Source organism: Podarcis filfolensis (genome assembly GCF_964270895.1).
Source record: "Podarcis filfolensis genome assembly, chromosome: Z".
NCBI classification, from domain to species: domain Eukaryota; kingdom Metazoa; phylum Chordata; class Lepidosauria; order Squamata; family Lacertidae; genus Podarcis; species Podarcis filfolensis.
The window spans coordinates 15,216,279-15,288,367 of record NC_139617.1 but is presented as its reverse complement, the minus strand read 5'-3'; the positions used below and the strand labels follow the sequence as shown (position 1 = coordinate 15,288,367).

General features: G+C 42.3%; 1 long non-coding RNA gene across 2 annotated transcripts; it reads left to right on the top strand.

Moving 5' to 3' along the window:
• The first annotated feature begins 21,237 nt into the window (after positions 1-21,237).
• On the top strand, positions 21,238-57,755 carry LOC310754370. 2 transcript variants are annotated; one of them, XR_014543770.1, is made up of 8 exons: positions 21,238-21,957; positions 22,612-22,723; positions 24,225-24,325; positions 24,721-24,867; positions 26,961-27,077; positions 29,194-29,334; positions 37,710-37,870; positions 57,646-57,755. It is a non-coding gene; the product is annotated as an uncharacterized lncRNA (long non-coding RNA). The 2 variants fall into 2 exon arrangements; XR_014543769.1 differs by lacking the exon at positions 37,710-37,870.
• Positions 57,756-72,089: the final 14,334 nt, after the last annotated feature.

The following is a 72,089-nucleotide window of genomic DNA, read 5'->3' as shown; positions in this document are numbered from 1 at the left end:
GCTAGTGCCCTTCAGTGCACCACAATATAGAATTGCAAAATTCAGCCCTGCAAGTGGGAACTGAAGCATTCTGTCCATGATTAAAATATCAGATGTGACAATGAAGGTGGGTAAAATAACTACTCTGAAGGCAGAGAAAATAAATGAACTTCCCTGGGATCTATGGATTAGGGCGCTATACAAATTTTATAAAAAACAAAAATAAAAAATAAAATGTATTTCACTTTTCAAGCTTTAAAAGGGGCTAGAAAAATTCAGATAGGTTTTCCAATAAGTTGATATATGAAACCTCTAGATTCAACAGCAGTATATCATTGAATACAAGATGCTGTGGAGCAACAGGAGAGGTCTGTTGGCTTCCCAGAGATACCAGGTTGTTTACTATGGAAAACAGAATGGCAGGCCAGATAGATCTTTGAACTGATTTAGCAGGGCTCTTCATCTTCTTGGGCATGCTATGCTTGCTAAGTAGATACAAATTAAAGATGAGCCAACATTTCTCAGAAGATATTTCACTGACAAAGTTTCAGGTTTTCTTTTTTCTCAACACCACCCAACCCAGAAAAAGAAGGCAATTTTCCAGAATATTTCAGAATAAAGAATTTTGAGCCACAGGTTACATTACCAGCATTTGCCATCCAGGTGCCCTCCAGAAGCTGTTACAATGCAACTGCAACATCTGTTGTCCAACATCTGTAGGGTACTAGGTTAGTGAAGGCTGACACATATGTAATGACCTTGTTCTGCAGAGAAGTTCCCAGTTTCTACTTTTGCAACTTTATTTAGTAGGATTTTGGGTAGCAAGACTGAAAAAGGTATTTCTGACAATTTGCAATTGTAATGCAGTAAACTCACAACTTACCCAGAAGTTGCGCATTTGGTTCAAAGGCAGATGGGATTGTTAATGTCATTTATCCCAGGACCTGGCCCCCTTTCCATCTCCCCCTTTTATTTTTATTTTTGTCATGTGCATAAAGCTGAATGTTCACAAGTTAAATGTGCATAAGTTATGGCCTTACTGTAATCACGTTTGGGAAATATGAGACCATGGTTTGCCTCTTTAAGATGGGTTGGGGAGGATATGTGGCCCTACGTTGTGTTATACTTCAGTTTCAAAGAGCCAAGCCCAGTACTTTTGGCAGCTGACTGATTGCAGCCAATTAGCATATGTTGGTCCAGGAGCACCTCTTGATTAATGCCAATTGTCTGAATTATAGAGGAATCAATGACAAATCATGCCGAAGATGGAGGCTTGTCTGTGGCAGGGACACACTCCTAGGTTGCACTTGCTCTGCCTTTCAAGTTGGCAGGCTTGAGAGGCACAGTGGGATTCACTGAGCTCCCCTGACCACACTGGGTAACATTGCCAGGATTTTTGCCTCATGAATCCTGGCTTTTCCTTGCCTGAACCTCCTCGCTGCCTGTGGAGGGCAGTGAGGAGTGACCACTACTGACTCGTGACGACGCTGGAAACCTGAGATGGCTTAGTCCTTAACCCACTCTATTTCGAGCATAGTTTGCAAGACCCCAGCTGGTCCCAAGAGACTCCAAAGAAGACTGAATCAAGAAAGTCAAAGAGCCTCCTAAATACATAAATAAAATCTCCAACATATTTTACAGGGACAATAACCATTTTGTCACAGGTGTGTGTGTGTGTGTTAGTCACCATGAAAAACAACAACAGTGTCTGTTGGGCTTGTAATAATTGCTTTTATTAGGGTATAAGTGAGAGCTGGACCATAAAGAAGGCTGATCGCCGAAGAATTGATGCTTTTGAATTATGGTGCTGAAGGAGACTCTTGAGAGTCCCATGGATTGCAAGAAGATCAAACCTAGCCATTCTGAAGGAAATCAGCCCTGAGTGCTCACTGGAAGGACAGATTGTGAAGCTGAGGCTCCAATACTTTGGCCACCTCATGAGAAGAGAAGACTCCCTGGAAAAGACCTGGTGTTGGGAAAGATTGAGGGCACAAGGAGAAGGGGACGACAGAGGACGAGATGGTTGGACAGTGTTCTCAAAGCTACTAACATGAGTTTGACCAAACTGCGGGAGGCAGTGGAAGACAGGAGTGCCTGGCGTGCTCTGGTCCATGGGGTCATGAAGAGTCGGAGACGACTAAACGACTAAACAACAACAGGGTATAAGGTTGTGTAGGTCAAATCCTGCACACACACACACACACACACACACACACACACACACACTACATATACCATCTCTATCTCTATCTATCTCTATCTCTATCTCTGAATGATTTTATTGAGGTTAAAATAATTACAACAGATCTTATAACAAAGAAAACAACCACAGTTTTGTCTCCATGTGTGGTGGGGTTATTATTGTTTTGTTGTGCCAGCCTGAGATTGTTTTGTACTTAAATTATTTGGTTCATGAGATTAATTACTTTATGATCTATAATTGGATGACCAGGAAGTTGAGCCAACGACTCTATATCTACATTGTGTCTGATTCTTCACTCATGCATAGGTCATTCCACTCCCCACCCCACAAAATTGGAAAGTCTACACCCCCGAAATAAGGAAATTCTTTTGTCTGCATATGCCCAGTGGGGGGGGGGGGAATAGTACAGAGAACCTACTTAACGAGAGATGCTTTTGAAAGAGCTGTTAAGTAGAATTTAAGTACTTTAAAAGAAACAAACACTCAGCAATTCTGTTGTGAAGAAAAGCCAATCAATTGGAAAGTTACAGGAAAGGATTTAGCAGGCATCTGAGATTGAAAATCGGTACAGGCAAGCTGCTTTATGATCTAGCTTGAAAGCACTTTAGAAGTGTAGAAAATTTGTTCCTTCCTTAACCACAGGGTACAAAGTTTTTTGGCTACTTATAGCAGCTCTGAGAGGTTATTGTCTGAACTATTGACATGAATATATCAGACCTTCCAAATGTCCCTATTGTCCAGGGACAGACCTGGATTTACAGAAGCCATTCCAGTTTCTGGTTTGATCCCGGAATGTCCTGCTTTTCCTTAAAGGTAAAGGTAAAGGGACCCCTGACCATTAGGTCCAGTCGTGACCGACTCTGGGGTTGCGGCACTCATCTCGCTTTATTGGCCGAGGGAGCCGGCGTTTGTCCGCAGACAGCTTCCGGGTCATGTGGCCAGCATGACTAAGCCGCTTCTGGCGAACCAGAGCAGTGCCTGGAAACGCCGTTTACCTTCCCACCGGAGCGGTACCTATTTATCTACTTGCACTTTGATGTGCTTTCGAACTGCTAGGTTGGCAGGAGCAGGGACTGAGCAACGGGAGCTCACCCCATTACGGGGATTTGAACCGCCAGCATTATGATCGTCAAGTCCTAGGCTCTGTGCAAGTGCAAGTAGATAAATAGGTACAGCTCTGGCGGGAAGGTAAACGGCATTTCCGTGACTGCTCTGGTTCGCCAGAAGCGGCTTAGTCATGACCCAGAAGCTGTACACTGGCTCCCTCGGCCAGTAAAGCAAGATGAGTGCCGCAACGCCAGAGTCGGCCATGACTGGACCTAATGGTCAGGGGTCCCTTTACCTTTTTACTGCAAATCACACAGATATCTACTGGTAAATCCTCACCTACCATCTACCCCTCCAGTCTAAATTTACCCCACTGCATCACTGAATGCTGTATTTTGCAAAAGGGGAAATTCTATAAAGGGAATTGGCATTTGAGAAGTCTCTTGTCTCTCTCTGACATCCTTGATCCTTTAAGTTGATAAAGCTGCACTTTGATCAGGCTGGCTCAAAATCTTTTTGAAAGGATAAGATATCCAAAAGACTGCTAAGTCTTTTTTAATGATCTGTTAATTGTTTACATTCAGTCTGAACCTGTCCAACAACTTGTGGCATTCTCTCTCTCTCTCTCTCTCCCCCCCTCTCTCTTGCTTTTGCCAAGGCATTTTTGGCCCTCCTGCTCTGTTCACCCTCAGGCAGAACACCCCCCCCATTGAAGTGCAGGTGTGCTTAGCAGGTATCATAAAACTATCATAAAAAGTGCAGATGCGCATAGCATGCCTGTCAGGTGACATGCTCCTCTACGTTAAAAAGACACTGGCTGTGTATAAATTAAGAACCAATTTGCTAGCGTGCCACCTTTCTGATTGCCCTGCCTGAGTAATTTTCTCTGCAGCCCCAGACTGAATATGCTATTTCACCAGAGCTGGCTATGACTCATTTCCCTGCATTAGTTTCCTCTCACAGATGGCATCATTTCATCTCCTGCACTGAGAGTGACAATTGACATTGTGGAACTGAGGCGGCAGAGAGTACCTCCATGATGAATATATAATCTGCATGATAAATTTTCTCTAGTTTTGTGTTTTAGGGAGCGGGGGACAGCGGGGGGATTAAAAACATAAATGTGCACATATGCGCATGCAAGCGGGCTCACACATATCCAGACAAAATTACTTGAAGCTGTTAATTTGATTCCAAAGGCACTTGGTGATACGAATTGTTGGTCTCTCACATGCCAAAAATAGGCTAAGGGGAGGGGAGAATGGCTGCAAAAGATGTGAGGATGATCCAGTTATTCTTGGTGCGTGAAAGTTGGTTATTTACAGCTATTGCCTTCTTCTTCCCTGTTTGCCCCACTGCACCTGACAGTTTCTCTAGAGGTTGTGTTTCCTCTTGGACCCTACAGAGTGACATCGCTCTTTGAAATGGTGACAAAGCAAGCTGATTTTCTTGGCTGCTAAAATAATAGCCTTCCCAGGAGCTACTGTCAAAAGGCATAAAAATGTATCTGAATACATTTGGGCAAAATATCCCTCAATCGCAGGGAGCTGGACTAGAGGACCCTCTCTGTCCCTTACAATTCTACAATTCTATGCTTCTAAGACGATGTTGAGGGACATTCACAATTTTGGACTCTTGCGTTCCATCTCCTTGCTCTTAGATATGCATGTGTTGGCACCATCTCAAAAAGAATTTCTGGAAAGGGGTTTGTTTGCCAAAAATGGCTCCAGCCTCTTCTGAAATGGTTGGATGTGGTTATGACACGCCTCCTCCTCCTCAGCTGGAAGCAGCTTTCTCATTACAGTGTCTTCCTTGATTACCTAGGTTGAGCATTGCTTCTTTGTTTAAATGGATGGATGTACAAAACAACCATGTGTGATGATGCTGGGTGTATTCACTTCTGGGCATCAATTCAAGAAAGACATTGACAAGCCAGAGGTGATTCAAAGCAAAGATTTAGAAGGCACTAAATCTATCCTTGTTGCTGTTTATATATATTTTTTCTTTTCTTTTCAGATTTACATCCTAATGCCCACTTAGCTCCAAAAGCCTGCTAGGCAACTCATAATATAGTACAGCTTATTAACGCAAGAGAGGTTGTTGTTATGGAAAAAGTCAGCATGGGGTAAGAGTAGTAGACTAGGATTGAACTGGAAACCCCATTCAGTTATGAAGTGACGGAAGACCAGCCGTCATTAAATGGTGCTTAGCATAGAAAAAAGACACAGAGAGGCAGCAGTATTCTCAGGATGGATGAGCAGCTCCTTTGACTTACTCTCCTGTGCAGTAATTTTATTATCCTTTTTCTATCAGCCTGCATGGCCGCATGCCAATGTCTCACGTTACATCATCCAGTCATGGCTTTTACTACACCCATCACCATATAAGGTAATCACTGCCCAGAGGGAACAGAACTCCATATAAGGTCAATACATTCAATACATTACAAGGCACAGACATGCTGGTCACCGAGGTCAGCAGGCACCAGGCAGCATTTACAAGCCTCTGCCATGGCTTTATGGCTCCCACAATGAAGCTCAGAGGAAGTGGGGAGAATAGGGAAATGGCATGGGAAGAAAGGCTCTAAACACCTCATCCTGCAGAATATAAGGGTGGGGTAAGATACACATTCCGCAGACTTGGAGCCACCACCCAAAAGGGTCAATGTTCTGCAGAGTGGGGATGCACTTTTAGCCTCATGTCCTGTAACAACGGCACACTGTGTATGGTTATCTGCAGAGAAATCTTAGTGCAGGAGCCCCAGCACCTAGTTGTATGTAGAAGATCACATTTCAGAATATCTCTGCAGACAACACACAGTTTTTTCAGAATATCTCTGCAGACAACACACAGTTTTTGCAGGAAGGAGTTGCAGTTTGTGGTATGTGTGTGCTGAAACACACAGGCAACATGGCTATTTCCTTGGTGTAAGCAGGGTGATGCTAACATCAGGCTAGCTAGGATGCAGACATCAGAGGAGCACAGTGCTGATCTTTGAGGGGCACAGTTTTATTCAGATTAGTTTTTGTTATATCTTATAAATTTCCAATAATATTTTACTTTTATATTTTGAAGGATTTTATCGTTTTTCAAGTAAATCATACATTAGAGTTGTTGTTTTTTAAATGTATGTATCAAATAGATAAATTGTAGAGCTGATTGGAGGTCAATGCAATATAGTGAAAATGCACTTACTTTTAAATCTTGCAGTCAAATCTTAATCTTATTTAGAAAATGCATTCATTTTTCTATGAGCTATGGCTGATTTTTTTAAAAAAAGACTATCTGGAGCTCGGTACTGGAAACGAAAGGCAGAAAAAGCTAAAGAGCAAGCAAAGCAAGAGGGGTTCTTCCTGCAGTGCCTTTGAACACAGAAAGCCATTGAAGAACAGCACAACTATACTTTTGTTGAAACTAACATAGAAGGGAGCTGAATGTAGTGCTCCTACTACCAATGATGTAAACTCTAAGACAGAAGTTTCACAAATTGGAGATATTTCTAGAAAACACACAGAGAAAAAGGAGGATGTCAAGAAAAGTGAAAATATTGCAAAGTCTGCAAAGGAAGATTGTATTGTGCTTGATTTGAATTACAGGGACCCTGCTAACTGGCCTAACTACTGCAGTGATAATTTTCAACAGTTTATGACACAACATGAACCACAGCAGATAGTATCACATGAAATGTGATATATTCAACCTCAAAATATGTGAGGGTTTTTTTTTATAGATGCTAGTCAGATTGCAAAGGAGCAAGGAATCTACCAAACCTTGCGACAGTAGGTTTCTACTGTGCTATATTATACATAGCCATACATTCTGTTGAAGAGAGATTCCATCAGCTACAAAAAAAAAAAAAAAAAAAAATCTACTGAAGATGTACTTAAGGCCTACATGAATTTGGAAAAAGCACTTGATGCACAATGGAAACAACTATATTGATTCTGAAGATCTCTACTGTGAACTTATAGCAATAGCTCAAAGACTTCCAAAGTCTATGCTGCTTCAAGGAGTACTTCTCTTCATGCTACCACAAAAACTCCTGGATAATGTGCCTAATGTTTCTGTTGCTCTAAGAATCATCCTCAAATTTCCAGTGTCTGTGGCAAGCAGTGAATGCAGGTTCTTACAGCTCAAACTTATAAAAACTTACATATGCTGAACAATGTTGCAAAAGAGACTAATTGGCTGGGCCACTATATCAGTTGAACATGTCCAAGCACCAGCACTTGAGCCGAAAGAATTGGTGACAAATTTTGCAGAAGAAAAGGCATGCAAAGTGAGATTTTGATGTGCCTGAAACTGAAACTTTTACGAGACTTAAATGTTAACATCAAAATCCACAAGATTATTCAAAATTATTTCTATGCTAAAACATTTTCTTTTGTATTTGAGAAAGGTAATCAAAGATGGTTGTATTACTTATTCTTGCAATTTAAAATAAATTTAGCAGTTTCAAGTTTTGTGCATTTCATTTTTTCTACAAGACATATGTTTTGAAAATTGAAGTTAACAGTGTGTGTGTGTGCACGCGCCTTACCTAAGGTGCAAAATAGACTGGCACCGGCACTGGTGGAGGAAGAGGAGTGGGGGGGGGGGAGCGCACCGCCCCTGGCAGCACGATCTCGGTGGGGTACCATCACGGCGGTGCCCCCACCCGCGCTGGGCGCCACGCCCCTGCAGGCGGTGCATCACACCTCCAGGACGCGTGCCAGCCCTGCCCCTGCCTGCTCTCCGCCACTGGGCACCGGCACTGTAAGTATCCCATGGAAAGGCCTTGTAATAGATTGTGATCTGGCTTTTGGAATCTGAACATGGGCCTCACTTAAATAGGAGGTTCCTATGGAAGAGGACGGGATGCGGATGGCGCTGTGGGCTAAACCACAGAGCCTAGGGCTTGCTAATCAGAAGGTTGGCGGTTTGAATCCCCACAACGGGGTGAGCTCCCGTTGTTCAGTCCCAGCTCCTGCCAACCTAGCAGTTCGAAAGCATGCAGTGCAAGTAGATAAATAGGTACCGCTCCGGCGGGAAGGTAAACGGCATTTCCGTGCACTGCTCTGGTTCACCAGAAGTGGCTTGGTCATGCTGGCCACATGACCCGGAAGCTGTCTGCAGACAAACGCCGGCTCCCTCGGCCAGTACAGGGAGATGAGCGCCGCAACCCCAGAGTCGTCCGCGACTGGACTTAACTGCCAGGGGTCCCCTTTCCTTTACCTTTTTATGGAAGAGGACATTTTAAAGTTCTGGTGCCATTTGAGGAATTCTCTCTTTGAGGACATTCACTCAATCTACTGTTATCTCTTCATTGCCAGGTGAAAACCTAATTGTAGGTTTCCCATACTTGCAAAATTTGCTAGAACAGGCATCAGAATCTCACTAATGGACACCTATTTTAGCCACTCTTTTTTGTCACCTTTATATCCATGCCATTCTTCCTCTGGGTGATAGTGTGCACAGGTTGAGCCAGGTTGACAACTCATTCATGAATCCATCAGCTGCCAAGAAATGCAAAATGCAAGCCCAATGTGGAGTTAGTGGTGGGGTGAGACACCTGTGCCTAGGGGGCTAACCCTGAACAAAAGGAACATAGTAATGATAATGATAATAATCATAATCCTCTCTCACTTGGTGTCTAATTATGGCCATATCCTATTGATGCCCTCCATTACTACAGCCAGTTGCAATTACTCTTATCGGTTTTCTGCCACAATTTAGTTCCATTGTCAAGTCTGTAACATTGTGGAGTTAAGTAACGTTTTCCTTCCCTGTTGATGTCAGTTGCCAGGGTAGCTGCATGCATTAAACTTAAAGGTTACGCTTTCTCTGTGTAAGAGATTTCTCTGAAGTGTTGAACTTTAATCTTTCCAGCACCAAACGTATCGGTGAATGTGTTACCTTTCATTTTTCTCCCCTTGAAGTTTGTGCAGCAGAGGTTACATCGCTGAAAGCCTGCACGTTTAAAAATAAAAGAGGGATTTTTTTGTTTGTTTGTTTGTCTGAAAAGAAACTCTTTCAGCTGCCTTTAAACCCACCCACTCCACCCCTTGGCAGACCATGGTCATTGCAAACCTCCTGTAGCCTTTTCCTCCAGCACGGATATCACCCCTGGGGCAAAGTTCACACTTTATTTTTAAGTGCACACCTATGACGTTTTAAAGGCATAACTTTGCTTTATGACAAACAAGGTTGAATCCTTCAGATCTAGTGTTTTGTTTTTTGTTTTGTTTTTTAAGGTCACATCCACATCATACATTTACCGTATTTTTTGCTCTATAAGACTCACCTTTTCCCTCCTAAAAAGTAAGGGGAAATGTGTGTGCGTCTTATGGAGCGAATGCAGGCTGCACAGCTATCCCAGAAGCCAGAACAGCAAGAGGGATTGCTGCTTTCACTGCTCAGCGATCCCTCTTGCTGTTCTGGCTTCTGAGGTTCAGAATATTTTTTCCTTGTTTTCCTCCTCCAAAAATTAGGTGCGTCTTGTGGTCTGGTGCGTCTTATAGAGCGAAAAATATGGTAATTCTGGGAATTGTAGGCCTGGGCTCTTGAAGACATCCTTTTTATTGTGCATTCATGATTATTCATGCTCATGGTGCTGTTGGGGCAGACATATGTTTTCTGCTTTCAATATTGTTTGTGCCTGCAAAAGTATTGGGACAGTCATACTACAGTCATAGTGCTTCATTTCCATCTAGTGAATATGCAGCGCAGCCAGCTAGTTTTGGGCAGGCTAAACATATGGCTCAGTTCCCAGTAGAAGGAAATACTTGCCCCCCCCCCCCAGCATTCACCTCCTAAACTGATTGCCTCATTCTGACTAATGGTAGGGCTGGCCTGCCTGTGGCCCCCCAGGTGCTGTTGGATTCCAACTCACCACAGCCCTAGCCAGAATGGTACTGGTCAGGGGTCAATAGAGTAGTAGTCCAGCAATAGCTAAAGGGTCTCTAAAGGGCTTCCCATAAGACCATTACATTCACAGCCAATGCTGGTTACCTAATCCTCTTAATTGGAACTAGCAGGATTAAACCTGGGATTGTCTACAAGCAAAGCATATATTCCGCCATAGTTGTTATTATTTGTATTTGTTTTTCATTGATGAATTGCTTTCCATAAAGCAACCTGAAAAAATTTATAGCACAGTAAACGCCACCCCACCCCCCTGGAACAACTGCATATATAAAAACTGCTAAAACATTTGCATATACAGTGGTACCTTGGGTTAAGTACTTAATTCGTTCCGGAGGTCTGTAGTTAACCTGAAACTGTTCTAAACCTGAAGCACCACTTTAGCTAATGGGGCCTCCTGCTGCTGCCGCACCGCCGGAGCACGATTTCTGTTCTCATCCTGAAGCAAAGTTCTTGACCTGAAGCACTGTTTCTGGGTTAGCAGAGTCTGTAACCTGAAGCGTATGTAACCCAAGGTACCACTGTATACTGTGGGTATCTAGGATTAAATATTGCAGTCGTACCTTGGAAGTCGAACTGAATCCATTCCGGAAGTCCATTTGACTTTGAAAACATTTGGAAACCAAGGCACAACTTCTGATTGGCTGCAGGAATCATCGGACGTTCGGGTTCCAAAGAATGTTCGCAAACTGGAACACTCACTTCCAGGTTTGTGACTTTCGAGAACCAAAACATTCAACTCGCAAGGCGTTCGGGATCCAATGACTGTACTTGATTTCCCCCCCCATCATCCAGGGGGGTATCCCTAGCTGTCAGCTGCCTCCTTTTAACTCTCAGTGTTGCCCATGTAGAACTCAGCAGGGAGATGGATTGGGATAAAACTTGTATTAGTTGACTTTGCCTGTCATTGACTGTGGCTTCTGGTCTCCTTGCCTTCCACTCTGCCAGGTGCAATGGGCACCAGCTATCACTGCAATGTGGTTTACACTGACAGCAGCTCTCCAGGTTTCAGGCAGGATTCTAGCCCTCCCTTCCTCAAGTTGCTAGAGATTGAATCTAGAACCTTAAGCTATGGTCCTTCTCCTTTTTTCAAAAAGGGGAAAAAGGAAAAAGACTGCAAATGGCAGATGACATGTTCTAGTCCAAGTGAAGTCTTTCTTTTTTTAAAAAAAAAATCCCATTGATTTTAACAGGAAAAGTTCAAAGCACCTGTTTAACACTTTCATTGACATCAACGGCAATTTGAATTGTCTAACTTTTGACAGCATCACATCCTCTTTGTCTTTAATTTAGCTTTTGGGTGACCTCTATAAGTTTTATGCATTAATTTGTTTGCAGTGTTTCCATAATGAAAAATAAAGCTAAGTTAAATAATACTTCCCCTACATTTTATGAGCTCCTTTTATATTCTGAAACAGAAGCTTAATGGTCTCTGACTGTAGCCATATAAACTAATGAGAGCCATTAGAAGCTACTAATCTTCCAACAAGAACTTGGAAATGTTGCTCAACACTGTCAGGGCTGTCAACTGAGCAAGCTGGACAGCCATCCGTGTCTCCTTGCTTGGGGATCAGGTGGGGATGGGGATGGGGAAAGCAGTCATCAGTTTGACCCTCTGCTCTGCCTATGAAACTGGTTCAAAACTGCAACTGGGGAAAAAAGAGGAATGATAGAGCTGGAAGGTAGCAGGAAGTGCCAGCACTAAAAGCAGGAGGCATTGTTTCTGTGGGCAGCAGCCCCATGTGGTGAGCCAGAGCCGTCTTTCACATAGGGCTTTGTGGTGTGTTGCGCCAGGGCGCTGGCCTCTCATGGGTGCTCCAGTGAATGGGGGAGCTGCACTGCTTTGCCGGCAGCCTCCCCTTTCCCTCCTGCATGCCTGCCAGCTGCGCCCCGTTAACCATATGGCTGGCGGGTGTGCAGCTTGCCTCCCAAGCCTCTGCGGGAGGAGAGCGATCCCCGCAGAGGCTTGGGAAAAGGTAAACACCTCAGGAAAATGGGGGGGGGGCGTGCAGGAGGGATCTTTGCACCGTGGCACCAGGTATGCTTAAGACGGCCCTGTGGTGAGCTATCCAGAATGGCAGCTTAGAGGATTTTGTGGCCACACACACACAGACCATTGGGTCTCCCTAGGCAGGAAGGACAATAAAGGGCTTCCTGTTTTGGTTGGGATTTTGCCTAACCACCTATGCTCTTGCTGGCTATGATGGGTTTCCCCATCAAATTCTAGGTTTCGTTCCTCTGTCCAGGCTCAGCTCCCAGAAGTGGAACTTGAGCCTGGTGCCCATATAATACACGTGGTGTGGTAGCTACAGCAGGACTGTTCTTTCCAGCATCTCCTGGGGAATCAGCACTCACACTTTACACCGCGGGTGCCCTTTGTGGGATCACATGCAGCGCTTCGGACCCCAGGGAACTTACCAGTTGTGCGGGCTGGCCTGCCTCTCAATGTTATTCTTTGTAGCTTCACGACCAGCCTCAGTTAAGTCAAATTACACTGCTGGGAGGTGGAGCCAGTCACATAAATAAGGGGTGAAGCTGGCAGAAGCCAGGCAGTCCGCTCAGGAGCTTCACCCACCCAACCCTCCCTTTGTTTAATGTTTCTTGTTTGCAGGTTAACCTTTTTTCTTTCTGTTTAGTGGGCGCTGCTACGGTCTTTGGACTGGTTGCTGTTGAAGGACTGGGAAGAAATTTTCCTGCATTGGCAGGTTTTGTCTTCCCCATAGCAATTCGTCACAACTTTGGCAGTTTAAGGCCTTGGGAGGAATCCTTTAGTCTTTTCTTCCTTAAAATTGGGGGAGGGGGCGTGAAGTGGTGACTCACCCCCCCCCAAGTGGCAGTGATTCCAGGGTCCCCTCTTAAAGGGGTTGTAAATGGGTGTCACTGGCCATACACTGAAAGGTTGTCAGTGAACTACCCCGCGTGCGGGGATATGGGGTGGGCTGCCTGCTTACATGTGTGTCTTGCAGGGCACCCCCATATCCTATTTACCCTGAGGAGCTCCAGTTCCCCCGGTTGGGGGGCTGAGAGGGATACACGCCCAGTCCCTAAACCAAGGTCTTCCTACATTTGAAAGTTTAATAAAGTTGTGGCCTAATTTTAATTCCATAACCTGTTGTCACAAGTCATTATTCCTTTCTAGTGGTCCCTGGGGGCTGGGGCGGTCATTGCCTGGTCACACAAAGTAAGATTGTTCACAAAGAGCCTGCATGGTAGTTCCGACTAGAATGGCCACTTACAAACAGCTGAAAGAAAAGAGGAAATGCATTGTCGAAAGAAAGAGGACAAAAGAGCATGTTCATTTGTGTAACAAAATTATATATGCCCCCAAAACTCTATATCTCTTAACAACTCTGAGGGCTAGAGACTTAAACCATCTTTTACAGTGAGATCATAAGGAAGCTAAATTCCATGCCAGATACCAAATGGAACTTGGAACATATGTCTGAAGTTGAGATTACCTTCCTGGAAAGCTTCTTGGTTACAATCCCATCTGGATTACTGCAAATGCGCTCTACGTGGGGCTGCCTTTGAAAAGTGTTTGGGAAATTCAGCTGGCTCAAAAAAAAAACTGCAGCCAGATTGTTAACTGGGGCTGGTTACAGGGAGCTCCACTGACACTGGTGTGTTTCTGGGCACAATTCAAAGTGCTGATTATGACCGATGAAACCCTACATTGCTTATGTCCACACTATCTGAAAGACGATATTCCCTCATATGAACCTGCTCCAGTTTTGAGACCTTCAAGGGAGACCCTTCTCTCAGTCCTGCCACCCTCACAGGCATGCTTAGAGGGGACGCAGGAAAAGCTCTCCTTGTTGGCTGCTCCTAGACTCTGAAATTCCCTCCCTGGGGAAGCTAGACTGGCTCCTTCCTTGTTGTCCTTCTGCCAACAGGGGAAGAAGCCTTGTTCTAACAGGCTTTTGGAAATTGACTGCTTTTAATGAAAGGGCTGGTGACATGATTTTATTGTAATTATTTGTATGTTTTAAAAAGAGTTTATACATGTACATTGTTTTAATTCTATTAATGTTCAGTTGTATTTTTAATGATTGCTTTTTCTATGTTTTTAGCAATTCTTGTTTTTATGTGTAAGCTGCCTTGAAAAAGGAAAAAGGCAGAGTATAAATAAATATATATTAATTTGTATTATTATCATTTCTTAACAACTCTGCAGTCAAGGCTACTGGAATCCATTCATTTCCACACTGGTTGCTCACTTTCCTGGCCTAAACTCTTATTCTATAAAATCAGAGTTGCGTGTCCTTCTTGGCTATATGTGACTTTCACTGTTTTTCTTTTTTCTTTGTTTTAATATCGCTTATCCAACTCTGTCCCCAGACCAGATTAAAAGCTTAACTACCTGATACCTCTGTAAGTCAGAGTAACTGCCTCATGTGATGCTCCTGTAGATCAGCTGATTGCCTGGCTGAATTGCATAATTCACCAATATGTTAGCTAAACATATGAGTTCATCACAACATACATTCCAAGAAATTAGCTAGCCTTGGTCAATAGACATGAAAAGTTGATCAATCTCTTTAGGGCTTCATTAAATTAATCTTGCAGGGGAACACATTAAAATTGCTGAATTTGATGTTATCTGTCCTTTAATAAGGGCAGCATTGGTTGGTAGGACTGTAATCAATAATTAAAAGATGTTATCTATTTGTTTGTAGTGTACAATAAACAGTTTCTGCGATTGAGTAGCAATCACCGCAAAGCTGAGGCATTTAATCAATCACTAAACTTGCTTCTTGTGAGTTTACTGCAAAGCAATATAGATTATAGATAGTGGGCCAGAGCTGCAGTAAAATTGCAGAGATGCTTTTCCAGGGGACATAATAGTAATCTACATAATATTTGCAAAGTATAACAATAAGGATAAGAAATACTTCATTGTAAAGGATGGTCATCACTATCTCATGAAAGATGTGAGAGAGCAAAACCTAATGGTGCAAAACACATTTGATGGGCTTTGGAGTTAAAGCTCCACAAAGATTAATATCATCTGATATGGACTGGTTACTTAAAATGAGTATTGTTTTTCAAATATGTAGAAGAGCACTAAAACGTCAATTCCATACCTTGTATTTATGTGTCTAAAGCAGCTTCACTTTTTGTTTTGTTTTATTTGCCCTTTCAGTTGTTGTGCTTTCCATCTCTTTCAGATATAAAATAAGCCTGTCTTTCAGGGAACCTTGCCCACAGATCTTTCCATCAGTAATTAGAAGGATTTCAAGTCACCATGTCTGCGCACAACTGGTGACTCTGGATTATTGACGTAACCAAGACCTTATCTGCACTACACACTTAAAGCAGTATCACACCACTTTAAATGATCTTGGCTTCTCCCAAAGAATCCTGGGAGATTAGATTATTAATAATTTATTATTTGTACCCTGCCCATCTGGCTGGGTCTCCCCAACCACTCTGGGTGGCTTCCAACAAAGATTTAAAATATATTAAAGTATCACACATTAAAAACTTTCGTAAATAGGACTGCCTTCAGATGTCTTTTAAAAATAGGATAGCTGCTTATTTCCTTGACATCTGAAGGGAGGGCGTTCCACAGGGTGGGTGCCACTACCGAGAAGGCCCTCTGCCTAGTTCCCTGTAGCTTTGCTTCTTGCAGTGAGGGAACCACCAGAAGTCCCTTGACTCTGGACCTCAGTGTCCAGCACCTCAGTAATGGTGCTGAGAGTTGTTAGGAGACCACTGTTGCCCTCACAGGGCTAGAGTTCCCTGGGAAAAGTGACTTGCTGTTAAACCATTCAAGGTTTCGGCTGATAATTAAGCACCAACAGTCCCCATGTAGGCTGACACTATGAAGTGCAAAATCCCATTTCTGCCTCTATCTGCTTTAATCTGCAGCTTTCCTTTTATTTTGGCATTGGAGTAAACAATAATTAGTGTGTGTCAATGTGTATGTGTATGTGTATGTAAATAGATGGGAATGTGTGGAGAGAAGGAGGAGATGTCTGTTGATGGATGGGGATGTGTGTGTATGAAGGGATTTGTGTGGTTAGATGGGGTGGATGTCTGTGTTGGGATGAGTGGATGGTGTCTACAGATGGATGCATGGATGGATGCGACTGTATATATGTATGGACTGGAGGATGTGTGTGCATGTGTAGTTGGTTTGGGAGATGCGTGTACTGGGATGAGGGCATGGTGTGTTGTGGATGAGGAGATGGTGGCATGTCTGTGTGTATGGATTAGTGGTGTGTGTGTGTGTAGACTAGGGGGATTGTCTCTGGGTGTGCATTTGTGATGTGTGTGCATGCATATGCTATGTGCTTATGGATGGGGAATGTGTGAGTTGTGGTGAGGGATTGGTATGTGTATATGGACAGGGGTGGTTTTGTATGTGTGCATAAATTGGGGATATGTGTTTATGTATATAGATAGGGAAGCTGTGTGTGTCTATGTATGAGATGGATGGGGGTCGCGGCTTATGGTTTCCTGATGGGTGTGTGCTTGAGTGTGCATGGACTGGGCTTGGATGTGAATCCCAAGTTTCCTCAAATGCATATACTTACCATCTATGCCAGAAACCTACAAAAACCAAAACCAAAAACAGTTTCAATATTTTACGTGATAAATGTTTTTGCCTGTATAACAAAAGAGTGCAGACAAATCTAACATGTCAACCTACCTACTAAACCAGCTAACAAGATTTACAGATGGAAATCTGAAGGACAACCCTTTAAAAGTAAGGTCCTTAAAACTCTATTAAGATCAAATTTATTCTAGTTTCCTTTTTTGAAGGCCTGGAAAATATACTAACTTGTCACAGCTCTCCATCTCTAACCTGCCAAAGACTGCTTCCTGCATTTATTCACTGTTTATGAAGAAAACCTGCAATAAAAAGTATGACTATTGTGGCTTTCCTTGCATGAAGAAACACAGTCAAATTTAACCTTCATACTCACCAAATCTCTTTACATAAAGTACTAATGTTTTAAATGCCAGACCACTAAGCATAGCTGTGAATATCTATAGAGAGAATATAAATCCAAAATCTAAATATAATACATAACTAAACTAACAATGAAGTTAACTAGCTAATGGATTTAAATATCTAACAGGTCTATAGCCCAGTATGCTCCCCAGCTGTACCTTTAGCTCATTTAGAAATAGGATTGTGTGATATCTGTTGTTCCTTCCATATTTGCTCTGAGTATATACATCAAACTAAACTCCACCTGTGAACACAATTAGTAATGAGCTACATATAAATTTAACTAATTCAAAATATATAACCAAAGTAAATGAATGAAGCAGGTAATTATTTCAAAATTAACCATCTCCTTAGCAAACACATCCAAGCAACAACTGCTTGGTGACATCAGCTCCAGATCAGAACATCGTTTTGCAAGCATTGTTGTGACCGTACACGGTTAACACAAGTATTTATTTTAAATGCATGTGCTGCTTTTCTGCTACAAGAGCAGAGAAGGCCTCTTACACTTTAAAAAAAATAAAAAATCCAACCAGTAGACAGGAATTTTGCCTGGTTTGCTGATATTAAAGCAAGGGATGCTGGAGGCTGGGCATTATTTGTGTGTGTGTTGGGGGTGATGGAGGAAGTACCTGACCAGCAAACAGGATATGAACTGGAGCAAGCATGATAGGGGCATTCCCAGAAAGGAGAGATGTTAAGGAAAGTACAAATTAGAAGCGTATATTACACGGTAATTATTTCAAAATTAGCCATCTCCTTAGCATACACATCCAAGCAACAACTGCTTGGTGACATCAGCTCCAGATCAGAACATCGTTTTGCAAGCATTGTTGTGACCGTACACAGTTAACACAAGTATTTATTTTAAATGCATGTGCTGCTTTTCTGCTACAAGAGCAGAGAAGGCCTCTTACACTTTAAAAAAAATAAAAAATCCAACCAGTAGACAGGAATTTTGCCTGGTTTGCTGATATTAAAGCAAGGGATGCTGGAGGCTGGGCATTATTTGTGTGTGTGTTGGGGGTGATGGAGGAAGTACCTGACCAGCAAACAGGATATGAACTGCAGCAAGCATGATAGGGGCATCCCCAGAAAGGAGAGATGTTAAGGAAAGTACAAAAGGTCAAGTGAGCAGGTGGGCAGATTGTGTGTTAGTGGGACTGAGAATCCAGATTGTCAGGGAACTGACATCAGAGCCAGAGGTGGAGGCAAGGCTCCCAAGCGATGCTGGAGAAGGGCCCAGCAGGGAGAGAGGCAGCTCATCGGCTGGGGAAGGAAATCAGAGTAACACCAGGGATAAAGGGGGGCAGATGGGGGAATCGGCGAGGGGGCTCCAGGACTCCTCGCCGGAGGCCAGCGGGGAGAGCATGGGTCCTCCGCTACCCACACCCACCCTGCGCAGAAGACTTCCACGCAGGGAAAGTAGGCGTAGACTTGGCGTCAAAGAACTTCTTTGCTGGAAGAAGTTCAAGAAACGCCCACTGACGGATTCTGCTAGCGACTGAAACAGCCACGAAGTGAAGGGCTGTCCAGCCAGAAAAGGTTTAACCAGGCAACCTAGCCAGGAGTGGCGGCAACTTACGCACGAGCAACCCCTATAACCATTACACAGATTTCCCTAAATGCTTTTTTGTATCATCTATGCAGACACTTTATAATTAATAACTCCCTAAGGTATTTAGTTGTACAACTATTGGTATGCCTTCTGGGAAGAGCACACAGAGAAGAAACACCATGGTGCACCTGTAACAACGAAACTGGGTGGCTTCATCTGCCTCAGCTGCAACAAAACATGCCTCTTCTGTATAGGTCTCTACAGCCACAGCAGGTGCCGTAACTCTCCAGTGGCTTCACTTCATGCCCACCCCCCCCCCCGATGTGGCACTCTTGCATTGTATCTCATGCTGGACGGATGCCAACAAGCAGGTATAAAGGAAGTAAACATTAACCCTGTCTGTAAATACAGTGCCTAGATAAATGCTATCTGCAACCCAGTTGCAAGCTAGTTGTTATAAATGAAAAGCAACAGCTGGGGTGATGTCAGTTGGAACTCAGAGCACTGATGTCTGGCTGAAAGCATCACTCAAAGGCATGGCTTAGTTTTAAAGTTATAGCTCGTTTACCCCTCTGCAGCAGCCTGTGAGGCAGCTTACAAGCTTCAATGAACAACAACAACAACACAGAGCCAGAGACATTGTCTAATTTTTGCTGGCTTGCTGTAAGATGAAGGTTTACTCCAATGCCAAAGCAAAGGAAGCTTGGGATATGGGTGCCTAGGGCTTGCCGATCAGAAGGTCGGCAGTTCGAATCCCCATGACGGGGTGAACTCCTGTTGCTTGGCCCCTGCTTCTGCCAACCTAGCAGTTCGAAAGCACATCAAAGTGCAAGTAGATAAATAGGTACCGCTCTGGCGGGAAGGTAAACAGCATTTCCGTGTTCTGCTCTGGTTCACCAGAAATGGCTTAGTCATGCTGGCCACATGACCTGGAAGCTGTTTGCGGACAAACGCCGGCTCTCTCGGCCTATAGAGCAAGATGAGTGCGCAACCCCAGAGTCGTCCGCGACTGGACCTAATGGTCAGGGATACCTTTACTTTTACTTTACCCAAGAAATGAATGAGAAGAGCAAGAGGCAGTGGCACTTCATAGTGTCAGCCCTCCATGGTAATCCCAGTGGCATCAGGATCAACCCAAAACGGGAGTAGCTGACTATAGTTAAGCAGGAATGACATTAACTAAAGTGTTTACTTTTCTTGCTCTTCTGCCCACAAGATGGTGCTCCACTGTTGGGCATCTTGCCATCTGTGCTACCAGTTGCAATGGGCATCAGTCAGCCCTGACTGTTTGCTTCAGGGAAAAGATACTGCTTTGCAAGCTGGCATTTTCTGCCTGGATGTTTTTCTGTCTCCAGTGAATACACACACTCACTCTCTCATCACATGGCAAGACTGAAAAAAAGTGAACCTTGTGTCTTTCTACTTAGAGAAGCAGAGGTGGTGGTACTAATTTCTTGTAACAATATGGAATCCACCTACATTTGAGTAAAATAGCAAGTGTCTGAGAGTAACAAATAATGTATCACTTCTCTTGTTTTTTTGGAAAAGCCTATGTGCTCATTGACCTTTGACAACTGCCAAAAATTTTACCACAGTAAGGCTAATGCAGAGCCCTTCTTATTTCCTTTTATACATTCAAATTGGAGCTGTTTCATTAAATGACCATTTGTTCTCTCTCTCGCTTAAATGAATTTACATTACTTGGGGATTGCAAAGACAGCCTTTTACAATGAATGCTGAAACTCATTTGATTTAAGCAGGCATGGATTTTATGTTGAAAGTTTGATGGGCTTTTGGTTTTGCAGGATGACTTCATTAAATGGATCGTAACTATATATTTTAAATGCACTTCTTTACTAGTCTCCTTCTCGTACGTTGTACGGACATAAGGCATGATGGGCTATTTTCACTGGATGCCCTAAGTTCACTAGAAAATAGTTTGAGCAGTGTGATGGGTCTTGATGTGTTGTTCCCTCATTCAAGCCTTTATATGTGTCTAAACACACAAATACACACAACATTTTACTAATAGAGTCTAATTAAGACTGCAGTCCTAACTGCTTACCTGGGAGTAAGCCCTACTGAGTTCAATAGGATCTGCTTCTGAGTAGACATGATTTGGTTTGGGTTGGGTTGTGCTGTTACTTATCTTTAAAAGAAAGTGAGATTGTTATTATTCCAATTGAATGTGTGTGTGGGAGAGTTATTGTTTATAATGGCAGAGATACATTTATGCTGGGATGATATATTGAGGTCTATAATAAATGTCAATATCAATTGCTATTATATTTCAGTGGATGCTGGTCCATTAGGGCAAGCAGGGTGGTAACCTACCAGCCTCAGTATGCCCTTAGCCAGCCATCACTTGTCTGTCTTTTTATTTACTACCAGTCTGGTGAGGGTGGTAATAGGGCACAAGCTGTCAGCTTTCTCTGTCTTAGTCTCAATGTTGCTGTTATAGAACTTAGCAGCAAGTAGGCTGAGGTCAAAACTTGGACCCACATGTGTGGGTGAACAACAAAAGAAGTGGCTGTGTGCCTGGATTCAAAACATGGGCTTTGCATACAGAGAGCCCCAGTAGCAGAGTATTAAACTCACAAAAGTTGAGCAGTAGTATATCACTAGGAATATAGGTTGTTAGACCTCTTTATCTCCCTTAGCTGCATTTAGCCCTTTTGCAAGGAGCAGAACACACACTGCTAAGTAAGTTAAAAATGCTTTACTTACAGATATGTAGGTCTGATACATGTGTTGTTCCATGCAGCTGTAAGGAGAAACACAGGCAGGACACTCTTGGGTAGAAAGTACAGAATATAGTTCCAAACACATGCTGTAAGCTTGGGAGCAAGTTTAAACATGTCATTCTTGTTACATGATGCCGAGGGAGAGATGAAGATGAAAGGTTTCAATTCTTCTCCAGTTGAGAGGGAGCATGACCTGGGTCTATCTAGCAATACAACTTTGTAGTCTTTAACCCCTTCGTGCACTAACTAGCAGTCATGCATAGTTATGTTTGACTGTAATCTCCCACAAAAACTAGTTGGCTCTGCCTGTCATTGGCTCTGCATCAACTCCTGTTGGGCTATCAGCCTTCTGTCCTACTAGTCTCAGTGGCCACCAACCACTCCTGAACATAGATTCCCAGATCATTACCCATTCTATTCCTCTCTCCAAAGCACACCTTTCTCCCTCAACCTTTCAGTTTTAGAAGAAGCTAATATATTCATTTGATCCATTGGTTTGAAGAAGAGAAGCTGATCCATAGGGAGCCCCGAAGGGAAAGTGGCTGCAAAAAATCACTGCAGAGTAAGCAATGCTTTATTTCCAATCAGTGCATGCCCAATAGGTTCCTGCTAAAATAATGTGACTCGTTGTGTCAGAAATGTTCCAGGTTATTCTTTCCTCCTGCTTTTGTTGTACTACAGTGCAAGAATGCCCCTCCAGCTGGCAATAACGAGATAATACTGAGAAAGCACCACAGAACAGTTAATAAAGTGAAATGATATCTGGATGGTCTAGTATGAATCGACCACTAATGCACCATTATTGTGTCAATGGCATGTTGCAAAAAATACCCACAAAAAACAAAGAGTAAAGTAAACAAGTACCAGTGCTGAGGGACACATACACTGAAGGTGAATGAATAAGATCCTAGGAGCTCTGTGTTAAGCCCTATACTGTACTATGAGAACATTCACACTCACTGTATTTACAGCCAGGATTAGCCAGTTTGTTCAGCTAGCAGCAACAGTTGCAGTAAAATGATCAACAGTATTGGAATAGTTTGCAATCGGAAATAACTTCCTCCTCCAGGGTGGAACTGTTATAACAATATAGGTGTTACTTTTAGAAAAATGTTTTGGCTAGCCATCCTAGATTTCAACTGCTGTCAATCAGTGGCTTAAACAGTCTGGATGGCAAAACTTAATTGAAATATTTTCTCTTGTGTCTCATACCAAGTGTCTGGATATGACACTTGCCAAGGTCTTTAAAAAGAAGAGGTAGACAGATGGTACTCATGCCTTGATGGACAACGGCAGAAAGCCAAGTTTTCAGCTTCCAAAATAGCAAGGTATTTCTTGAAAAGCTGTTATATTCCATTTCTTGATATTCTTTTTTGCATGAACTTTCAGTTTTAAGTACACACACACACCACACACACACAAATGTACAACCAGCATGGAGTACTGGCACCTTCTACTACTTACAGAAGCATGGAGTAGACCACCAATGGTCTGTGAGGTTCGTTTAGGTGGCCAGTAGCTTGTCTATGTTAAATATTCATATTGATTGGAATTGCATTTTTATCGCTTCTTTTATTTCTTATATTGAATTGCAATTCAAATTCTAGGAAATGCAAATTGGAATAGAATAAAAGGCAATGTAAGGATAAAAGAAGTAAAAGGAACACAATTAAAAATCATATAGCACCTAGCACATTACAATTGCTACCACAGCCAGAAAAATCAAGTAGTTTGCCAAGACCCTCAGTAGTGGTCTGTAGTATATGCAATATAAGACACAATAGAAACAATACTAAATCATTGAAATGATTGGCTGAGTTTATACAGTACAATTAAACAGTTGCATAAGCCTGTCTATATAAAAAGATATTCAAGACACTCCTGAAAACCAAAAGCCTGCTGAATCTCTGCTGGAAGTGCATTCCACAGCAGAGGTCCAGTGACACCAAATGCCTGAGGAGGTACTATGTGGTTGAGTATTGTGGCTGAGTAGCTGATTTGAACCCTCCACTCCAAGTCTGGTTGGCTAAACACACACACACACACACAGAGAGAGAGAGAGAGAGAGAGAGAGAGAGAGAGAGAGAGAGAGAGACTCTCAAGACTGGCTGTCAGACTGGTCTCACACATTGCAAATCTTACTGAAAGATAACATTTGGAGAAGAACGGGAAGCATTTTCCATCTGTACCACTGATGGTCAAAAATACCCACTCTGCTCTCATTTCATGGAACTTTATGCTACACACGGCACAACACATCTCAGAAAGATGTAGGCTTCTTGGGCCGCCAAGGGGAGGGGTGCGAGAAATAAAATTTCACAACTTCTGCAAGAGTTCTAAAACAGACAAATCATAATTAAAGCAGGAATTATGGCATTGCTCTGCCTGCCCACCCCCTGCCAAACACTCAATCCCAAATGATTGCTTGTTATACTTTAAATAAATAAATAAACCCAGACAAACCAACCAACTACTGGGACTTAAGTATTCATGTTAGTAGCAAATAAAATAGCACAAAAATCTTGGCAGAATTACCCTTTGACAACAGAGAAATTTTCCATCCCAGCTGGTCATTAGGCCTTTCCAACTGTCAGTGTCTCCTGCAATCTGCTTTAATAGCTGCATATAATTAGCTTTGTACAGATCACAGGCTTTGGGGGGTAATATTCAATCCAAATATCAAAATCCAAAGAAAGATAACTCAAAGGGACATATGTTTGAGGCAGCCTCCTCAGTGCTGTCTTTACTCCTAAAGACTGTAGCTGTGTTGATTTATGCATATTAGCTTTGAATCCTGATATGGAAATCTATCAATTACTTTCCTTACAGGAGTTCTGGAAAGAAATATAGGATGCTGATATAAAAAAAGCAACATGTCATCTGGATACATAGATATCTTTGGGGGATATAATCCAATAATGATTTCAGAGGTGAACCTGATTTCATTAATCTCAAGGTAGAGTTTTGGGGGGGATTGGGGAGTGCGGCAGACTTGTAGAAGAGAGTAGTTCTATTTGGGATTCCCAAATTGGGATTAAAAAGTTTCAGTGTTTTCATCTGAACCTAATGGGCATTCACAGACCAATTATAATTGCTTCACCTTGTTGAACTTGGGTGTCCATTGCAATAGCTAGAAGAGGCATTAGCTAGAAGACGCAGCCAAAATGGTGCCCCTTCCCACCACCCTTGACCATTGGCCAGGCTGCTGGGACTGGTGTGAGCCCAATAACTTCTGGGGGCACTACATTTGCTGTCCATGAGCTGCTTTGTAAATATTTTACTGAAATAAATACAAACTTTGTCTGATGGGATTGGGTCTTTTCAGAAACACAGAGGTTGTGGAATGCATTATTTTAGGGAATGCTGTCATTGTACAAAGTAGATGAAAAATAGAAGGGACTCAGGAGTCCACTGAATATTCCTCTGGCATTTCAGAGACCAAGCATGTGGTTCTAACCATGTCTACCCAGAGGTAAGTTCCATCTAATTCAAAGGGCTTACTCCCAGGTAAGTGGGGTTATGATTGCAGCCTAAAATAGGGACATGCTTGCAACATTTCAGTTCTCATACTAGGAATCCAAGCCCAAGAACTCCCTGCTGCCACCACAATAGGCTCTAGTCTGCCTTCAGTAGACTTCTTTTAATCACCAGTATTCAACCAATTTGAGTCTGCAGAGGTGTAGTTTGTGGGGGGGGGGGCGGACAGTGGGGAAGTGCAGTTCATAATTTTTTTCAGAGCAGGAGTGATAACAGTCATCTGAAGGAGCACCAGGGCAATTTATGGATATTACTTGCTTTGGCAAGTAATGAAGCTTTTATGTTTGCTTATGACAGATTTGCATAGAAGAAGCCAGTGAATGGGGGGGAGGGGGAATCAAGTAGAGGCCATATACTTCTTTTCTTTGATTGGGTTCCTACTTCACACTAATAAAGCTGAAAGGTTGCAAAATATCTTCATGTTTTGCTAAAGCTCACAATCGCTTACAATATTAAGAGAGCTTATGACCATGTAGCTATTTGGAGAACCGTAGTCATGTTCAACCTAGTCAAGTGGGGCATGGCTATGGGTTTTCCTCCAGTGCTGTCATGATGTGCACCTGCACTTCAACATTACCACTGCACCATTGAGAGCCAGGAAAGTGTTTATTCTTTAGGTTCAAGCAGAAAACAAAGGGTTATATCCGGCTGTATTCTACTCCGAATAGACCCATTGAAATTAATGGTCCTAAATTAATCAAGTTGTCAACTTCAATAGGAGTAATGTGGGATATAACCCATAATAGTGTGAGAATTGCGTTGGTTGTGGTTCGAGGACCCGACCCCCGCAATGTGGAAAGAATACACAAGGACACGTGATACATGATATAAGGTTAATGGGCAAGAAAAAGGCCACAACTTTATTGATTACAGCAGTGAAAAGGTATTGGCTTAGGCATTGGATGTCTAAAACAAGGAGGGTTTATTCACCAGTAGGTGGAGCCTGTTGATGCTAATCCAACTATAGGCTCTCCCCTGATGTCACCGAGGGTCGTGCCGTGGCCTCCCGCCAAGCAGGCATCGGATAGAATACACGACCGCCAGATTCCTTTAACGGAATACCCAAAAAATTGAAGGCATAGGCGATGGCCACACCTAGCTCTTCAACACCACAACACATTTTTCCAATGCCTAACCTACCCACCAATACCACAAAAGTTGTGACGATTGCTACAAGGTAGGCGAAAAAACCAAAAAGCCTAATGCCAAATGGAAAAATTCCTACCAGGCCCCCCGGACAACTGGGGCGACCAACCTAAGGTCCATAGTAAGGCCAAGGAAAAACTAAGACCCTGAGCTCAAAGGGAGTGGAGGGTGGGTGACTCGCGACGGGACGATGGAGAGTGAGGCCGAGGGGGGGCTGGCGCCGCAGCATATAGGCTGCAGTAAACGCCCCCTCGGAGGCACCTGGTTGGGTGCCTGCCGATGGGCGTAGGCGCCAGCCAGGTGAGTGGGGGAGGCAAGGGGCTAACGCCCCCTGCTAGGGGCGGAGCTCGGGCTTCCGCCCACAACCACTCCCCTCTCTTCCAGGGAGGAGAGTCTTTGCCTATATGCTACTGGGCTTAATTTAGTGTGCCTATGTTAGCTTACAAAGCCCTAAATAACATGTGACCCAAATACTTATAGGTGTGTCTCTTCCTATATCAGCCTGTTCAGGTCTGATTCTTGAGGCGTTCCCTGGTCTGATTCTTAACTCATTCATTGGTGAGGTGAGAGAGGGCATCCTCTGTAGTAACACTTTGATTATGGAATTTCCTCCCCTCAGAGGTGTGTACAACACCTTTGCTACTTGGGTTTGATGCTATTTGGATATACATCTTGTTACCTGGGCTTTTTTGCGGGGACAGAAAATGTCTGATGATGAAAGATGTAAGGTGCCTTAGTCCTGCACCTAGAGACCCTGGTTCAAGATCCTTGATGCTTTTGAGATTCATAGATTAATGTACTGTACTACTTTCCAAAGCATCCTGGAAACTTCAATTGTTTTCAGCTAGATTTTATTTGTCTTTTCCCCTTCCTTCTCTCCAGATGATGCCAACTTTGCCTGATCAACCTTGGCTTGTCCAATTGGCATCCTCACAGAGGCAAATATTGTTTGAAGAGGCATGCATATTGACTATGAGACATTTAGAAGGCTGCACTACAGTGAGTAGATTTCTGAAAAATGATGTGTGTCCTTGTATTTTTCTAAATAAGGTACCCCCTAAGTGGTGCAATTTTTAAAGTCTGCAGGATCGCATTGGTGATTCAGGCAATCCTAAAGCACCACAGCTTTTATTTCTATAATAAAAGGATAAAATTAAGGGGGGAATTATTTGCATTCATCATGTTAATCTGTCTAAAACCTTCAAATGAATTAATCACAAAGTATTCTGCCAGCAAGGCTGGTTCTTCAATATTGTTTTGTGCTTTGTAAAAGTCTTAACATTTTAATCTGCAACTATAGATATAAAAATAAATGTAATTGTACCATAAAAATCCACATCATAAAAATGTTAGAGATATTAAAAAGTGATGGCTAATTAAAAGTAAAAAAGTTGGGTGAAATGGAGTTCCAGAAAGTGCTAGGATTTCAATATAAGAGTAGTTTAATCCTTGGGTCTTCTTGGAAGCTGCTCTATCTATCTATATCTATCTATCTATATCTATCTATCTATCTATCTATCTATCATCCATCTATCATCTATCTATTATCTAACTATCATCTATCATCTATCATCTATCTATCATCTAACTATCTATCATCTATCTATTTATCATCTATCGCAAAACCCTTGAAGATAATCCAGAAAGCTAGTGTATACTTCTTTACAAACATACCTTTATGGCTAATTTGTGAGCACCTTTGGGACTATATCTTTGAAACATACCAATAATACTGGTTAAGGATCTAAAGAAAGTGGGTATTCTAAAGAAAGGATCTAAAGAAAGTGGGTATATCATATAGTAAAAAGGTAAAGGGACCCCTGACCATTAGGTCTAGTCGTGACTGACTCTGGGGTTGTGGCGCTCATCTCGCTTTACTGGCCAAGGGAGCCGGTGTACATGTGGCCAGCATGACTAAGTCGCTTCTGGCGATCCAGAGCAGCACCCAGAAACGCAGTTTACCTTCCCGCCGGAGTGGTACTTATTTATCTGCTTGCACTTTGATGTGCTTTCGAACTGCTATGTTGGCAGAAGGGGTATATCATATATCTCATTCCAAAAAACTGGAAGCATTGGATATCCTCAGAATATATGGTGAAAGTCTGCCCACAATGAACTAAACTTTTATCAGTATTAACAGGGCTGGCTCTATCATTAGGCCGAGTGAGACAGCAGCCTCAGGCAGCAGATGCCAGGGGGGTGGAGGGGGGCAGTGACAGCAGTCTTTTCAGCCCTGCCCCCGCCTGCTCTCTGCCCCGGTGCCAGAGCATGAAGCTCCGCCACTGGGCTGAAGTAAAATTGAACTGCCAGTCATGTCTAGACATTCCACCCTTTATATACCCAGTTGATCCCTGTGCTCTGCAGGTGAGGGTGACCTGCAGAAACCATAGACACAGCTATGCAGCTGCAAATAAAACGTTTTAAGTGTGTTTTTGGTGCAATATACAATGTGGCACTAGACTGAGATGGTGAGCCTATATGGAAAATTCAATGTATTTTTAAAAAACGCTTAAAAAAAAAGAATTTTCAGAATGGTTTTTATATGTGTGTAGATTCCACCCATCTTATCAGGAACCCCATTTCACATGGTACAGGAATGGTGACCCCTACCCTTTGGAATCCCCCCCATTATATATTAGGCAGGTGCCACTTTTGTTGTCTTCTTGACTTCTACTGAAGGCCTTCCTCCTCCAACAAACTTTTTAAGTAGATATATTTCCCAGTCTGTAGCTATATTATAATTGTTTTTAGATGTTTTCATTACTTTATTGTTTGTGTGTTCACTGCCCTGAGTGCCTTTGGGTGGAAGGGCAGGAAATCAAACAAACAAACAAATGTATGCGTGTATGGAAGGGGGGCACCATATTGTCCTTTGCTCTAGGTTGATCCTACTGGCTAAAGTTGCTTTGAAGTGAAGGGCACAATCCATCCCATGAATTTCCAGTTGCCCACTGCTGTACTAAATAATATTGACGGTCATGTGCTATGGCCAATTATGTGAGCGTCCCCCCCCCCAGTTGTTGCTATAAAAATGAATATAAATGGCAAGCCAATGTTCCAAATAGCTTCATAATCAAAGCAAACTTCACCTTCTTTTCTTTTGCTTGCTTTTCAGCTGAAGGTTCAGGTTAAACACCTAACCTGGCAATGGACGTTAATGGCCAGCGATTTTTCAGATACATTACTGCGAGGTGTACTCAGTATCTGTATGGATAGCAGCAGAGAGAAAAGGCAGGAGAGGGAACAAATGTAAATGGTGAGCTCATTTTCTCCTGCAGGTGTATTGATTTCTTACATCTCCTCTGATAGATAGTATGACTAAGCAGAAAACTACTTTCAGAAGCATCTTTTCAACAGGAAATGGGAGGGTGGCAGGAGTGGAGAGGAATGATGAATGCTGCTTCGTTAGAGGAAGCCAAAACGCAATCCTTCTTCATGAGGGATTTATCATTTCCCACCTTGTTCTGCAGTCATCTTAATAAACATTTGATAAATGCCCATTTAGTGGTAACAGAAACATCATGCTCAGAATCCCAGTTCATGGGTCATCTTTCAAAACAGCATCTCTTTCCAGGCCTGCTTAATGCGTTTAGGTTTCAAAACAAGCTCTGGGAGAAAACTGTGTGTGTGTGTGTGTGTGCATCTGTGTCTGCAGGTAGTGTCATTTTATCATGAGTGACAGAGTATTTGTGGCAAAATGGAGCATGATATGTTAATAAGTGTATATCTATGTCAGTGCCAGGCTGCTTATGTGAAAACTGCAGTGGAAGAATTGGTCTCAGTGGAAATGCATGTTGTTAAAAGTAATGTGTATTCTGGATAAATGTAAAACTATCCTCAAAAGGGGCTTCTGTGGTATTAAATGAGGACATTAGCGAACACTGGGCGGTCAAAGGGATGATAGGAAAGATGTCTCTACAAATATTTCTAACAATTGATTTAATGTACCGGTCTTGATTTGCTAGCTTATGGAGGCTTAGAGGAGAAAGAGAGAGAGAGAGAGATACCTATTACTGGGCCTTTTTCTTAATGCATTTCTCCTATTGCACCAACATCCTCCTAAAAGCCACGAGGGAAAATAATAAGATAGCTTCCTTTCCCTTCATTTCAACACAACACGATCAGGAACTCTCTGCAGGGATAAATCTTGAATTATTATTGTTTTTTAAAGTCTTTATGGAATATACAGATGGTGCAAAACAATGAATAATTCCATTGCACGTAACATTATAAATTAGGTTGCAAACCATTTTGAGAGCTGAAGAGTTGTCTAGCTGACTTAAGGAGCCACATTCTCCCTTCTCCTTTGAATAGCTGAACCTGATGGCATATTGAATTCTATATTTGGAATGTCATATCAAATACTACCTACCTACCTTCCTTCCTTCCTTCCTTCCTTCCTTCCTTCCTTCCTTCCTTCCTACCTACCTACCTACCTACCTTCCTTCCTTTTTTAAAAAAGTATAACTATGAAAAAACATGTCTAACAGCCCAATCCTATACATGCCTACTCAGACATAAGTCCTATTGACTTCAGTTAACTTACTCCTAGGCCAGTGGGCATAGAATTGCAACTGGAAGTCCCATAGGGCTTCATTCAATAGTGCTTTGGAACCTTGCCCTGTTTACTATTTCAATATTATTTAAATCACGCCCCCCCAAATCAATACATTGATTTCTGCTCGGATTAAGAGCATTACATGTTTGTCTTCTCTCTTTTTATCTTTGTATAAACTAGTCACTTGTGACATTATAGCTGTATTTCAAAGTTTATGAAGCCATTTGATAGCATTGTGAGCTTTATTTAGCTTTTGCTGTCTGGCAGAATCAATTTTGGCCATCTTAAAGCATCAGTGTCATAATACAGCAAGGGAGATTCTTGATGGACCAAGGGCAGCACAAAAACAACAACCGGAACACAGATTTGCAAGGTTCTCAGTGTTTGAGCTACTTCTTTATCTATGGGGATTTGAGTGGCTTTTAAAAAGTTAAACAATGATATTCTAATATGCCATCCTGCTTGACTTGATAATCATCCTGGTGTTAAAACTCATGAGGAAGTTAAAAGAACTTTCCTCTTTGAGTCTTGTAGCCCATTCCTAAGCATGCTTTCTTGAGAATACAGCTATGAATAGGCAGGACATCTATCACGTGATTGTCTCTTTTCCACTTTACATTTGAGGGGTGAGGGAAGGACTGATCCAGACTGAAACCATGGAGTATGAGTAGCTTTTTAAAAAACCCTTCCTCTATGCAATTATTCCCAATTAAATATCCCCCCGAAGTTTCCATTTACCTTCACTCCTGAAAGTGCTATTTGTTGAAATGACATATTTGTGTATGTTTAGGGCAGGAACAGTGTGGTGGAATGCTGTCTCTGTCTCCATGGTCCTGATTCATATCTCTTTCCCCTTGTCTATGGCTGCATTTTCTTTTAAAGGCCTAAGATGATAGATGATAGCTAGATGGATAGATGATAGATAGATAGATAGATAGATAGATGATAGATAGAGATAGAGATATATCCAATGCTAGTCATACTCCGAAGAGATTCCCTTAAATTAAATTAACATAAATGTAAGCCCATCCAATTCATTAGTTGTATCCAGCTAAGTTGACCAACTGATATAAATAAACCTAAGTTAGTTGTGTCTATTAACTGGAGAGCCAGTGTGGTGTAGTGGTTAAGAGCGGTAGTCTCGTAATCTGGTGAACCGGGTTCATGTCTCCGCTCCTCCACATGCAGCTGCTGGGTGACCTTGGGCCAGTCACACTTCTCTGAAGTCTCTCAGCCCCACTCACCTCACAGAGTGTTTGTTGTGGGGGAGGAAGGGAAAGGAGAATGTTAGCCACTTTGAGACTCCTTAAAGGGAGTGAAAGGCGGGATATCAAACCCAAACTCTTCTTCTTCTTCAATGGGTGGACTCTGAGTGGGACTAGCATTGGATGCAACCCAGCATGTCTACTCTGAGTAGAACTTAGTGTGATTTAACCCATTTTCAAAACACATTGTCCATTCTGAGCCTAAATTCCACAAAAATCAACATTTTATTATTATTCATTTTTACTTTGCACATGTATTAATACAGCCAGAAGCTATGGGAACATGTTTCCAATTTTAATGGAGTTAGGAACAGAAAGTATGGGCTTAGAAAAAAGGTTGTGCTCATCTTTCCTCCTACCCAAAACATGTAGTCAGAGCAACTTGTACATAAGAGATTTTTATTCAGTCAAATGGTACACCCTCAGCAGCAGAGTGCTCAGGAGTCATGATTCAGGAATTCAGGAGCAGGGCAGGGAGCTCAGAACTGAACAGAAGCAACAAAGATATCCTAACAATTTTTCTCTTTCCTTCCTACAAAGCTTTAAAAAATGAAATGTGGCATGCCTACTCATGAGACTCTCCCAGTTTGCAGGAATGCTGAGCTTGCATGCTTTGCTGGGTTGAGTGGGTCTGCTATCTGCAGAGGTAGCACCTACTGTTCGGTCATGGCCACCTCCTATTTAACCTCTCCCATCAGCTGATCAAAGCCTTCCCCAGCCTCCACTGACTCCCTCCTCCAGAAAAGGGTTGGAGGGGAGACCCGGCATCCCTGTTTCCCCTTCCAAACCAGCTGAAGTTAGGACAGAAAGGGGAGATTCCCATCTCCAACTCAGGTTCCTGCAGTTCAGCCCCCCTCTGGTTCTTCCTCCTTCTCCATCTGGGCCTGCCAATCCAAGCACAATTCCAACAGCACTGCAAGGCCTATCACAGTGCTATTCTTGCTGAGGAGTTTGCGTCTGGCTAGAAACATTTGGACTTGGAGCATTGTATCTAGCATTTAGTAGCACTTATTCAAGGGCAAAAGAGTTTACAACCCATTTTCCCCTAGCTAATAGTTATGTGCTCCCAAATTCTCCAAGTGGGGAAAATTGAGCACACTGCTTTATGGAAGTGAATTGTGGACAACTTACACCCACCAGGAATGATGCCTCAATGCCTTCCATATGCTCTTCCAAGCCCACATTCTCAGCATGCTTGCACTTCTGCCTCTGCAATGTCTATGCTGGCTTGGTCATGTACACAGAATGGAAGACGGCAGGATCCCCACGAGCTGGCTTGAGGCACCAGGCCTGTTTGCGCTACAAAGATCTCTGCAAATGTGACGTGAAGGCTGGCAACATTAACCCCCGCCATGTGGGAATCCCTTGCAGATGACAGCAGTGCCTGGGGACACACAGTCAGTATCCACAGCTGTGACCAGAGGAGGAATGCCCTCTGGAAGGAGCGCAGAGAGAAAAAATGCCATGGTGCATCTGTAACAGCGAAAACAGATGCCTAACTGCCTCTGCTGCAACAAAGCCTATCTCTCCCATATTGGTCTCTATAGCCACAGCATGCTCTGCAACTCTCCAATGGTGTGACTTTACCCCAATGGCACACTCTCCCATTTTCTCTCGAGACAGATGGATGCCAACAACATGTGAGAATGGCAAGTTACCACATCAGAGAAAATGCTAGTTATTAAAATGCTCTCTGATGTGGTGGTACATAGAATGATAATGAAAAATTCTGAGTATCAAAGGGAAAGTCATGTTACCTGGCCTTATGATTCTGCTTCCATTACCTGTCCTTCTACTTCTATACTGAATTTCATACACGGCTGCCTAATATAGCCTCATTACCTGTAATCACAGGCTACAAAGCAGACTTGGTATTGTTTGAAGGAATCTGAATGTAGCAGATTTTCTTGTTTGCTGACTTACTTTGACTCTCTTTCTCCATTTCCTTTCAACTATTTTTGGCAGTTGGCACCTGAAGATAATTGTTAGGTATGCATATGATAGTCTTGGTTAGCAATGGGATTCATCACAAGCTCACAAGGAAATGCCAGTCTTTGATCGCCCCATTTGGAAAAGTGACAGATTGACATGCAGATATTTTTTTTTTTTTGACCGAAATAGATTCATAGCAGTTAACCCCCTCAACATGGCGAGGGATATCATGTGGTTTCTTAAGACTAGGACTTATTCCACAGCTTGTACATTTTCAGGGGGGGTTCTTCATATAGCTGCTGTAAAGCAGTGTTGCCATATCGTTGGCCCCGGTGAGGCCATTTTAGGCAAACCATGCCCACCTGTCAATCACCTGACATTCTAGGACATCAGGAGTCAGAGATCTGTTATCTCAAATCTCAGTGCTAAAATAAGAGACAGTTCTCTTTGATCTTAGTGCTAAGCACCACAGCACTGAGATGAGAGATAAACTTAGGGTCAGGTTATGGTTCCATGGTCCAAGTAATTAGGAGGATGAAATTCTTAACAAAGCAAGAAAGATCACATGCAGTAAGAGTCTATGAGACAGCACTAGGACTGAAAAAGATAAGCAGGTTATGCCCTTCTCAACTCAGGAAGGATGTGTGGCCTGCTTGTAGATAGGATAAAAGCAAATTGTTTGTTTTTAAGCATAAATAAGGAAAGTAGATGCAAGAAGAATAACAGAGTATGTTTTCCCTTAAGGATTTGAGAGTAGGGAGCTATCCAGAATGCTGTGGTGCTGAAGTCAGACTGCATCTTGCCAACTTGTTTGCAGACCACATTGCATAAAACCAGTAGTTGTGTGGTGGAGAACAATACTTAACTTTTGTGGGGAATGGAGAAGAAAGCATTCTAAAGCTAATGCTGAGAATGAAGAGTACAATTCTGTGTACATTTACTCAGAAGTAAATCTCACTGTGGGCCTTAAAGGTAAAGGAACCCCTGACCGTTAGGTCCAGTCTTGGCCGACTCTGGGGTTGCGGCACTCATCTCGCTTTATTGGCCGAGGGAGCTGGCGTACAGCTTCCGGGTCAGGTGGCCAGCATGGCTAAGCCGCTTCTGGCAAACCAGAGCAGCGCACGGAAATGCCGTTTACCTTCCCGCCGGAGTGGTACCTATTTATCTACTTGCACTTTGACGTGCTTTCGAACTGCTAGGTTGGCAGGAGCAGGGACCAAGCAATGGGAGCTCATGGGGATTTGAACCGCCAACCTTCTGATCGGCGCTCCCTAGTAAATATGTTTAGGACTGTGACCTGAATTAATATAGCCTTATACACAATATTATGATTTAATTCAGTCCTCAGCATTAGCCATATAAACTTCAATATCTTGTTGTCAGCAGTGTATAAAATAATAATATATACTCCAATCAGGTTTATCCATTCCACTCATAAATCATAGAGAACTTGGTTGTGTAATGGAAATGTAAGATTGAATTGTAACCTTGATCTTCAATCAGGAAGCATGCTTTAATATTGATTGCAAGAGAGTTATCAAGTTAGGGAAATGATTTGTGGAGGAGCAGCACAAGGAGAACACTGTGCTCTCCCTCATTGGTTACTTACATATATCTCCCTTCTAAAGAGCGGAATTGTACATATTTTACTCAAAATGCTTAAAAGAATAAAAAAAAAATTCTCAGTGGTAACAGGAACATATTTTATTACTATATGCTATAAAGTTGGGGTTTCAGCTGAGAATGGGCTTAACTGAGTTGTTCCTGGATCTGATAATATCATCTGCTGTTGCCACATCACATAAGATATCTAGGGAATTGTGGACTGTTTTTTTTTTTTTGTTTTGTTTTTTGTTAGTTTCACCTTGAAATTTTTTGGCAGCTACAAGATACTGGAGGGAAAGGTGATTTCTGCAGCAAGCGAATTGACATGGATTTTTTTTTTTTTTTGCAGGCCACTAAAATATCAATATTGCAGAGCATATCTCAGTGTGAGAATGTCTTTCACTTGATTATTCTTGGGGCAAAAATCACGGAACCTATTTGCCCCCTCTGCCACCACTGCTGACAGAACTAAAGGGAGGAAAATAGAGGGTTAATTATTCTCCTTTGCAATTCTTCCCTGCCTGTTAGGTTGTTACTCTTAATACAGGTCCCCTCCCACAGTCTTAAGCCAGAAACTTGGTTTCTATATACATTTCTCTGTATTAGTGCTGAATCTGCCCCATTCCTGCCACATGGTTCATTATTATGCCTTTCTAGAGAGGCCATGGAACTGTTTGGTGGGTTTACACACAGGACCAGATTTAGGTCTGATGAGGTGAGGCCCTAAGCTACTGAACGTAATGGGGCCCTTTATATGTCCAGCTGTCCTTTGTCAACAACAAATTGTTGCAGTTTTTTGAGTGTTGAATATATGCTATATGGTAATTTATGGACCTAATAGGTATCTAAAGCCATTTGCACGTAACAAAATATGTGATATTTTAGGGAGCAGGCTAGCAGGCCAGGCACATTACTTACATCATAGGAGCCTACACAACACAAAACACTGTTGCTGTATGTACGCTTTATTTTATTTATTCTTTATTTTATATCTTGGAAATGTACATCCAGGTTTTTTCCTTTAAATTTTTTGGGAGCCCCCAAGGGAGTGGGGCCCTAAGCTATAGCGTTTAGCCTATACATAAATCTGGCACTGTTTACAGAGCAGTCTCAGATAGCTATCTTGCAGGGAGCCCGGTAAGATAAGGTGCTGCTTCTGCACTGGGTGGGTTCTGTTTTTTTCTTTTGAACTCATGGCTTCCTTGAGCAGTTTATGCTTCTTGTGTCCCATATGTACCAAGGCTACCTATATAGTCCCTCTCTTCTTCCAAGGTTTTGTTTAATTCAGGACTGGTACTACCAGGAAGATGGTGGGACACAACAGAAATATACCAGCATCTGGAGGCAACTGACATTGGCCTGGGAACCACACTGTAACCACACAATCAGCTCTCTTCAAACATTGGCAATGATGTTGCTGTGTAATGTGGCATTGCTGGTAATATATGAATCAGACTTGAGATGCTGAGCCATTTTCTTAATAAATGAAATAAAAATAATAAATAATATTTCCTAATTATAAAATGGACTGTAAAATAAATAAATATATTAGCTATAACTTGTTTATTTTAGGATTTAAATGAGTAAAACAAGCTACAAAAAACCCTCCCCTCTAAAAAGTGATTACAGACAAGTGGGTGCCTTTTTACCTGTGTGAAATAATTGGATGTAATTGGTTCTTTTAACACATTTTCTTTTAACATTTTTAATCTTACTTAATTTTTCATTCTCCTCATGTGCAATAAAATTTCATTTTTCAAACACCTTAAAAGAGAGAGAAAATGTCTACCTTCTATTTTTTCTTCCCTAATTATGTTTTCTTCTTCTGAAATGGGGCCAACATGGAAGAAAAAACCCTATATGCCTATTTTCAGCCAAATACCCAGGATCCATGATTATTATTAATTCAGAATAATCTAACACCCCCTGGTTCTGTTTTTTACTTTACTCTTTCGCCTCCCTTTTGTGAGTTTAACAGGTACTGTGTAATAGAGAGCTAAGCTAATCTATTTTGTTTGTTTGTACAGTGGTACCTCAGGTTACATACGCTTCAGGTTACATACGCTTCAGGTTACAGACTTTCCTAACCCAGAAATAGTGCTTCAGGTTAAGAACTTTGCTTCAGGATGAGAACAGAAATTGTGCTCCGACAGCGTGGCAGCAGCAGGAGGCCCCATTAGCTAAAGTGGTGCTTCAGGTTAAGAACGGTTTCAGGTTAAGAACGGACCTCCAGAACGAATTAAGTATTTAACCCGAGGTACCACTGAACAGGTTTTTAGTTTTTTAATGGAATAAATAAATGGTGGGGAACCTGTGGCCCTTCAGATATTGTTCGACTCTGAACTCCCATCAGTCACAGCCTGGCCAATAGTCAGGGATAATGAGAGTTGTATTCTCGCAACAGTTCAAAGGTTCCTTACTCCTGGAATAAAGTGCCAGTTTTTGAATCATTTTCCATTGTCTTATTTGAAGATTAGCTGTGTATTATTTGAAGACTATATTCTGTGGGGCTTTCTCCCTATTAGGTTACATGTAGATCAAGCTGCACCCTAAGATAGAGTGTGCATTTGTCCAGGGAGAGCAAGTTGAACTGTGAATAGGTTCCTATCCAAAAGGTAACATTGAGGATATGGAGGGAGTCCTTGATACTGGAGGTTTCCCAAGGTATAGTTATGGCAGGGGTGGGGAACTGGATCTGGCTAGTGGATCAGACCCTGCAGGCCATGTTTTTGATTCCGTAGATTCTAATACTGATTGATTCCAAAAAGTAGGACCCCCCCCCCCTGTTTCCAGGGAAAAGGGAAAGACATAACATAGTTGAATAGTATCTGCTTTGCATGCAGAAGATCCTAGGTTCAATCCCTGACATCTCCAAGTAGTGCTAGGTGAGCATCCTTCCTGAAACCTGGAAAGTGGTTGTCAGTCTGTGTAAAATACACTGAGCTTGATGGACCACGGGTATGACTGGTGGACAACTGTAATTTTCTATGCCCCTAAATTTACCAGCAGTGGATTTGATAGCAACTTCTCCACCTCTCCTTTTTCACAACTTTCCCCACATTCTTTTCCATTTGCATCTGGGTGCACTTCAGAACTTACATCTTGTAGTATTTGCTGGAATTGGTGTTTAGGAGTTCCAGATTAGACATGTAATAAGGTAAGATGAAGTATACATGATGGAAATCTCTTACTGCAGGATGAATTAATTTATCTTGGCTTTCCTATTACTTTGGGAATGGGAAACCTGTGGCCGTCCAGATGTTGTTAGAATTTGCCTCCCATCAATCCCAGAGAGCATAACCAATGGCAAGAGATAATGGGAGTTGTAGTCCAAAGATGTCTGGAGGGCCACAGGTCCCCCACCCCTGTATTGATATGGCAGAACGGAGCCAGAGTTTTAGAGCATGATATCAGGAGTGAAAAGTATGCTGAAGAGATTAAAGAACAATATAAAGAATTCTAAGCAGCTTGAGTATTTAAAAAGCTCCTTGCATGTGGAATTTAGCAAATTATGCTGCTGAGGATTGAGAAAGATTTAGATGGGAATTAGAGCTGTTTATGATAACAAGCCAAGCAAATGATAAGCCAGATGTACAGAAAATAACAATATTGCCAAGCGGTGCTGGGGAAGAAATCATCTATATTTTGTTTTTAAGAAATAAATCAGTTATGTAGTGAAGCTTGCAGCACTTGAAGGAAGATGTAATGAAACTGTAATAGAAGGGAGGGTGGGAAAAGGAGGCAAAGAATGTATCACATTCCTAGGGACAATCAAGCATAAGATTATCCATCTTTGTTCTTTTAGGCAAGTGTGCTGTAGAAAAGCACATGAAATATTTGTACCCAGGCAATCTAAATCATGAGACGAAAAACTGAAAGCTGCAATTTGATCTATTCTGTCCTGTTGCTGTCTGGTCTGGTTTTATCCTGCTGAGGACAGCCTAGGGCAATGCAAGTTGGGTGCTACAAAAGCAAGGAGAGCTCCTAGTAAGCAACATGCTGTACCCCCTTATGGGAGAAATGGTGTCTCTTAAAGAGCCAGCTCTCTGGTCTGAATATTGTATTGCTCCTGTGCTCTATGACTTCTTACCTGGTGTGCTCTCTGCACCACTGAAGTGATAAGGTAGCATGTAAGGCACTTGATTCATTGGGCCAAGAAGAAGATGCTCAAGAGGCTCCTGGCTCCATATCTATAGGCTTTGGGGTATGAGATATCATTATCACTAGTGTCTCATCAATTTATTACAGTCAGCATACCAGAAATACAGTCATACCTCTTGTTATGTTTGCTTCAGGTTAAATCTTTTCAGGTTGTGTCCCATGGCGACCTGGAAGTAACGGAATGGGTTACTTCCGGGTCTCGCCGCTCGCGCATGCACAGGTGCTCAAAATGACGTCACGCGCATGCATAGAAGCAGCGAGTCGCGACCTGCAGACACACAGACTCAGGTTGCATTCTGCTCAGGTTGCGAATGGGGCTCTGGAACGGATCCCGTTCGCAACCAGAGGTACCACTATACTATGATATGTGGTTCAGCAGACTCCTGCCTACCAGGTTGAGTGGCCCTCTGATTGGCAGCCTTAGGGTGAGACCCAGGAGCTCATTCCTTAGCTGGCAACACTGTAGCCTTGGATTCAATGCTGGAGTCATTGCTGGAGTCATGACAGATCCATGTGAAAGAGAAAATGCCCATGTTCCATGCAACTGTCATCCCACTTCCCACCTTCTGATGCAAGCTTCAGATTTCTTCATTCAGTTATGGTGATTCAGTTAGCTCTCCTACAAGATCTAGATTCCTTTCAGGATACAGAATCTCTGTTTCACCTGCCCAGCTAGTTGTGCAAATGTAAGAGAGGGAGGCAGCCAGCCAACTGCTTTGCTCTGAGAGAGGGGGCCAGATAGAAGGTGGAAGACTGTAGCTTTTCTTCTCTTATGAAGGATACACACCTGAGGTAGTGGCATGCTCAAAGCCAATCTGAATGAATAGCATATTCTACTGTTATTCACTGGCAGGGAAAATAATCTTTTTTAAGAACACTAAGCCCCTTCCCCAACCCCCAGATACCATATTCAACAAGTCTTTTGGCTTCTGAGATGAAGCATTGAACCCACCACCTACCTGTATTCCTTTATTTTAAACTTCATTTAAAGCAAACTGAAATATGGTGCTCTTGGGTAACTGAATTATGTGCCCAAGGTCACATTTTATGCAGTTTCTTACCTGCCACAGATTCAAGTTATAAACACAGTCCTGAAAAATCTACCTCCTATTTTTGAAACTAACTTTTTACTCCACCCCTCTTCCATTTTCTTCCATCTTCATGGCAACCCCATGAAGTAGGTTAATCTGAGAGATGGTGACCTCCCCAAGGTCATCCAGTGAGCTTCATGGCTGAGTGGGGCCCACCTTCTGGAGCTAGTCCAGAGAGCTAGCTTATCTATGATACTGACTAAGCTTGGAACTGTCCAAGCAGTTCAGCAATGGAACCAGTTACTGTGTGTGTTCACTCTCCCACAACAGAGGTTTTCAAGTAGAGGCTGGACAGCCATCTGTTGTGGGATGCTGTAGCTCTGAATTACTGGCATCAAGCAGATGGGCTTCTGGACCCTTGCCAACCCTATTTTTCTATGACTCTGCATGTAGAAGCATTATGGCTCTTCGCAGAATATGGCTGTGACAACATACGGGAGTTGATGGCAATCTCGGCAGAAGTTTTATTGACATGTGCACTCCCCCAAGTCTATAGGAATTGCTAGTGTTTTCTAGTGAGAAAATGTTGGATATCGGGTGGAGAAACTCAGCTTGAATTCCCAGCTCAGCTGGTACAACGTGGCTTCTTGACTGGACAGCTCCCTTCCTCCTACAGCAGAACTTCCCAAGGAGCTGCCCCTTACAGTGCTGGACAGCTCCCCAGCCTGACTTGTTAACAAAGAGGAACTTGAGCCACACCACTCAGGGTTGGCAGAAACACGATACTTGTCCAAAGGCCCCTGGAATCTGAGTGCTAGCTTTGCTTATAAAAAACAAGGGGGAGAGAGATTTATGGAGCTTGCAGGCAGCTGGATATCAGCTTGTGTGTCAGCTGGACACATTTTTATCACTCCAGTGTCTATACAGTTGATGGCTGTAGTCAGATAACAATGGAAAAGTAATAGCCTGGCAGGCAGGCAGGCAGCCTAAGCAAGTTATGTCTATCTAATGGGGACAGATTGTCCTTGGTGAAAGAATTTCTAAACCATTGGATTCAAAACAATGACTTTCATTAGTGGAGAAAGCCAGCCAGATCTGTCATAAAGCAGTTTGTGTGTGTGTGCGTGCGCGCGCGCATGCATGCATGCAAGACCCCCCCCCCCCCCACATCAGCATTTTCCCAAGTGCAGAGCAACCAGAATTGGAAGATGGCTTGTTGACTCAGCATATTAATTTACCACAGCCCGTTGCCAAAAGACTGGAAATCTGAAGGCAGATGATTTTCAACTTTAGGAGAGGAAAGAAAAATTCCACTGCCAGTTGTAGGCTTTAAAGGGCTGTATCTAATTTATCACCCTCTAAAAGCTGCAATAACTCCTCAAGGAGGTAGTTAGGGTGGGTGGAGGGAAATCCTTACAGCAATTCAAAAATAAAACAAGACGCCCAGAGAGAAGAGCCTCTTTACTTGCAGGATCCAGAAGAGTTTCAGCAGACCTGACCAGGAATGCTTTAGGCATAAGCATTATTCTTGTAGGACAAAGGGTCAAGCTTACTACAGGTCATAACCTTGGGAGGATGTCGGGCAGGGATCCAGAATCCTTGCCAAGCTCTGGCCAAAAATGGGAGCTACAAGATATCAAGCTTGGCCTCTCCACAAAAAATCTCTTGAGCATCAGTTGGCCAGAGGAGATTATGTGACAAGGCACAGACATATATTCAAGCCATTGGTCCATCTATGGTCTGTTCTGGCTTGCAGCAACAATCCAGGGGAACTTTCTAGCTCCTCTACCAGAGATCTTTTAAACTATATGTACTGGCTAGTGAATCTCAGCTGCTGAACTACAGCCCACCCACCTTTAAAAGCTTCTTGACAAGGAGTATCCTCTGTCCTAAATGATCAAGAAGGGAAGTTAGCTTGTTCCTTACATATTTGTCTGCCTCACTCATTGAGAGTCATGCCCACAGACTGAACGGTGGGTTGTATCTCAAAGCAGGGGGTGACCTATTCTTAACCTTTGATTCTTTTAAGGGAAAAAAAATTCTGAAGTTAATATATTTTTTAAAAAGCTTTTATGGTTAAGGTAGGTCTCCATTTCTGAGAACTGCAAAATGCCAGTTAAGCCACAGTTGCTGAATGATCACAAGAACAAAAGAAAAGCCTGCTGGACCAGGCCAGGATGGATCTAATCCATCATCGTATTCACTCTGTTGCCGGCAAATGCCCACTGGAATTCTGAAAGCAGGACCTTGGTGTAATAGCTCTTTCCCCATTTGGTATTCCCAGCAAGGGCTATTCAGAGGCATACTTCCTCCAACCATAAAACATAGTCATTGTAGCTAGTAGGCATAGTTAACCTGTGGCGGTTGTTCTCGGCCCCCTTTTCAGTGGTGGCCCTATACCTCTATAATACCCTCCCTTGGAATATCCATATATGTCTGTCCCTTAGAACAGAGTTCCCCAACCTTGGGTCTCCAGCTGTTTTTGGACTACAACTCCCATCATCCCTCGCTAGCAAGACCAGTGGTCAAGGAGGATGGGAATTGTAGTCCAAAAACAGCTGGAGGCCCAAGGTTGGGGAACACTGCCTTAGAAGATTGGAAAAAGACTTTTATATTCCCATCATCCTTGACCACTGTTTTCATGTTGTTAATTGCTTCTACCGTTATTTCAAATCTTGGCATTTTAATGTTGTATTTTATTAATTATTTGTAACCCACTTTGGGAAGGTGTATAACCTAAAAGGTATGTTAGAAATCCATTGTGTTAGTGGTGGCGGCAGTGATAAATCATCCCAATCATAATCAAAAGCTGATAATGCAATCTACACTGCATGAAACATTTGCTTTGCTATGCTTACCAGATGCCTTGCAGAGGCTTGTGCAAAACTCTCAATGAGCTTGATAAACACTTCCCTGGATATTCTGTTTCCTTAAGTCTCAACTTGGTGCCCTACAGATGTTTTGGGCTGTGATACCCATCATCACTGGGCATTGGCTATTCTGACTGAGGCTGATGGGAGTTGGAATCATAGAATAATAAAGTTGGAAGGGTCAGCTAGTCCAACTCCCTGAAATGCAGGAATCTCTTAACACACAGTCCCCCTTACAATTTGAAACCATACCGGACCCTGCTTAGCTTTGCAAATATGCTAGTAGTTTTATTGCTGCAATTAACCCTAATCCTTGCTGTTGTCCAAAATGACTGCAGGGTTGAGGAAGGCTGCTTTAAGCTATCCAATATTCCCCTAGGAGTTGCTCCTCTCCACTTCAAGCCTATGTGGCTCTTCTGGCTGACCTATGACTTGTGTTGCTGGAATACAACTCCCATCATTTATTTTATTTGAATAATTTATATGCCACTTTTCATTCAGAGAATAGTAAGGCAGTCTAGCCATCTATGCCGTACACCACATGAACAAGTCTGCCCACATGCAGCAGAATCCAGGAGTAACATGAATTTTTTTAACTTCCTGAATTGCTGCTGAAATGGTTGCTTTAGCTCCACGTGGTATTTTTTCAAGAGGACTGCATTGGAATTTGCAACATTTATAAATCGAATGACTGAGGTGCCTTGACTGAAATGTATGTTCCGTATAAAGAGTATTCCTTTTTAGCTTTCTCTGTTACATTGAAAACAGTTCATGAATGAAGGAATGGAGACCAAAATACATGCTTGGTGGCACTTGAGAAAGAATCTTGCAAGATTCCTGGGAGGCACATTGGTGGAAATGAATTGCAATGGCAGAATAGTCAATGTAATGGGGGAGTTGAAAGTGGGTTTGAGGATGTTAAACATTGGTACCTGATTTCCATGCAATGAGAATGCATCACTGTATGTTTTACTTGGGGAGAAAATAATCCATACTAAAGGAAACTGCTTCTTAAAGCCCTAATGCTGCTTTGATTTGCCAGATGAGGAATGCATAGCATAATAAGCCTGCATCTACTATTTTTATATCATTACATTATTGAGCCACACTTACTATGGTTATCGCATCTCAATTTTTAGAATTGTTTCACGTGGATGTGTATCATTGAGTGTTTCAATTTACTTTTTCTCTGACTCCACCTGTATTTGAATGAGAGATTCATAGGTCATGATTTAGTGCACCTGGAGGCCCACATGTTCCCATCCCTGTCTATCCTATTGCAATCATATGGACCATAAACAGACCAAAACACAAGGGAAGCTCTTCATGAAGGAACCGTGACCAGCACTGCACAGAATCAGATTCTCCATCTTAAGCAGAAGGATCCGGTTCCTGTTCATCACCCCTCTCAACCCTATTTTAAAACCCTATTTTAAAGGTAAAGGACCCCTGACAGTTAAGTCCAGTCACAAATGACTCTGGGATTGCGGCGCTCATCTCACTTTTCTGGCCGAGGGAGCCGACGTTTGTCCACATACAGTTTTTCTGGGTCATGTGGCCAGCATGACTAAGCCGCTTCTGGTGAAACCAGAGTAGCGCATGGAAACGCCGTTTACCTTCCCGCCGGAGCGGCACCTATTTATCTATTTGCACTTTGACCTGCTTTTGAACTGCTAGGTTGGCAGGAGCAGGGACGGAGCAACGGGAGCTCACCCCATTGCGGGGATTCGAACCGCTGACCTTCTGATCGGCAAGCCCTAGGCTCAGTGGTTAGACCACAGTGCCACCCATGTCCCCCTTCTTTGTGAGGCAAGGGTTCGGCTCTATCTTTGAGAGAGGACTTTGCCCACCTGAAGTGCATTTTTTTCTTTCTCTTTCTGTTTTCATTTAGATTACTTTGTTTCTTATTGTATTGCATTATGAAAAAGCCTTAATAAAATTTCATGAAAAAGAAAAGGTGTGGAGAAGCTTTTTCTGCTTGAGAATCACATTCACTTCTGGGCCGTCTATGGGAGGGGGCAGGGACGGGCCGGACACACATGCCTGTGGTAAATAAGGCCGTAGCAAGAAAATATGAATCTTGATGTGTGTAGCTCAGTTGGTAGAGCATAAGACTCTTAATCTCAGGGCCATGGGTGTGAGCCCCATGTTGGGCAAAACATTCCTGCAATGCAGGGGGCTGGACTATAAATGGCCCTCGTGGTCGCTTCCAACTCTATAATTCTATGATTCTACCTTTGTATAGAAGACTAGCTTGCACACAAACTCACATACTCTGTTCTGCCTTACAGCCAGGCAAGCAAGAAAAGCATGACCACAGTTCATGAACATATTCAAGCCAGGCAAAAACACTCAAGGAGCATGCAAGGCAGAGCCAGTGAGGTGTGTAGCTTGAGAGGAGGGGTGATTTGAGGAGAGTCCTGAGGACCAGATACTGGAGGAGCTGCATTTTGCACCTGGGCCTGAGGTTTTTCATCCTTCTGTTAAGTCCTAGTTCCCAGAGGGCTGCTGGTGCAGGGGGCACTCTTCTTGATATACTTCTTCATGGTAGAAATAAATTGTTCAGTGTGTGCATAATGTCTATGTCAGTGGAGTGTTTTAACAGCCATCTTTATATCATACCTTGAATAAGCTGCACTTCTTATTGTGTGAATAAGTGATAAAAGGGAGTAGTAAAAAAGAAGGAACCTAGGCTGCCATGATATTATACACATTTATCTCCTGCTGTAAATTAGATGCCGTTCAGTACTGCAATTAATAGGTAAAAGAACACACAGAAAGAAGGAAAAAACACATTAAGGGATTATGACCTAGGCGCATGCGCGCATGCACACACACAATGCATACACTCTCTCACACACATAAATCTGGCTTCTTTTCTTAGACCTCTTAAATATTCAGGCTTTGTAATTCAGTTGAAGTAGTTTAATGTCTAATATTTAATGTAACACTTTGAGCCACTTAATTTCATATTCCAAAGCTTTAATGGGCATAATACTAGATAGATGATTGTACTATTAGTCTAATCTTTGACAGTATCCATATGGTGCTCTGGAAATGATGTACGTGTTTGGCTTTTCAAGCAGGTTTTTGAATTCAAAATAATGATAACCACTGAAGGTGTTTCTGTCGTAAAAGTAAGTTACACTGTGATCTTCAACTCTGTATTGCCTTATACATGCCCTTTTATTTTATCATTATTTTCACAGAGATAGGGAACAATGAATCTTTTCAAGATCTAAACAATGAATCTTTACCAATCATTTGGCAGTCTATTATGAACTAGGGTAATAGCAATGATATCTGAGCCTCTGAAGTAAAGCATCCCTAATTCCTTTGTTATTGACTCCCTCAAATTTTGTATTTTGGGTCTGGCAATGGTGGTTCATATTGACTGAAAAAGGTTCAGGATAGATGATTGCTTTAACTATATGTCTAAAGACCTTCACAGCAGATCACCATTGGAAACAAGTTTAAAAAGGGAGAAGGAACCTGTGGCCCAGCAAATGTTGCAAGACTGTAACTTATATCAGTTGCAGCCAGCATGGCCAAATAGTCAGAGATTATAGGAACCATACTTGAACAACAACTGAAGAGATGGTGCCATCACTGAAACAGCTCTACTGCAGGCCGAACTGTCAAGAGGTACTGGAATATTCACTGGAATATTGTTTTATCAAGGTTTTTTTTTTTTAATAATCCACTATCAATCTAAATCTATATCTGCATCACCTATGTTGTGTCTTGAAGCTGCATTCATTTTAACCCACTGGAAATTTGGATGCCAACTGGTGGCTTAATCATTTGGCATGTCACTGCTTTCCTCAGTGCAACCTTGAGATGTTACAAATGGGGAAGACCAGAGCTTAGTGGTAGAATACCTGCTTATTATACAGAAGGTCACAGGTCCAATTTCTGACACCTCCAGATAGGGATGGGAATGTCCGCTGCCTGAATTTTTGGAGAGCTGTTGGAGTAATTATGTTTTTACTTATGCTTTTGGATTTAAATATGTTATAAGTCTCTTGGATACATTTTTGTATAGCAAGCGGCTGTAAGCTCAAATAATGATAACAATGATTACAGCTGAGAGTGTTACGATTAGGATACAGTTGTATTTTTCTTTAAGTTCTTTCTGGAATGTTGCTTGAATATTTTCAATCAAAAGGAAGTTAGGGAGTCAAAAGAGTTGTGGCTTGTTTGGCTGCTGACAATCATGAAGGGTGAATCAAAACCACCTTGAAAAATATGCTGTCTCAATAGATCATACAGACAAACTCTAATTCTCACAAATTTTGGCAGATGTAGACACTGGTGCATCGGAGTGCAGTCATTCTGCCACAAATACTTTCAAGGAAAACTTGTCAAAATTGCTGCCAATTTTTTCTGCAGCTAATGCAAGAGATGTGATTGTCTTCAGAACAGAATCATCACATTCAGCAGTAAATAAGCATCATTCTTTGGTCACACAACTCTCAGTGAAGAACATTATTATTAAATTTAATTAAAGCATGTAAAAACCATCGGAATTAACAGTACTTTTCTTGTTTGCAAACCAAGTTCAATTATTTTATTTTCCTGGACAAATACCTCAGTTTGAACTGGTGTTGCGCAAATTGTGAAATTAATCAAATTGAAAGTTCATGGCGAATATTAATGTCAGCTGCAATTAATATGTTGGAATGAAACTCATTTCCTTTTGCCTTGAAGCAGATGGAAGCTGGGCCAGAAAGCAAGAGTCCAAATATTTACTAACTTCAGCTACAAGTTTAGAAAGGAAAAGGTTACAGCAATATAATTTGACAGTTTGAAAATGTATTCCCCCCCTTCATTTGCTTACTCTTTCTGTCATGAACCTGTTTGTCAGTTAAAGTTATCGTCAGAGTATCTTTTCAAGTCTTCTCTACCTCCAGAGTATATGAGTAAATGATTACTTCCCCCCCCCTGTGGTGGCATGCCCACTGGCGGAGGAAGAGGAGTGCAGGGGGAGCGCACCGCGCCTGGAAGCACGATCCTGGTGGGGTGCCATCGTGGCTGCCCCCCTGCCCGCGCTGGGCACCATGCCCCCAGGATGCGTGCCAGCCCTGGCCCCGCCTGCTCTCCGCCCCCCAGTGCCGGAGCATGAAGCTCTGCCACTGGGCATGCCAGCTTTGGGAATTCTTCATTAGGGTCCGTCCAGACTGGGTTTTTTTGGGGGGGGGGCGGATGGACGGACAATGTAGGTGTATGATGCAACATGCCACTCACGCAATAATAGTGCATTAATGGTGGATTTATATTGGATTGTCCACACATCATTTCACTTTCTTAGTTGTTCTGCGATGGTTCCCCTATGTTACCATATTATCCCCCATTTGGAGGGGCACTCTGGTACTATAGCACAACAAAAGTGGAACAAAAAAGTGGTTTGTAGTTTAAAAAGTTACAGGATTTTAGCAAGAAATTATAAGACATGCATCTGATGCAAATGAAGCAAGAGCTTCATTTTTTTACAAGAGCAAAGTATGATCGCCTATACAGTCATACCTCGGGATGAATATGCTTCGGGTTAGGCAAATTCGGGTTGCGCTCTGCGGCGACCTGGAAGTAATGGAGCGCGTTACTTCCGGGTTTCGTCACGCGCGCATGCGCAGACCATCAAAATGGCGTCACGCGCACACGTAGACGCGCCGTCAAGTCTTGCATTCCATTCGGGATGCGAACGGGGCTCCAGAAGGGATCCCGTTTGCATCCCGAGGTACCACTGTAAAATTAATGATAACATCCTGAGCACAAATAATCACAATTCTTCAATAGAAAGGACACCTGGAGGGGACCTTTGGGCTGCTACTGCTGTGGCTCCTTTCTTCTTTATCATCTGCTCCTCTTAGAGGAGGGGAGGGGAGCCAGTGCCCCCCCCCACGATGGTACTGAACTACAACTCTCATCAGTCCATGCCAGGGATGATGTGACTTGTATCCCAGCCACATCTGGAGGACCAATTCTGTCTTAGAATCTTAGGCTTCTTCAACTTTTACTCCTTTTAGACCACTTGCCCATTTTCAGTCTTTTATCTTTTGCTTCCACTTTTTTATTGCCGAAAACAAAACAAAAAATGCAAGCTCTGTTGGCCAGTGTGCTTTTGATTTTCCCTGGAAATTTTACCTATATTTTGTTCAAATCCCTTTTTGGCGCAGCAAAGTCCTTGTATTGTATTGTTCTGTCCCTTTTCTGAATAGGTGGGTGTGGGCTGTAGGCCTGCTGAATCTCTGTACGGACTGCTGTAAACCTGCTTCCTTCCAGCTCCCATCATCTCCTCCATGGCCCCTTTCTCTGCTATGCACACACACGCACAGAGAGCTTTATTGCAGTCCATAGACCCAAAATACACAGTACAACAGTAGTACATATCTACAGTTATTAAAGTGTAAGATCGGCCTTGCTAGCCATATCTCCTAGCAATAATTGTAGCCACTTACATATAATGTGTGTGTGTGTGTGTTTGTACAGTGGTACCTTGGGTTACATACGCTTCAGGTTACAGACTCTGCTAACCCAGAAATAGTACCTCGGGTTAATAACTTTGCTTCAGGATGAGAACAGAAATCGTGCGGTGGTGGCGCGGCAGCAGCAGGAGGCCCCATTAGCTAAAGTGGTGCTTCAGGTTAAAAACAGTTTCAGGTTAAGAACGGACCTCCAGAACGAATTAAGTGCGTAACCAGAGGTACTCATTCACGGCACCCACATACAAAACATTAACTTGTTCATAAATAATATAGTTTGGGATGAGCAGTGTGGCAGCCATGCTTTCAGATGATACCAGATTGTCCAGTCAGTTAAAACAAAATGATCTCCAAGAGGATTGCTCCAAACTGGGTGAATGGGCAGTAAAATGGAACCCACAGTTCAATGTAAGCAAAGTAAAAGGGTACAGATTGCACCATTCTACTCCATTCAAGGGATAGATCCCATCTCCTTTCACCCGGACCTGGCTGCATGCAGTTTCCATGGCACTGTGGCTTTCCACTTCCCTTTAATTCCTTTCTGAAAATCAGTCACATAGATTACAACGTGCAAGAGAGAGAATGTCGCTAAAATTGCTGAGGCCCCAAATCATGCAGAGCTGATGTTCAGAAAATATGCACATTCACGCAGCACTGTCATTTGTTAGCAGGGATGCTTAAAATATGATGTAAGGGGAAGCCAGGCTGCCGAACTCCCTTAAAACGTGCCTAGGAATTACAGCAGTCTTATGCAAGCAAAGGAAAACTTTAAACCAATTACAAATCTTGCTTGGAAGAAGGGCCTCTTAAAAATAAGAACTGTTTAAATGTCAGGTATTAATAAAAAAAAACCTGTCAATTTTAAATCCTATTTAACTTTCATGTGCTGGTTCCTTGTTGTCATAGCTGCTCATTAGGAATTTGAAACAAATGGGGGGGGGGGGGGAGAGAGAAAGCTCTGTGGAATAAAAGCCACTGAATAAGAGAATGAAGCAGTGCATACAAAATATAGTAGAAAGTAGCACAGCAAGGTATGAAATCGTTAAAATGCTCTTCACAAATTTGTTTTCTTAATTATGATTTTAAACTATGAATGCGTTTACATAAGCAACGTGGGTTTTCACCCAACCAACAGCCTCTTTCCTTTGTAAATTTTACAGCTCTATTAATTACTCTTTAGAAAAAGCATTGTTCTGAGTTTTATATATAGAGAGAAACGGTGGTAGGGCTTATTATTATTTTTATATTCTTTGCAATTTTATACCACCATTCTTCCAAGGAACTCAGGGTGCCATATATAGTTGCTCTGTCACAACAACCATGCGGAGTAGGTTCAGAACCTAGCTCTAAAACTGATTACTTTTTAGGACATGACCCTTGTTTCCAACCACCTCATCCTGGTTCTACACCTCTGTTAACTGCAATAGGAACATAAGTAAAGCCTTGGTGGATCATTCCAAAGGGACATTTAGTTCAGCATCCTGTTCAGACCTCCTGTATTCAGGTTCTTTGATCTCATGCACTTATTCCACCTTCCCTGTGTTCCCTCTGGCTCTGTTATCACAAAACTGCTGGCTACGAGCTTGTTACCAATATTAATGAATGATGGACATTCATTTATATGAGAGTGTGGCACTAGAAACTGGCTCTTTTATGTACGGGGAGGTCATTAATTCAATATTCTAGGGTCCCTCCAAATGTTCTTTTTATTGTCCATTCATGATGACGTGCTGATATAATGGCATGGCCCCTGCTATTAATACTGTTTGCAACTGCATAGGTTTTGGGGCGAACATACTGCTTTGTTTCCAATTAGTTCATTTCCCATATCTTCCTGCTGAAATTCTGTAACTCTTCATGTCACAAATGTTCCAGCTCAGTCATTAATCTTGATCCTTCCTTTGTTGTTCTATACTGCTAGATTGCCTCTGCAGATGGAAATAATGTGGTAACATTGGGGAACCATTGCAGAACAACTTGTAAAGTGGAATGATGTTTGGACAGTCCAGTATAAATGCATCACTAATGCAGTATTATTACATCAACATGTTGAAGAATACACCACACACCCGGCTAGTGAGACTTCCTACTCACTAATTTAAGTTTGAAAACCAAAAACCTTGAAATTTCTTTAAGATAATAAGAGGTGAATTGTAGGTTGGCTTATGTGTGTCTTTTCGTTGGTTTTCAAAGTTTCCAATCCTGCTATCACCATGTAAGGCTCCATTTTGTCCTAAAATACGGTAAATCCTCTCTCATACATAACAACCCCCAGTTGTGTTAACTTTCCTTCCTTAAAGTAGCCAAAAGACAACACCTGGCTCTCACAGCAATTGACCGTGAAAAATGTAGGGCATTTCTCTTATATGTTTTCCTCTGCTTCCTTATGGAATTAATTATATCCACCACTCTTGTGTGTGCTGCAGATCTTTTAGCAGATTTAATCTGCTCCACAATCTTTTCTGTTGCTCACTTATTCTTTTTGCTTCCTCCTTTGACAAGATTGCTGATCTTATAATCTTTAGCAAAATTAGGTACTTTTTGGCTAATTAAATAATCTATGGCCTTTTAAACCGTATGTGTGTGTGTGTGTGTGTGTGAGCATTTCTGTTTGTTTCTATATCGTGAATTTTTGTGTTTTTATATTGTAAACCACCCTGTGATCCTTGGATGAAAGGTGGTATAGAAATTCAAAGAATGAACAAATGAATGAATGAATTTTCAAGGGATAGCGGCAAGCAGGCTAGAGTTTGTTTCCAGTCATTTAGGGTTTTGTGTGTTTTTAAAAATCTGAATGGCAATTGCCAGTTTTGAGTTCAAATTCCAATGGCTGCAGAGGCTGCAAGTATCTGGAACACAAAGAAATGGACCCAGTTGGTGTTTTGAGCCCAAACATAGGAGCAGCTCAGCACTGCAAATCGGGCACAACCTTGTGGATCCTCTAGGGTAGATGAGAAAATCAACCAGCAAGATGGTTAGAAAGGTGGCAGACTGGTTGTATGTAGAGAAGGGCAGCTTTGTGATTTCCTAGAGGGAACTGAGACCTAGGAGTTGTATAGAAGATAGCCTTCCCACCTGAAGGAACACTCAACATGAGGCCAAGGTCTTAAGTTAGAAATCTGCACTGTATTTCTTCTTCTTAAATAATGCTTGCACTGACCATGCACACTTACTTGGGAGTAAGTCCTCTTAAAATCCCTGGGAGATAATTCTTAGTAAACATGGAATAGGTTTGCATGTATGAAAAAATAATAATTCCAAGGAGGATATTACAAAGGCAGCTTCACACAACATGGTATTTGGCCTCGGGAGCCTGATTAGGTCAAAAGTCACTCACCTGCAGGCAATCATGATTCACAATCACAGCTCTCTCTCTCTCTCTGTGTGTGTATGAATCATAGAATTGTATAGTTCGAAGGGACCCTGGGGATCATCTAGTCCAACCCTCTGCAATGCAGGAATCCTGCCCATAGCTGTCCCTGGGCTCAAACCACCAACTTTCTGGTTAACAGCCCGGCACACTAACCCACTGCACCACAACGTGTGTGTACACACACACACATTTATACACACACTTGTCGCATACTCAAGCCTATTCTGGCTTCCCATTACATGTATACATAGCGCAACATGAGCTATAGAAATGTAATAAATAAACGTGCCAATGTTTGTGTATGAAACAAGTAGTGTAATTACAAGCGCCTGCATTTGCATGACACCCCCTCCCCTTGCCCAAATAAACTTTCATACTTGCCTTTAATAGTTTATACATTGCTCCAGGCACTTTTCATGTTGTTGCTGTAGTGGAAGAGGCAACTTATAACACATTTTACAAATAATGATAAACATCAGCTCGCTGAGCCTGCGAAGCTTTGAATTAATTCTGCTTTTTGTCCCCTACTGCAAATGACTTTAAAAATTCATTTGCTAAGTGTTACATAGCTGACCACAGGCAGCTGGACTGAACAATCACGCCAGATTTCTCTCTGCATCAGAGGCAAGCGCTGAATATGCTATTAGCAGCACATTGAGCCTCTGTAGCTCGGTATTGGACACAGATGAAAAACCCTTCCAAATGGCTTTCCCTTTGAATACAGCACTTCCCTGTGGATCTTACCTAATACAAATTCCTGGATGATTTCAGCTGTGAGATACAGTATTGGATTATTTTGCTGGGCATGTCTGTTTTATTGTTGTCGATAAAGGCTCCAGCATGGAGGAATAGCACTGTTCATGTCTCCTGCGTTGCCCACAGCATGAACTTGATTGTGCACTCCATTACTGAGAAAGTCAGGGGAAATGAAAGATCTAACTTGTGAAGCAAAAGCAGCCCCCCCCCCACAAAAAGCAGAAGAGGTGTGTGTGCGTGCATGTGTGTGTCAGTATACAGGTATTCCAGAAATCATTGTGCTCTCAGAATACAAAGGAAGAAAAGGCATTTGTTTTCATTGCATTCCTGCAATACTTTTGCTGAGAGCTAGAGCTGACAAGGGCAACATGTTCTGGCCACCGCCCCAGCCACCACCACTTCATATTTCCCCTACACTTGTGCCTTTCCACCATGGACAACCTCAAAGTGGCCTGCACTCCCACAACCAGAGAGATATCTAAAGCAGAGAGATACCTAAAGCAAGCTCTCCCTCCCCAGCCATGGGCAGGGGGTGAGGAGAGAGGGAGAGAGAGTTGTGCCAACCAATACCCCCCCCCCTTTCCACATGACAACAGCAGCAACAACAACAACAGCAACAATTTCTATTCTGCTCTTCATCCAAGGATACAGGGCAGTTTACAATTTACAATTTAAAAGCACAAACATACATAACATCAGTGGCATGTGGTCAGTACGCTGGGGTCCACTAGGCCCCTAAATGTTCGCCTGACACCCCCTTCCCAAAGCCCAGGAAGCTTCCTTCTGGCTTTGGGAAGGAGGCAGAGGGGCTGCAACATCCTGTCGGAGGTCTGGCTTCTCCTTCCCAAAGCCCGTGAAGTTTATGCCTGGCTTAAGGAGGGAGGTACAGTTCTCATGCATGCAACGTCATGCCCCACAATCCCCCTTGCAAGCTGGTCCTCTCCCCCTAACTGTTCCCCTGTTCACCGCACACCACTGCATAACATGGTAACAAACCAAAACAATACCCCTCAACAGTTTAAAAGGCCTTAGATTGTTTAATAAGCCAAAGGCCTGGGAGAAGAAGGTTTTTGTCTAGTGCCTAAAGATGTTTAATGAAGGCGCCAGGTGAGGCTCCCCAGGGAGAGCAGTCCACAAATGGGGAGCCACTGTTCTCGTATTGCCACCCTCTGGACCTCTCATGGAGGGGGCACACAATGAAGGGAATCAGATGATGATCACAGTCTGGGTTGTATCATATGGGGAGAAGCAGCCCTTGAGGTATTGAGGTCCTGAGCCATATAAGGCTTTATAAATCAAAACCATCACTTTGAATTGGGCCTGGCAACTAATTGGCAGCCAGTGGAGTCAGGCCAGTAGTGGCATAATATGCTCAAATATGTGTTCTTGCACAATGAGCCTGCTCCACATGCCATAGCTGTCAACTTATAGATTTGAAAATAAGGGACCAGCAGCCTTGAAAATAAGGGACCAGCAGCCAAAATAAGCGACCTGCAGCCTCACCTGTTCCAGGCACTCCAGTCTTCCTGTCCTCCTGCACTCTGGTCAAACTCATGCTGGTAGCTTCGAGAACACTGTCCAACTAACTTTGTAACCAGAGGTTCAATAGAATCTGAATCACATGCACTACAAGGCCTATGCAGCCTCAACTTAAGATGGCCTGGCTTTGCACTGCAAAGTTTGCAGCAGCACGTGCAACAAAATGGCGTCCAGCATTCAAAAAACCACTCAGCTTGCATTAACTAGCCACACACAAGGCATGCAAGCTCCACCCCCCAGTCATTCTTAGACTTCTTATTGGGTGAGCAACACAGCCAAGCAACAAAGCTGGAGCCTCCCTCCTCCCTGGCCAGCAGGGAGGGAGGGAGTGCTTTCTTTGAAATTTAAGGGACATCATTTAAGAGACATTTAAGGGACATCCATCAATGAGGGACAGCAGTGGGACATGGCGCTGGAATAAGGGACTGTCCCTTCAAATAAGGGACACTTGACAGCTATGCCACATGCCCATGAAAAGAAATAAGAATTTTTGCAAGAAGGAAAGTTACAGGAAAATGCAGTAGAAAGTGGTGAAAAACAATTGCTTGATGCAACATTGTGTAACCTCCCAGGTAACAAATCAGAAACAGTGTTAACTGAGCTTCCCACAACAATAAACATCTCATCTAGAAACAAGCTAAAAAAAGATGATTTTTTGGGATATGGAAAGGCAGCTTGTATATTCCAAAATAATGTTTATTGAAATTCTATCCTCCAAAGAGAACTCCACTATATTTTAGGGTTGGGGACACAGCCATGTTTGTCTTGGTGAAAATTATTCTCCCAGGGAACCCAAGGCAATTCCCTTGATTAAGGTTCTTGGATCCCATGCAGAATTAATCAGTGTGAAATTACAGGAAAGTCTGCTCTCTGCCCTGTACTGGCAGCAGGAACACTGCACAAAAATAGACCTGATTCGTGACTTCTGCCTCTCTGCAGCTCCGAATGGATTAGCAAATTAAAGTGCCAGGAGGGAATTCTATCGGCTAGTGAGAATTTCAATGTGTTAAAGGCAACCTGAGCTAATGGTTTGAAATGTATGAAATGGTTCTTCGAGATACTTGCTTTCAATATGCAACCTAACCATCTGGGCAGTGCTGGGCGCGGTCAGAGCCAAAACTGGACAGAGCAACAAATGTAAATTTACCATCGGCAGGTAGGCTAGATTCCACACATGCTCACCCAGCCCTGTCTGTCACCATCATGAAAAGCAAGAGGCATTATCAGAGTTCAATGTCATGTGAAGCAGGAACATTGAGGGGTGTGTCCTGAGCAAATGTTTGATAGCCAGGTATAGAGGCCTGGAAGATCACGTTCAGCCTCTGGGTCCAAGGTTTCCCATGCTTGCTCTAGAGATCTTTAATTGTTTTTTGAGGGTGTGATTGCACTCCTTCTTGTTCATACTAGTGATGGAATATGTCTGGAATGAGGCGTCTTACATCACACCTCTCCCATTGTATTTTCCTTCCACTAGTAAAATTCATATTTACTGGTGTGCACCTGAGTTATTGACAGATATTTGCATTTAGAGTGGAACCTTGCAGAGGCAGAGCTAGCTAATCCGGCACCCAGAGCGATGCACATGCTGTGCAACCAGGGGTGGGGTGATCTGCCCATAGGGGTGGGGCAGCAATGTCACACCCCCTCACGGATGACACCTGGGGCGGGCCGCACCCCCCTCCTCCACCAGTGGAACCTTGGTTTTTGAGCATCTCGGAAGCTGAACGTTTCAGTTTTTGAATGCCAAAAACCTGGGAGTGAATGCTTCTGTTTTCGAACGTGCCTCAGAAGTCGAACGGCTTCCGAAGCGTGTTTCTCCATTTTCTCAATGGAATTTGCTGACTGCCCATTGTGTCTCGGTTGTTGAACGTTTCAGAAGTCAAATGGTCTTCTGGAATGGATTACATTCAACAGCCAAGGTACCACTTTATTTAAAAAGGGTCATAGCCAACTAAGTTTTACTCAGAGTTTTATTCTGAAAATCTGTCCCACCAGGTCCTCCAGAAGATCAGATGGAAGAAAGAAGCATTCACCATACTGAACAGTGGAGGATTTGTTCTACTCCGATTCTACCTAGAGATGCTGATTGATGAGTAGGCAATGATTGGGACACAGTTAGGTACTTGGGATACAAATACCTAAAAAACAACAACACATGTTCCCCAATATCAACCATATTGGGCTTCTGTGATCAGCAGGGGAGGCAATGTTTGTGGTGACACCACTGGGAGTTGCCTGGTTGGTGGTAACTCGTGATAGGAGCTTCTTGCCGGTGGTTCCTTGTTTGTGGAACATTATCCCTTGGCCAGTGCATCATTTGCACTCATTATTAACTATTAGGAGAATTTCTATTTGATGGCTGACCACTCAGAAATCATTAGCTTTGAGAGCAGGTGATTGCTTTTTGCAGTTTTCAAACTTTTTTTTTTAAGTTCTAATTATATTGTTTTAATATGGGCATATTTGCCACCTTGGGCTCCTTTGGAGGAAGGCCGAGTGAGCCAATGTGAACCGAAGGAGGGAGCCAACTGAACCCAATCTGGAGAAACGGACTCCTATTTTCAGGACATCTAAAGCACAACAGTCAAGTACAGAAGTGAGGCTTTTAGGGTTCAGGCTCTGAGTGTGTGGCAATCACTAAATCTGGAGAAGCAATAGGCTTTAACTGGCTGAAGTGGTGTGCAAACAGTGGCCAGCAATTCTTCTCTCCCTTCTGAAGTCCTGGATTGATGTTTAATATAATGCCTTAATTGGGATGTCAGAGAACAGTTAATGTATTAAATATGACACAGCTGTGTCAAGAAAAGCATGTGTCCCAACGAATGCAAAATAATGTACAACAGCCACCTATTTTAATGCTGCTGGCACAAACTAAACAGGACAAATGTCCCAGAGAACAATCCCTTTGTGGCTTTAAAGAAGAAGAAGGGATAAAATAACCCCCTAAGTACCTGTTATACTGAAGGAATTGCTGAAAGAAGAGACTTTTCTTTTCTTGCTTGCAGGACTCCTCAGAACTGGTAGTGGCACGTCTGGGACCACTTGTATGGTGCATCAACAGACAATGCAAGGTTTCCATCTCTCCTTTTAAGCTTGTATTTGCTCTGATATAAAAGGCTGTAAAGATCTGATGGTTAAGAAAAAATATAAAAAGTCAGCTTCTTTCAAGAAGAGCTTGTCTTTGTCCTTTACCTGGTTGTCGTTTTTTAAAAAAATGTTTTATAAATTACTGCATAGAGTACAACAGGTAGTTTTCTGTTGCAGCAACCCAAGTGCATATAATCCTACACAATGAATTGTTTGAACTCAATACGTACTGGCCAGAATTGACTAGAAAGCAAGTGATGCAGTTTAGATCTGGAATGGGGGAAACTGGAGCAGAAAGTTTCCTAGTTCAGTTTCCTAGGTTGAGGATAACCACAGACTACATTTGAACATCTCAGCTCAACAATATTTAGTTTTCAAAACCCTAGATAAAAGGTAAAGGGACACCTGAGCATTAGGTCCAGTCGTGGCCGACTCTGGGTTGCAGCGCTCATCTCGCTTTATTGGCTGAGGGAGACGGCGTACAGCTTCCGGGTTATGTGGCCAGCATGACTAAGCTGCTTCTGGTGAACCAGAGCAACACATGGAAAAGCCATTTACCTTCCCGCCGGAGTGGTACCTATTTATCTAATTGCACTTTGACATGCTTTCGAACTGCTAGGTTGGCAGGAGCAGGGACCAAGCAACGGGAGCTCTCCCCGTCACAGGGATTCAAACCGCCGACCTTCTGATCAGCCAGTCCTAGGCTCTGTGGTTTAACCCACAGAGCCACCTGCATCCACAAAAGCACTCCTTTTCCTTTCCTAATGGAACCCCTCCTCTTTCTAGGGCAGATACAACTTTGTGGGGAGGGACTTTCACAGCTTAAGACTTGCTGCAGAAAAAAAAACCCCTTTTCCAGACTTCCACCCCTGAACTCCCAAAGATTACGGAACTACCAAGAGAATTCCCTCTGCCAACCTTAACTCTTGAGCAGTTGGTTGGAATTTGTGAAGTATCCTGCCTTGATGGAGGATAGAGAGTGATGTGTGTTTGACCACACCCACTTCTGGCATGTGGTCCCTGGAAAATTGTCCAAGGGGGAATGCAGCCCTCAAACGGAAAAAGGTTCCTCACTTCTGGTCCGTTATATGTTGTTACCCAAGCATATTTCCCTGCTCTTCAGTGGACCCTTACCATGACCCACCCCTCACTCTTCGGTAGGCTATTTACTCAAGAAGTCTCTCTCAGGGTCAAGGGAATGGATTGATTGGTAGAGTGGAGTTTCCTATCTTTCAGGCCTGCTGCTGCTTCCTCCTGCAGCTCTCCTTTCCACACATACCTTTGCCTTTTACTCCCTCCCACTTTTACACAACTGACCTCATTCCTGCATCTGGAGGCTTTGGCAAGGTGGCACTTGATTCCACCGTAGGTACAATAAACAGCCTTCATCAACCTAGTGCCCTCCATATGGTCTGGTCTGCAACTCCCATCAACCCCAATTCCTACTCTACCAGATAATGTCAGGATTTGAAACTTGGATCTTTTGCATGAAAAGCATGTGACCTACCACGAAGCCCTTCTCCTTCATTAGGAAGAACTTATGAGTCATTTCCTAGTTTTATGGTTTCAGTTGTCATTTCCTAGATTTTTGTTCTATTTTGCAGTTGTAACTGTGTTTCACTGCTGCCAGGCAAATAACTTAGGTCCCAAATAGCTGAAGAACTACTTCCAGGCTTTTATCAAAAGACAGTCTTTAGAATTTAAAACTACCAATGAAAACAAATATTTAAAATGTGTGTGTGTGTGTGTCTCAGTTATTTTAAAGCTATTATATTTACTAAACCAACACGTTAAAATTATTGCATGCTCAGATTACATGCCTGGGTAGGCTTGCTGAGTTTAATTATGGAGGTCACTTGAAAAGTAGGACATAAACATATTAAAAAAATAAATTATAGTAAGTTTTAAAAGGCTGTACCTGAGATACTAAAGAGTGTGTGGGGAAAGACGAATTTTGCAATTTAGTAAATCACGCAATTCAGTTCTCTTGGGTGTTTGCTTTAAAAACAAAAAACAAACAAACAAACAACACTTATTAAGTATCCAGCATATAGAAATGTGTAACAGATTTCTAGTTTTGCTTGAGCTGTCTGAAGTGCCCTGGTGATCAGAAATAAGTAATTGCAATAATAACCTGACCAAACTCTAGGGGTTGTTTTCTGAGGCACATCAGTGCCTTTGAGCTTTTCAAAGATCCTCAGGCTTGCAAGCAATAATCCAAATTATTATGCTGCATGTTCTGAAGTGTGTATAACATTGACTACCTTATTTTTTTTTAAAAAAAGATGTCTCTTTTTCTGTTTGTTTACGTGTGTGTGTGTGCTCCAATAGATTTGTTGGAAATGTTAATAAAACTATTTTAGCATAATGAGGAGGATTATCCTATTTTAGGATAATGTGCAGACATGCAACACTGTGTGTATATATCTATATATAAACATGGGAAACAATCTGAAATGGTTTAAAAAACCTTGCGGCCTTTCGAAATTATGAGGTTATTCTCACTGTTCTGTCTGCTTTCCATGGCAGAACTCTTCCACTAGTGGTTCAAAATGTCTGCAAAAATTGCATATGTAAACTCCTAATTAAAGCTATTTGGGGATTAAGTTTCCATCAATCTTAAAGACCACACACACACACACACACACACACACACACACACACAAACAAACTGCAGAAGAAAGAAGAAATAGAAAAGATATCCTAGGTGGGTATCACACCCAAAACTTTGGGAAGTATTTGAAAGATGTCAGTTATACTGAGATAATGTCCTCCAATGAGGCCGGGTAAGCAGCCACTTTGAGGCGGTGCCCCTGTGGATGCCCCACCCACTCTACTGCCTCCGCCACTGGTGGAGAAGCAGCATTGTTATTGGTGCTGATTTCTGGTGGGATCTCGCAAGAATGGATCAATTGACTATCCAAAAAAAATTAAAGTCAGTCTTGGCTAACAGTCTACACCTCAGAGCTAAAGGGTTGGCAAGCTTTAGACTGGAAGAGATGCTAAGTATATACTAAGTATAGTGGAGTGCCACCAGTTCCCAAATCATAACCATTTATTGATGGTGCTCTGTTGTTGGCTGCCCTCCGATTATCCTTATGATATGGTGCAATATGTTTGGGCAGTGCCTGGGCTGTGGGTGGCAAACCTACAGAGTGCACACTTTTCTTCAAGCCTGATCAGATGTTCCACATGTTCCACATTACAGAGGATAATTCTTTGCTTGGAGAATTCTGGTTCAAGAACAGCCATCCAGAACATAGAAAGATGCCTTGTACTGAGCCAGACCAAATGGTCCATTTGGCTCACTCAGTACACAGACTGGCAGCAGCTTGCTGGGGTTTCCAGTAGAGGCCCTTCCCAGTACTACCTGGAGATGCTGGGGATTGAATCTAGGACCTTCTACATGGAAAGCAGGATGCTCTACCACTGAGCTATGACTTTCCCTTGTAAGAAGGAAGAGCAGAGGCACTGATGTTGTCTATCCATAGTTAGCACCTGGACTGCAGCCTGCACAGGTCACCTAGTCATGTTCCCCTCCCCCCATTACAGTGCTATGTATTATATTTTTTATTTACAATATAGTAATTATTTCAAAAAAATCATCTATACATGCAAATTGGCACGTGCAAATCTTTTGCAAACCTGCTCTCTTTTGTCTTCTTTGGGTGATGCTTTCCATCTATTTTGAAGATGCTTAAGTACAGCAGGAAGAAAGTACTGTTCTATTGATCAGACAAAGTCTTAAGGCCAATATCTAAGTATTTATACTGTACTAGGAAAGCCAGACTCAAAGTTTACGTATATTGTTTGCCAGTAACACACTGATGTTGCACACATTCTGTCCCACCTACCACAGAAGGCAAGGATGCAGCCTTTTGTTGGGTTTCCTGGTTCAAACCCCAGGGCTTGTGAGGTTAGTTTAGAGCTACTGCCAATCAGAGAAGGATAGACCAATAGTCAGTATAAGCCACCTTCCCATGTCTCTCTGATTGAATACTTTTGGAGAATCTGACCCTCTTCTACCGTGTAATTAGTAAGTATGTATTATTGTAAACTTTTCACTTGCAAATTGTGTCATGTTAATTTGCAAGGACTTAAGTTTAACTGTGTGCTCATATTTCTTTATCTGAACTCTAACAGAAATTAATTGGACACCATAAATTCCTTAGAACCAGAACAGAATGTTACACTGTATTTCTTGAACCGCGCTACTTCAGTTCACTGTGATTGGGAAACGTTTACTCTTCAGATTTCAGATTGTAGCATGTTGGACACTATACATTCCCATGTGTACTTGGCACATATGGTAACTCATCATGCATCAGAAAAGAACACATTGCAGCCTCTCGATCCATTATGCTTGGATGTCATACCAGATGACAGGCTGTTGCCCTAGTATGCAGAAGAATTGCATCTTCAAACTGCATGCTTCCTTCTGTGATCTTTATATTCCTGGATGAAAAAAGAACCTGTAGCTACATGGAAGACGGCTGTTAGGTATTGATAAATGCAAATTGAGAGAGGAAGTTCAATATGAGAGACAAGAGGTAGAACTACTTATATTGGTCTTGCCATGGAAGACCTGGAAATCTTATCTAGATTCTCTCTAGCATCAACTGTTCAAATAATAGTGGTATGAGAACATTTGTGCACATCAATAGGTTTGCAGAAGGATTTTCCATTCTTTCCACTGTTGTATATAGATGGCTTGAAAAGAATACAGTTTATGATTTTACACTAGAAATAAAAGCATTTTCTGATTATTGTCTATTAAAGAGACTCTTCTAAAAATACCCATGCATGGGACATTCAAACTGTACGGATATATATGGGACTTTCCAAGCTGGAATTCATGGTCTTTCTCTATTGGCATTTTGTTGGTTGCTGTGAGAATGGGATGCTGGACTAGTTGGGCTACTGCCCTGATCTGGAAGGCTGTTCTTATGCTCTTAAACTGCTGTTAAGGGAACAGTAGAAGTTGGCAAATTTGTCCTATTTTTTGTTTTTCAGAATATGGCAACTCTACATAACAAGAAAATTATGCAGTAAGCTGAAAATGCACCTGATTGCAAAGAGCGGGGCCAAAAAGCTGTATTAGAATTCAAGGCATGCATCCAATGTAGTACTAAGTAAGTGTCCTGCTAGCACAATAATTTCCGCTTATGTTATGGGACTTTCTTCCTCTTCTACCTCCCATGCACACCCCACACCCTTCCCAAATCTGCTCTGGAGGGCTGTGAGAACCGCCAGAACAGTTTTAGAGGTCGCATAGGGGGAGGAGAGGGGCGAAAGTCCTATTGCACAAGTGGAAATTCTTGCATGGATGGGACATTTACTTAGCACTGCATTGTGTGCAAGTCTATAACCATATGTGATAAGTATTTCATCATCATGCAGGGCACAAACACAGTTGCCTGAAAATGTAGGACTTGACTGTGACAGGCAAGGGAGACAAATGTCTGTATGGGGGAGAGAAGATTCAAATTCACACAGTTTGGATTGTGTGCTGCTGCCCTTGCTTTGCATACATTACAAAATGTGCTGCCCTTATGTAACTTTTCTCATAGCAATCTGGATGGTGTCGATTTTCTCAGAGCATTGAAAAAACATTTAACTATACCCAATACTATAAAATACTTTGCTAACTACAGAGGATGAAACTACAGTTTGCTGCTATCCATTTAATGGACATATCCTTTGAAGCCTCTTTTCACCATCCACTCTGTAGGTTTTTGTCCCTTCCAGAATCCATGATCCTTCGAGCCTCTGTTTCATTTTTATCCAGGGACTTGGTTATTAGTGGACAAAGTGACAAGTATGAATTGCCCAATCAAGCTTTATGTCTTGAGAACGAAGGGCATATTTGCAGAGATGTTTTATGCATACGTGCCATGCCATCAAAATCAGTGGCATTGTTAATCGTAATTAGCAATGATAATTAGCCCCACATTGGTGCCATTTGTAAGAACGGCTGTTGTCTTCCTGCCCGTTCTGTACCAATGAATATCTTTCAAAAATGTAGCACTGTGCTAAAGGACAGAGCTTATAGTCCAATGCAAACGTACCATTGAACTTGATTGGAATGACTTCTGAGTACATCTGTATAGTACCAACGTTAGCCTGTTGAAATCTGCATAATTCAGTGTTGCTCTTGGTGACATTTGCATCCAGGTCTCTAACAACAATGAATAAATGGCACAACTGTTTAAAGTACTGTTGACTGGGGTGACAGCCTGTCATCTGGTATGCCATCCAAGCTGAATAGACCTGTTCTGATCCATCTGCAGCAGATACCCATGAGGCAAGGTGACACCATGGATTGTTCCAAGTGAGTAACATACTGCAACAGAGATTGGATGTGGGCTGAAGCTTTAAGTGTCCATCCATTTGGTCCCTATCTCCTAAGCTTCACTCCCCTGCCTGAAGTGGCGCTTGCCCTGCGGAACGCCCTGCCATCAGATGTCAAAGAAATAAACAACTATCTGATGTTTAGAAGACATCTGAAGGCAGCCCTGTTTAGGGAAGTTTCTAATGACTGATGTTTTAATGTATTTTTAATCTTTTGTTGGAAGCCGCCCAGAGTGGCTGGGGAAACCCAGCCAGATGGGCGGGGTATAAATAAATAAATGATGATGATGATGATGAAGAGTGTGAATGTGTAAAACCAGGATGGGGCCTGTGGCTTTCCATATGCTATTGGACTGCAACTCCCATCAGCCCCCAACCTGCATGGCCAATGGGAAGTGATCATGGCTGCAGTAGTCTGGAAGTGGATGGAGAACCACAGGTTCCCCACCCCTGACTTAAAACATTAAATTCCTAGTCTGTGAGCAAGTGCTTTGCCTCCTTTTGGTGGTGACTCACATGCCAGCTGCAGTGGCACAGAAGCTATTTGACTCCACACACTAACTAGGCTTGGGAAGGCCTACAAAATGGTCCTGACTTGGATTCCACATTCTTCTGACTGCAAATTAGAGGTTCTGTAGCAGGAACCCAATCCATCTCTTCAGCTGACACTATTGCATCTCTGAACTCAGCTCACTTACCTCCTGCTCATTCTGAGACTGGAGCCAAAACAGGACCTAGGGAGTCAGAATGTAATCTCTTGATGATGCACATGGGAGAGCTATATGCCCCAGGTCCCCATGGGAACAAAGTATTCACAATGTGCTTTTGTATGAACTTGGGAAAGTAGTTGCAATTCCTAGAAATCTAACTCAGTTAACTTATTTGTGAAGAATGTTCCTCAGCCCTGCCCTAATGAATGCTGGTTGGCTTGCTAGACATTGGAGTTCCCTGTTAGTGCTATCTCCTTAGGCCTAGTTCAGATGCTTCCCAGGCTTGCAACTACATCTGAAAGTGACTGTGTGTTAATCTCTGCTGGGTGGAGTTCGGGCTTCCACAGAGAACTGCAATGTCTCTGAATGACCCAACAAGCAAATGGAGGGCAATCCTGATAACAGCCAGTGATCTTAATAAACAAACCCCATAAAACAGAAAAGCAAAGCAAACAAAAGTAGTACTTGGGCATCATTTGTTGACTTTATGGCAATTAGATCATTATTAACGAACATGTATCCCAATTACCAGAGCTGAAAATATGCTTGTCTTAATAATTTACCAAACTCCTTTCACTCTGTCACATTTACATATGCGCTGCTGCAGTTTAATTAAGGGATGAATGGGAATATGTTCTTTAGTGCTTCTTTCTTTCTTGCTAGCTGTATATTGATACCAAGAGGGCTGGGAGTGGGTGGGGAAACCTAGGCACAGGTCCAGCCCTACTGTGAGGCATGGTGAGGCACCTGTTTCAGGCAGCTGACAATTGGTGTCATAAAACAACAGCAAATGACTATTTATTCAATTTATTATTCTTGTATTAATAATACTTCTAGAGAGGGGTATTTGTGGGATTTTCTGCCCTGGGTGTCAGTCTTGGGTCCCATGCACCATAACTGGAGGAGGGCAGCTTTTGTTCTTTTCCCTCAGGCACGTAAGAAGTTGCCTTACAACAAGAAGTTGCACATAAGAAGTTGCCTCACAGGGTTGGACCCAAACCAATGGCTTCAGGTTACAAGGAAGGATATTCTGGTTAAACATCAGGAAGAACTTTCTGATGGTGAGAGCTGTTTGACAGTGGAACAGACTCAACCAGAAGGTGGTGGACTCTCCTTCAACTGAGGTTTTTAAGCAGAGGTTGGATGGCCATCTGTCACGGATGTTGCCATTGAAATTCCTGCATTACAGTGGGTTAGAGTAGGATCTCTTCCAATTCTATGATTCTACAGTTTGTATCATGCTGCAAAGTGTAGTCCAAAATAGAGAACCCATTCTCTAGAAAACTGATGGGAGAATTAGTCTGTTTTTTATATATATCTTTCATTTCCTCATGTGTTCACCTATAACTCAGTTTTGTCCCTTTTCGGAATAAATTTGCAAGAAATCAGCAGTGAGAGGGGCGGGTGGAATGGCAGAGCAGGAGCAGAGACACCCTCCAAAAATGGTTCTATTACTTCCCAGGATGGGGATTGGTTGGCATAGGGCAGAGATGAGATCAGGGGAGCTTGAGATTTGTGGCAGTGGCTATGCAGATGTGTAGGCAGCTGCAGGTCTGCTGCCAACCTGGAATTCCCCCAACTTTGTTGCTGCCTTGCCTCAACTCATAGGCAGGCAGGTGCTGCTACCTGTTGCACAGCAACTGTTGTGCTGGATTTCCCCGCTGTGCAATATTAAAACTCAGCAGTCTGCTTGTGCAAGAGCATTTGCACCAGACAACACTGCATCGACCCCTAACTTCCATTTAGTTTGATGGAAATGTTCTAATAGATGATGTGTAACTATAGAAGCTGTCGCTGGACACTTTTGTGTACTGCTGCTCACTTCTCTTGCCTTAGCTATGTTCATTATTACAAAGAACTGTTATCTTGGACAAACGTCCTGATAAGCGCGAGACTCTATTGGCAGCTGTATGGCGGGCTTCCTGATACTGAAGAACAGCAAAGCAAAATGGTCATTGATATACATGCTTAGCTTTTGCTTGGGCGTGGACTGCTGCGGGTTGAGTACTGGGCTGTAGAATGAAACAAAACTGATAACAGATGTAACACTGCCACCTTCTGGCTGCAGAATTAAGTATATCCTGGTTTAAGGGTAAGAACCTGCAAGTCAGCTGTGCCGCAGCAACGCAGCTTGCAAAGATAGATGGCTGAAATGAAACTGTTCAGTAAGGGTAGAGCCTTGTTCGACAGATTCCACTCCCCCCTCAACTTCCATATCATAGTGATGCTTGAAAAGACTGTATTATGTTATGTTCTAATTATGTTTTCCTGAGGAATGAATTACGTATGCATTGTGCAGATAGTATGAAGGCTACCATGGTTACCAATGTGAACCTGGCAACATCTTTTATACACTTCCAATTAATCTGAGGTAATATTGGAGAGAGGAGGAGGTTGAGAATAGAATGCTAATGCCTCAGATGGAAGCTGGCTTTTAAATTACAGCATTTGGTTTCAGGCCTCTTCAGGGCTTCTTGAGGACAGGGCAGGTTGAACACTTTAAATTAGGAAAGAAATGGAGATCAGCATGGCCTTGTAAACTGGCCCAGCCTCCGGCACAATATGGAGATTGGTAGGTTCCAGTCATAGATGAGAGACAGTGGTTCTTGAAATGTGGCCCATGAGCTTAAAGCCAGGAGATCGACAGAAAGCTTGCAAAGTAACAGCAAAGTAACTTGGCCTTGCACTTGATTTATTTTAACTGACTTTGACAGTTGAGGCCATTTTCACCACAGACTAATCTGCTCATAAATAGGGTCAATTTATTTATATATATATATATATATATATATATATATATATATATATATACACAATACAAAGTTATTATTTTTCCTTAGAAATTTACTAGTTAAAGGGAAGACTACAGCTATTAAAATATGAATTATCCCACTGAACCTTGGTTAATCCATTCTGGAAGTCCGTTCGACTCCCAAAACTGTTCAGAAACCAAGGCACAGCTTCCGATTGGCTGCGGAAGCTTCCTGCACTCACGTGGAAGCCATGTCAGACGTTTGGCTTCCGAAAAACATTCAAAAACTGGAACACTTACTTCCAAGTTTTTAGCGTTCGGGAGCTGATTTATTCGTCAACTAAGCCGTTCAAGAACCAAGGTACCACTGTACTTACTTCTACTACTGCAGTGGTACCTCGGGTTACAAACTTAATTCATTCTGGAGGTCCATTCTTAACCCAAAACTGTTCTTAACCTGAGGTGCGCTCTCGCTAATGGGGCCTCCCACTGCCAGCGCACGATTTCCGTTCTCATCCTGGGGCAAAGTTCTCAACCCGAGGTACTACTTCCGGGTTAGTGGCGTTTGTAATTGTCTTTTGTATTTCTGATATATATATTTATGATCTGTGATATTGTGTGTGCTGACGCTGGTCTGTGACCGTATTAATAAATTCATTCATTCATTCATAACCCGAAGTGTTTGTAACCTGAAGCATTTATAACCCGAGGTACCACTGTACTAGCAATAATGATGTACACTGATAACTGCTGGAGTAGACTAATAGATTGGAAAATAGGAAGCTGTCTTATATCAAATAAGAATACTGATCCGTCTAGCTCGGTATGTCAAATCTTCTGAATGCAAAGCAGATGCTCTATCACTGCCCTTCCCCCCCAACAGGTAAAACTCACTGGCTGAAACACTGGAAACTTATTACTACCAACCCAAGGAAAAACCTGCCAGCTGAATGTGAGCGTCCGTTATCAAACAGAAGCAGATTACGGTACATTCTTTCACCTTTGGTGGACGTGCCCAAAGATTAAGGCTTTCTGGGAAATGATATATAATGAAATGAAAAAGGTATTTAAATATACCTTCCTGAAGAAACCAGAGGCCTTTCTCCTGGGCATAGTCAGCCAATTGGTGCCAAAGAAGGATAGAACTTTCTTCATGTATGCAACAACAGCAGCAAGAATACTCATTGCAAAGTATTGGAAGACACAAGATTTACCCACCCTGGAAGAGTGGCAGATGAAGGTGATGGACTATATGGAATTAGCGGAAATGACTGGCAGAATCTGAGAACTGGGAGAAGAGTTGGTGGAAGAAGATTGGAAGAAATTTAAAGACTATTTGCAGAAACACTGTAAAATTAATGAATGTTAAAAATGATGTTGGATTGAAAATAAGTGGCATTAGCAACAAAGTTAATGAGAATATGCAAAAATGAATTGATAATGGATGAAAATATAGAGTTATAATATGTTAAGATATAGAGTTAAGATAAACGAAAGAGGGTAAGGATTTGCTGATTTGATTATTTAAATGGGAATACAAAAAGGGGAGGTGTGAGGAGGTCAAGGAAACAAGCTAATGAGTTTAAAGTTACAAAAAATGGATTTGTTTTTAACTCTTTTTTATCTATCCGTTTTTTGTATTTTGTATTTTTATTTTTATTTTTTATTTTTTATGTATTTTTGTATGTTTTCTTTTTTTATCTTTTTCTTTTCCTATGGTTTTTTTTTTTGGTATTCTGTAAACCTATGTTTTTTGTAAAATTTCAATAAATATTTTATAAAAAACAAACAAACAGAAGCAGATTACTCCCATCTTAACTTCTGTTGCTGTTTAGCACAATGCGCTGAACTCGTAGTAAATCCTGAGGGATTTCAAGTGAAAATTCTGTGGTGACTCAAAGTTCTATGCACAGGTTAAGGAGTGGCACAGTAGAATTTAATGCAGCAAATACAATCAGCATTCACTGCTGTTGTTGTGTCCAGTCCACAAGTGCTATGTAATTGATTATGTTTCCATTGCATTTCCTTTGTATTGCAATGAATGGGTTTGGTGAAATGTAATGACGACATAGTTTATGTTATTTATACAAGTGATTATGTAGATTATGCAAGTTATGTCATTTTGCCACAGTGGACAGTTAGATAAATAAAAAAGATTTTTTTTGAAGAACACAAACTGCAGGAGAACAGAAACAAAGCTCCCTGCAACGAAAACAGAATGGAAAGGAAAATGACACCTTACATCCTATAGTAGATCGATTGAAAACAATAGTCACAACTAATTTAAGTTCATTGAGTTCAGTGGGTCTGCTCTGGCTAGGACATCGCTGGATACAACTCTTAGACTTTAAAAATGTGCTCATGTTTTCTATACTGGTGAACCATTTCTAACAGAATATCTACATTTTTACATGGCCAGCAGCTTGAGCCAACCAGATAAGCTGCTGCTAATTAACAGTGCTGTACTGTAATTCACAACAATGGTTGTATTCCTCTTCCATTCCCCCTTTTTATGCAAATGTCACATTAACAAATTAGATCTACTTTAATTGCTTATTAATTTATTGTTGCTGTCTGTTAAAAATGTATTTGCTATTGATGACAGTCGGAAATATATATACCACTAATTAAAAGAAGGATTTTCTCATTTTTAGTTTGGAATATGAGGAAGTCCATGAAGTAATTGTACTGGTGCTAGACTGAAATCAGTCCTCCATATTTTTTTTTAAATGTTTTCTTTCCTTTTGAAAGAGGCTTCTAGTTTTCTCCTTCATTCTGTGGGTACTTTAGAATTACTCTGGGTGTGGAGTTTTGAACTTACCTTTAACTTTTGTGAGGTGGCCAGGACTGATGTGAGTATTTTTCTTTCCAAGAAATGTTTCTCCATCAGTCTGTAGCCTTCATAGCTGCTGATGTTTCCTGATCTGAAAAAGCCCCATGGGAAAAAATATGTCTCACTATGTCTTCCACTAGGCTTTAAATCCCAGGAACCTGGGGCAGTTGAAGAGACCAGACTCAATTCATGGTAATTTTGGCAAAATTTTCCACCCTGTTTTATAATTGTACAATGCAATAAATTGATGGAGAAAGGCTAAAAAAAAATGTGCATGACACTAAATTGTACAGTATTTTAACAGGGATATAAGAACTAGTGGAGACCAGCAGAGAAAGCTGGCCCTGGTTTTTGAGCTGGAGGACTGACTCACTGGGTGCTCTTGAACTGGATTGTATTAAGTGTCATCTATTTTGTTTTAATGTGGTGCTATGGGGCTGGCACCTGCTAAAATGTTCCTTAACTTTCTAATGCAACACTCTTTTCACTATTTATCCAACAGGCACCGATCATGTCCCACTTTCATGTGGAACTTGAAGCTCCCCTTGTTGCTGGTTACAGCAGAGTTTGTCTCCTTTATGGAAGGTCCAGGATAATTCTGGATAGCTCCCAAGCAGCTGGTAAAAGGTCTAAGGTGAGTATGGGGAACTTCTGGTCCTTCAGATGTCCCCAAACTACAGTTCCTATCAGCCCCAGCAAGCATGAC